The following is a 72,089-nucleotide window of genomic DNA, read 5'->3' as shown; positions in this document are numbered from 1 at the left end:
CTCTCAGGCTCAAATTTGTGCAGTGGAGCTGGAGCTGCCCTGAGTGAGCATGGGGTCTAGTCATGGGTTTGTGCTCTGCAGGAAGCATATGCCCAGTGTCTGCATGCCTAGGCTCAAATTCGAACAGTGGACCTGGAGCTGCCCTCTGTGGGCAGGAGGCCTGCTTGCCTGAGGCGGAACCAGCAGTTGCTATAGCACTGCAGTGAGCCTATGGGGAGGGGGACAGGCTCTGTGACTCACAGAAATTTGCATCCTGGATGTCTGGATTCTTGTTGTCTATGGGTCTGCAGCTGTGGTTTCAGGTCTTTGTCCTAGTGCCTGTAAGGTCCCAGTTTGCATCTTAGACCAGATTGGGTGGTGGTGTGGCTAGGATCTTAGTCTCAAGCAGTTCTGTTTTTCAAGATAGTTTGGTCTCTGTGCCCACGTTGGCCACCTCCAAGTGTTCATGGTGGCAGCAGAGTTTTGCCATCTAAGGCTGCCTATTTTGGCAGCCCCTTGGAAGACCTGCAGGATCTTACTGTCCCCAGCTCACACACACACACACACACCACACATGTCCACACACACCTCTATTGCTCCCTCACTCTCTCATACACTCTTACTCCCTACCTTCTTGCCTCTTGCCATCTCTGGGGGCCTTATTTCATTTATTCTTAAACCTTCTGTTTTTATATCCTAAGAGCAAGGTGATCACCATTAATGTGACAAACCAATATCATGTGCCTCCTAATATGATATACTGAATATACAATAATTTCCAAGATGTTTCTGTCAAAAAATGCATAACCTCAATCTAACCATGAACATATCCCAAGTGAGACACAGTCTACAAAATAATCAGTTTATATTCTTCAATATGCCACAGTCTTGAAAGAAAATAAAGGATGAAGAATTGATCCAGATGAAAGAAAACCATGATTGATGACAACTGGATTCCATGCAATGTCTTAGATGGGGCTTTGGAGCAGAGGAAAAAACACATAAAAAGGATATTATTTGGACTAGAGGCCCAGTGCACAACATTCATGCACTGGGGAGGCCCCTCAGCCCAGCCTGCACCCTCTCGCAGTTGAGAATCCCTCGAGGGATGTCTGCCTGTGGGCCTAAGTCAGAAGGCAGACATCCCCTTAGCACTTCTGGAGAAGTGGGAGAGGCTCCCACCACCACTGCTGCACTTGCCACAATGAGCCCAGCTTCTGGCTGAGTGGCACTCCCTCTGTGGGAATGCACTGACCCCCTGGTGGTCAGTGAGTGTCATAGCAACCAGTCCTTCTGTTGTTTGGTCACTTTGCATATTAGCCTTTTATTATATAAGACTAAAGGCCTGGTGCACAGGGGGGGGGGGGGGGGGGTTGTCCCTTAACCCAACATGCACCCTCTCCAAACTGGGACCCCTTGGGAGATGTCCGACTGCCTGTTTAGGCCCGATCCCTGTGACATCTAACCACTTCTGCCTGCCAGCCTGATCACCCCCTAACCACTCCCCTGCTAGCCTGATCCACACCTAAAAGCTCCCCTGCTGGCCTGATCATCCTCAAATGCCCTCCCCTGCATATCCCCTCTTTATTAGATAGGGATTTTCTTAACATATTGGTCATCCCTAACTGGTTTGGCTCAGAGGATGGAACATTGGCCTGCAGACTGAATGGTTCCAGGTTCTATTCCGGTCAAGGGCATGTACCTTGGTTGGGGGCACAACCTAGTGGGGAGTGTGCAGGAGACAGCTGATTGATGTTTCTCTCTCATAGATTTTTCTAGCTCTCTATCCCTTTACCTTCCTCTCTGTATATTTTTTAAAAAATCAATAAAGTATATTTTTAAAAAAAGAAATATTTAAGATTCCTCCATATCTGCCTGGCTGGTGTGATTCAAAGACCCCAGGCTGGCGCCACTGGGAGAGGATCATACCCTGGGGATGCGCTCCCCTCCCAGGCTGAGACCACAGTCCAGGCTGTTGCTGCTGCTAGGGGATTGCACCATGAGGGTGCATTTGCCTGCCAGGCTAAGACCCCAAGTTGTCACTGCTGGGAGGAGATTGAACTGTGGGGAGTAAATTTTTAAAAAATATATTTTATTGATTTTTTTACAGAGAGGAAGGGAGAACGATAGTTAGAAACATCGATGAGAGAGAAACATGGATCAGCTGCCTCCTGCACCCCCCCGCCCCCCACTGGGGATGTGCCCGCAACCAAGGTACATGCCCTTGACCGGAGTCAAACCTGGGACCTTTCAGTCCACTGGCTGATGCTCTATCCACTGAGCCAAACCCGTTTCAGCTTGTTTTTGTTTTTTTATAAAGGGTCTGGAGGGCCTCTGGGCAGCATTCTGCTAGGCCACTTACTCTTCAGGCTCTCAGAGGCAGCCCTCCCTGAGACTGGAGGTCTCCGGCAGGGCTGAGAGGACTGGGGGCTGCCGTCTTATGGCTATGGGTGCTACCATTTTTGTCGGCAAGTGACAGTTAATTTGCATATTACTCTTTTATTAGATAGGATAGTTGGTTAGCTCTGAATATGAACTGTTGATTAGGTAATAATATAATATCCATACTATATTTTCTAATTTTTATAATTGTAGTGTGGTTATATGTGTTAACAGATACGCATGAGACTACATGTCATTACATTTTCTCACTAGCAAGCAATCAGATCCTATTAATTATGTTAGGCCAAACATTATTTGCTGCAAATATCAAGGGAACTAGACCTCAGGGTCATAGGAAATGAATATGCCTTTTCTTTCTTTCTTTTTTTTTTTTTTTAAACGAGATGAAAATTTTATTTTATTTATTTATTTTTTAATAAGTTTTTATTGTTCATATTATTACAAATGTTCCTTTCCCCCCCCTTACCATTGCTCTCCTCCACCAGGTTCCCACCCCACCCTCTGCCCTTTCCCCTCTCCCCATTGTCCTCATCCATAGGTGCACAGTTTATGTTCAGTCTCTTCCCACGCCCCCCTCTCCCCTTTTCCCCAAGAATCGTCAGTTCACTCCCCTTCCATACCTCTGATTCTATTATATTCAACAGTTAATATTGTTCATCAGATTTTTTTTTTAGTTTCCTTGGTTTTTAGATTCACTTGTTGATAGTTATGTATTTATTGTTCATAATTTTTATCTTTGTTTACTTTCTCTTCTGAAAGAACCCCCTTCAGCAATTCATATAATTCTGGTTTGGCGGTGATGAACTCCTTTAGCTTTTTTTTATTAGTGAAGCTCTTTATCTGGCCTTCGATTCTGAGTGATAGCTTTGCTGGGTAGATTATTTTTGGCTGTAGGTTCTTGCTATTCATCACCTTGAATATTTCTTGCCATTCCCTTCTGGCCTGCATGGTTTCTGTTGAGATGAATATGCCTTTTCTCTTAGAATCCTATTACAATGGTGGCGTTCCTAGAAGAGCTGACACTTGAATATCTCACCTGCCTAACTCTTAAGTTATCTATTAACATCTTTATAAGGATCAGACTTTCTAAATTCCCCAGATGGGACTATGAGAGTTCCCACACATAGATCCTAAGGCAAGGAAAAGTAATGGAGGAGACATTTCCTTCAGGTCCAGGCAAAATATGCAGAAATTGGTTGTAGGGACCTAACAATTGTTCAACAAACTTCTTCAGGCTTCTTGGGCTGAGCTGGTTCTGCATTCATATATGGTCATGACAGGAAACTGTCTGCAAAATCTAGGTTGTCAGAAGGAGACTGGAAATCAAGGGCTCTTTGGATCAGTCTTGTGGGAAAGAGTATATTATGTGTCCCAAACAAAGAGCATGATAGAGTACAGATTCAATCTAGGGGCCTTGGAACAGTAGCTGATGCTCATGAAATGCTTTTGTTATTTACAATGAAGCCAAAGCTTTACAAAATGGTTCTGGTGGCTCAAATAAGCTGGGATACATCAGACTGCCCAGATTCAAATCTCAGGACTGTCATTAAGTAATCATGCTCTTATCTCTCATCTGTAAAATGGCATATGTTGCCAATTGCTGCTGTAACATATTACCACAAACTGACTGGCTTAAAACAGCATTAATTTATTTTCTAACAGTTCTGCATACCAGAAGTCTGAAATTAGTTTGACTGGGTTAAAATCAAGGTGTCAGCAGGTCTACATTCCTTCTATAGGCTCTAGAAGAAAATCTATTTCCTTACCTTTTACAGATTCTAGAGCTGTATTCCTTGCATTCATTGGCTCCTGGCCTCTTCCTTCAACTTTGAAGTCAGCAGCATAGTCTTCTCTCTCCTCTAATCTCTGTTTCATTCTTCACATCCTCTCTTTAGTCCTCTGAGTATCCTGCCTCCCTCTAATAAGGATCCTTGTGATTGGGCCTACCAGGAATAATCTATGATAATCTCCCCATTTCAAAATCTTTAACTTATTCACATCTGCAAAATCCTTTTAACCATGTAAGGAATATATAGATTCATTTTAAATAGATTACATAGGAGAACACATTTTTATTTAATGATTTTACTTTTTAATAACAGTGGACATTACAATATTGTATTAGTTTCAGATATACAACCTAGTGATTATACATATACATAATTTATGAAGTGATCACCCTTATAAATCTAGTACCCATCTGGCACCAGATATAGTTACTATAATACTATTGACTATATTCCCTATGCTATATTTTTAATTTATTTATCTTTAATTGTTGACCCTATTATAAATGTCCTCCATTCTCCCTCCCCCCCCCCAGCCTTTGCCCACCTTCACCCAACCCCTCTTCTACCCACCCCCAGCCTTCACCACATTGTTGATTGCACCTGTGGTCAATGCATATATGTTCTTTGGCTCATCTCTTTGCCTTCTTTTATCCAGTCCTGCCACTTCCTCCCCTCTTACAGCTCTCAGTTTGTTCCATGTATCCATCCAACTGGTTCTATTTTATTCATCATTTTATTTTGTTCATTAGATCCCACATATAAATAAGATCATATGGTATTTGTCTTTCCCTGACTGGCTTATTTCACTTAGCATAATAATCTCCAGGTCCATCCATGCCATCACAAAGGGTAAGAGTTCCTTCCGATTTTCACAGCCATATGCTATTCCATTTTGTAAATGTACCACACTTTTTTATCCTGAGTAGACACTTCTACTGATGGACACTTGGGCTGTTTCCAGATCTTGGCTATCCTATATAATAAGAGAGGAATATGCTAATTATGCATTACTCCCTGAGGCATAACAACTGACCGCATAAGGACCAGACCACAGATTAGCATGTACAGACAAGTTATCAAAAGAAATTTCAACCATTGTACTGTTGATATTTGGCTCTGTTGACCACTGCTCTAGGAGATCAGCTACAAGCAGGGGGCAGAGAGCTAAGGGAGGGGGCAGGGAAGCAAGCTATGAGGGGGGTGAGCTTCAGGAGGGTGGGGCAGCAGGCAGAGTGCTGCAGGAGGTCAGGACTGGGAGCTACAAGCAGTGGAGAGCTACCAGCAGCAATGGTTAGATAGCCAGATGAGTCAAGTGTCAGCAAGCTACCAGCGCAGGGCTACTAGTTGTAAATAAAGTTTCTATGAACATAGGGGTACATGTATTCTTTCTGATTGGTGTTTTGAGATTCTTAGGATATATTCCCAGAAGTGGGATCACTGGGTCAAAAGGCAGTCCCATTTTTATTTTCTGAAGAAACTCTATACTGTTTTTCACAGTGGCTGCACCAGTCTAAATTCCCACCAGCAGTGTACTAGGGTCCCCTCTCCTCCACATCCTCTCCAGTAGTTGTTGTTTGTTGATTTTTTTTATGATAGCTATTCTGACAGATGTGAGGTGTTACTTTATTGTAGTTTTAATTTGCATCTCTCTGATGATTAGTGAAATTGAGCATTTTTGCATATGTCTACTGGCCATCTGTATGTCCTTTTTGGAGAAGTGTCTACTCAGGTCCTTTGCCCATTTTTAGTAATTGGATTGTTTGTCTTCCTGGTGTTGAGTTATATAAATTTTTTATATATTTTGGATATTAACCCCTTATCAGATGTATAATTGGCAAATATGTTCTATCATACAGTGGGTTCACTTTTCATTTTGTTAATGGGGTTTGTTTGTTTGTTTGTTTGTTTGTTTGTTTTTGCTGTGTAGAAGCTTTTTATTTTGATGCACTTCCATTTATTTTTACTTTGTTTCCTTTGCCCTAGGACCGTGGTTGGCAAACTGCACCTTGCAAAGTACATGCGGCTCTTTGGCCCCTTGAGTGTGGCTCTTCCACAAAATACCATGGCCTGGGTGAGTCTATTTTAAATAAGTGGTGTAAGAAGAAGTTTAAGTTTAAAAAATGTGGCTATCAAAAGAAATTTCAACAGTTGTACTGTTGTATTTGGCTCTGTTGACTTATGAGTTTGCCGACCGCTGCTCTAGGAGATATAACGGCAAAAATATTGAGATACCAGATGTCCAAGGTTTTACTGCCTATGTTTTCTTCCAGGATTTTTATGTTTTTGTGAATTACATCTTGAGAAAGAAAAAAAATTGGAGGGACCGCAATTCCAGATATACTACAAGGCTGTTTTAATAAAAACAGCTTGGTATTGGCATAAAAGCCTGCGTATGTAGATCAAAAGAACAGAGGTCCCAGTAATCAACCCACGTTTTCATGACCAATAAATAATTGACAAAGCAGGCAAGAGCATATAATGTAGTACAGACAGTCTTCAATAAAATGTTGTTGGGAAAATTAGACAAGTACATGCAAAAAAAAAAAATGAAATGAGAACACCAACTTACACCATACACAGGAATAAACTTTAAATGGATAAAAGACCTATGTTATACTTTTTATATCCCAGTGACTATTTTGTAACTGCCAATTTGTGCTTCTTAATTCCTTCACCAATCCCCCTCACAATCCTTTTTTCCTTTTCTCTTCTGTCAACTGTCAAAATGTTCTCTGTATCTATGAGTCTGTTTCTGTTCTGCTTGTTTGTTAATTTTGGTTTTTATATTCTACATATAAGTGAAATCATTTGGCATTTCTCTGTCTCTGTCTAACATATTTTGCTCAGCACAATACCCTCTAGGTCCATGCATGTTGTTGCAGATGGCATATTTTTTTCTTTTAATATGGCTGAGTCATTTTCCATTGATTATAGGCACCACTTCTTTATCCACTCATCTATTATGGATGTTTAGATTGCTTACATATCTTGGCTATTGTAAATAATGCTGCAGTGGAGATATAGCTGTAAATGTCTTTTTAATTTAGTGGTTTGGGTTTCTTTAGATAAATACCCAAAAGTGGAATTGCTGGGTTCTTCTTTCTCTTTTATTACAAGCTTTGTTTTTAAGTTTATTTTATCTAGTATAAGTATTGCTACCACAACCTTTTGTTTGTTTCCATTTTCATGAAATATCTCCCCGCTCCCTTTACATTCATTTTGTGTGTCTTTCTATTTGACATTGAGTTTCTTATACACAGCATATGTAAGGGTCTTGTTTTGTTATCCATTCAGCCACCATATATATTTTGATTGGAGCATTTAATCCATTTGCATTTAAAATAATTTTTGATAGATATATATTTATTGACATTTTATTATTCATATTTTTATCTTTTTCTTCTTTTTTAAAAAAATAAATCTTTATTATTCATATTATTACAAATGTTCCTCATTTTTCCTCCTCCATTGCTCCCCTCCACCAGGTTCCCACCCCACCCTCTGCCCTTTCTCCACCCCCTATTGTCCTCATCCATAGGTGCACAGTTTATGTTCAGTCTCTTCCAGCACCCTTCACTCACCTTTTCCCCGAGAATTGTCAGTTCACTCCCCTTCCATACTTCTGATTCTATTATATTCACCAGTTAATATTGTTCATCAGATTTTTTAATTCCATTGATTTTTAGATTCACTTGTTGATAGTTACATATTTCTTGTTCATAATTTTTATCTTTATTTTCTTCCTCTTCCTAAAGAACCCCCCTCAGCAATTCATATAATTCTAGTTTGGCAGTGATGAACTTTAGCTTTTATTTTTATTTGTGAAGCTCTTTATCTGGCCTTCGATTCTGAGTGATAGCTTTGCTGGGTAGAGTATTTTTGGCTGTAGGTTCTTGTTATTCATCACCTTGAATGTTTCTTGCCATTCCCATCTGGCCTGCATGGTTTCTGTTGAAAAATCAGCTGACAATTGTATGGGTGCTACCTGCTTTTTTCTTTTTAATTAAATTATTATCTGTGTACATATTTTAACATTGCCCCCCCCATACATACCTGCTTTTTTCTTGCTGCTTTTAATATTCCCTCTTTGTCTTTTGCTCTTGGAATTTTAATTATGGTGTGTCTTGCAGTGGTCCTCTTTGGATTCCTTTTGTTTGGAGTTCTGTGCGCTTCCTGGACTTGTAAGTCTATTCTTTCACCAGGTGGGGGAGGTTTTGCCACTATTTCTTCCAGTATGTTTTCGGTATCTTGCTCTCTCTCTTCTTCTGGGACTCCCATAATTCTGATGTTGGTTCGCTTGAAGTTGTCCCAGAGGTTTCTTACATTATCTTCAACTTTCTGGATTCTCTTGTCTTCTAGCTTCTGCGGAGGAGTGTCTTCTGGCTCTTTATGTTCCAAATCTTTGACTTGATTCTTGCGATCTTCCATTCTGTTTTTAGGACTCTGTATAATATTTTTTATTTAAGACAATGTATTCTTTATTTCTTGTTGATCCCTTATTATTTCTAGTTGATACCTTTTTATATCCTCATAGGTCTCGTTTATTTTATCAGCTTTTTCTAGGAAATTCTTGAAAAACCTGATAAGCTTGGTTTTGAATTCTATATCCAGTCGCTTTTTGTCCTCCATTTCTTTCGTTTGTGATCTATTTCATTGTCTCGGCATTTTCGCTGCTTCCCTGAGTTAGTAGGGTGGCTTTGTGTGCTAAGGTGTCCTATATGGTTCAATGGGTCAGTCTCCCAGTTACTTGAGGTGGACACTCTTGGTGCCTCCTTTTGTGGACTGTGTGTACAGCCTTTTTGTAGTTAAGTCTTGATTGTTGTTGGTAGCACTGGGAGGAACTGACCTCCAGGCCAATTGGCTGTAAGTATCAGCTGTGTCTATGCCAGGAGACAGCCTTATTTGACTAGACTTGGAAAGTTGCAAAAGCCTCTGTGCTCAGCTTGTATGGGGCAGAGTTTCATGGTGGAGCCTACAGTCTTGGTTTCTGTCAGCCCCATCCTATGATGTTCTGGAATCTCAGCGTTCCTCAGTGTCCTTAGGTACTCGCTGTAAGCATCTCTGAGAGAAAGGTGCCCTTGAGTTTCTCCTGATACTAAACAGTCTAGGCCAGGTGTTGGCAACCTGCGGCTCTGGAGCCGCATGCGGCTCTTTTGAAGCTTTGCTGTGGCTCCCAGCCGGCCAATAGCAGGGGGAGGGGGGGGACGGGGAGCTGTATCACTTACCTCCGTGGCCTCTGGCGCTCCAAGTGCTCTGTGTGGCAGGTTGCAGGCGACTTAGCGTCACTAGGCAACCACAGCGTCCCTGTCCTGGCCCAGCCTCCTCCCTCACATCACAGCATGTGATGTCACTGAGGACACGCTGAGCGTGCACCTCTGAGCTGGGGTGGAGGAGACTGCTGCGAGGGGAAAGAGAGGTGCTGACAGAGGGGACACTGAAAAATAATAATAATAAAAAAAGCAATAAAGAGAAAAAAGGGAGAAGGAAAAAGAAGAGGACAGAGAGGACTGGAGAAAGAGAAAGAGAGGGCTTGCAGTGTGACTATCACTGGGAGTCGGGCCTGTACAGTGAGTGGAAAGCATATATTCTGACCTCCTGCTCCACAACAAGGTCCGGTGGCTGTCCAGAGGCGAGGTGCTAAAACGCTTTGTCGCATCTTTGGAAGAAGTAAAAACTTTCCTGTCCAGCAAAGAGCTCACCTTTGCTGAGCTGTAACAACCAGAGTGGCTGGAAAAATTACATTTTATGGTAGACATGACAGCACATCTAAACACACTAAATACAACCCTTCAGGGGAAAGGAAGCACAGCCCTGCACATGCTGGAAGAGGTTTTGGCATTCGAGCGCAAGTTGACAGTGTTTGTCAAAGATTTACAGAGAGGTACACTGTCTTACTTTCCCTCTTTGAGAGAGTTCAAACAAAGTCATGATACGATAAATTTGGAATATTTGAAGTCTGCAATCACCACAATGCAAAGTTCGTTTGGGAAACGATTCTGTGAGTTCAGAGAGGAAAAAAACACATTATCCTTCCCTGTCACTCCCCTGGCGATCGATCCATCCCTATTAAATATAACTGCATTTGCAGGTGTAAGTCTACCTGATCTTGAGATGGATCTGGCCGATATAGCCGACAAAGATATATGGGTGTCCAAGTTCAAATGCTTGGCCGCTACTCTTGAGGATGTTGCCTGTCAGAAGGCCATTCTGGCTCAGAATCATAAATGGAGTGATATTGAAAACCTGCCCAAACAGGACAAACTTGTATTCGAAACATGGAATGCCATCCCCAACACTTATATAAACATGAAAAAGTATGCATTTGGAGTCCTGTCAATCTTCGGCTCCACATATGTATGTGAGCAGGTCTTCTCCAACATGAACTATATTAAAAACAAACATCGATCAGGCCTCACAGATGACAACTTGCAAGCCTGTGTGAAAATGAAGGTAACGTCTTACAGCCCTGATGTGCAGACACTGTGCACTGAGGTTCAGGAGCAAAAATCCCATTAACCAGGTAAATTAAATATTTTAATTAGCTATAATATTAATTTGAAAAAATATATTTTACATTGTTAAGTGAAAAAGTCCTTTTTTTCTTCAGATTGACAGCTAACTGCATGATCTGGTATATAGCATTAAGGTAAGAAACAATATATGCAGTGTTATATTTGTTTTAAATGTCGCAATGGTTTTGCGGCTCCCAGGTGTGTTTTTTTCCTTCGAAAACAGGTCCAAGTGGCTCTTTATGTCTTAAAGGTTGCCGACCCCTGGTCTAGGCTCTCCCCCAATGAACCCGGAACTGGGGTTCAGTGCGGTTGGAAGTGCGGATCAAAGCAGTCTAGAGCTTTTGTCTCCTTCCCGCTAGGGCAACCCCGTGGCACAGTCAACACTTCGTTCTCTGTGAATAGTGTGTGCACCTCCAGGACTGCATTTTGCCGCTCCCCTGAGTTTCTGCCTTACAACCCAGACTCCCTCCATATGAGCCTGGGTCCCCAGGGTCTGGTCTACAACTGGGGTTCAGTGCAGTCAGAACTGGGGCTCAACACAGTCTGGAGCTTTTGTCTCCTTTCCACTAGTGCAATCCAGCAGCAGAGTCAACAGTCTGTCCTCTGCGTGCAGCTTGCACGCCTCTGGGACTGCCTTTCACAGCTCCCCTGAGTTTCCGCCTTACAGCCCAGATTCCCTCCATATGAGCCTGGGTCCCAGGGTCTCACCCAGAACTGGGGTTCAGTGCTGTCGGAGCTGGGGTTCAGCACAGTGTGGAGCTTTTATCTCCTTCCCACTAGGGAATGCCAGCCAGGCACTCAGCCTCCCCTCCTCTCTGGCTCCTTCCTCTCCCTGTGTGCACCGTGTCTCCGTACCTTAGGCTTTTACAGCTCCTCTGATTTTCCTAGTGGTTTTCTCTTTCCTTCTAGTTGTAGAATTTCCAGTCAGTCAACTTTCCTGTAGTTCTGGATAATGTCCATTTTGTACTTTAGTTTTATTTTTTATTTTTTTGAAATTGTGTGAGGCTGCAGTTAGGCATCTACCTATGCCACCATCTTGGTTTCTCCTATCTTTTTCTTCTTTTTAAGAAGACCCTTTAACATTTCATGTAATACTGTTTTAGTGGTGATGAGCTCATTTAGCTTTTTCATGTCTGTGAAGGTCTTCATCTGATCTTCAATTCTAAATGATAGCTTTGCTGGGTAGAGTAATCTTGGTTGTAGGTCCCTGCTATTCATCACTTTTAATATTTCTTGACACGCCCTTCTGGCCTGCAAAGTTCTGTTGAGATATCAGTTGATACTATTATGGGTGTTCCCTTGTAGATAACTAGCTGCCTTTATTTTGCTGCTTTAAGACTCTCTTGTTTTTAACTGTTGGCATTTTAATTGTAATGTTTCTTAGTGTAGGACTCTTTCTGAACTTGTATTTCTATATCATTCACCATGTTAGTGATGTTCTCCATAATTTTTTCCCAAATATTTTTGCTCTTTATCCTCTCTTTCTGGTACTCTCATGATGCAAATGTTGGTATATTTGATATTGTCCCAGAAACCCCTTAAATGAACCTAATTTTCTGAAATTTGTTTTTTTCATTTTGCTATCATGATTGGGTGTTTTCTGCTACCTTATCTTCCAAATTTCTAATTTGATCCTCTGCTTCATTTAATATGTTTATTCATTCTAGTGTATTCTTCATTTTAGTTATTGTATTCTTCATTTCTGACTGGTCCTTTTTTATATTTTCTATCTCCATCTTTATGTTTTGTATCTCTTTGTTGACATTCACTGAGTGGATTGTTTCTTTCCTAAGTTTACCGAACATCCCTATAACCAGTATTTTAAATTCTACATCAGGTATATTGCTTATCTTCATTTTGTTTACTTATTTTTCTAAAGTTTCCCCCCATTATTTCATTTGGAATATGTTTCTTTGTCTCCTCATTTTAGTTGTCTTTCTGTGCTTGTTTCTATGTATTCAGTATAGCTCATATGCCTCCCAGTTTTGATGGAGTGGCCTTATGTAGTAGGTGTCTTGTACAGCCCAGTGGCATGGCTCCCCAGTCACCTAAGCAAGGCACTTCAGGTGTGCACTCATCTGTGCTGTGTGCACCCTCCTATTGTACTAGAGCTTTGATTGATGTTGGCATGTCAATGGGAAGGATTAAATCTCAGAATGATAGACTGTGAGGACTGGCTGTGACTACAGTAGAGGAGCTGCTGAATAGGGGGCCATCCCACAAAGCAGAACTTGTTTCAGAGGGGCTCTGGTGCCCACTGAGTCCACCCTTGAATGTGTTGCTAATGGAAATCGTTGGGTGGTGCTCTGGTATGGTCTGAAGTTCTAGACTGAGTATGCTGGCTCTGAGACCTCCTGGAAGTTGCAGGCCAAGGTTATCCATGCTCTGTGCCCTTCTTGGGGCCATCTGACATGAGCCACGAAGCAATCTTCAGATGCTTTCCACTTGTGCTGGGCTTGGAGTTTCATGGGAGTGCTCGGCTTAGGGCTGCTTAGCAAGAGGTACAGAACATGCTGGGGTTTGTGGACCTTTGAGATATTTTAGAAAAGACTACAGCTTGAGCCAAAATAGGCCTTTTGTATGGAAACGCCATTGGTAGCTGCTTGGTGGTTGGGATGAGGGGGACAGACATGCTGCAAGTTGGGTGGGGCACATAAAACACTTGGGGTGTATATAAATTGCTTTACAAATGTTAGCTATTTTTTTAATTTTTAAAAAATATATTTTATTGATTTTTTACAGAGGAAGAGCGAGGGATAGAGAGTTAGAAAAATCAATGAGAGAGAATCATTGATCAGCTGCCTGTTGCACACCCCCTACTGGGGATGTGCCCGCAACCAAGGCACATGCCCTTGACTGGAATCGAACCTGGGACCTTTCGGTCCGCAGGCTGATGCTCTATCCATTGAGCCAAACCGGTTTTGGCAAATGTTAGCTATTTTTAAGACCAAAACCAGTCTAAACAAATAGATTGTTTTCAAGAAAATAGTTAATTTACACAGGAGACATAGAAAATTTTAAATTTAAATCGATTAGTGAAAGAAAATATGTAAACTTTACTCATTTTCTTCCTTAGTTTGATGAATTGATGAATGCCAATCATTTAATATAAAGAGTTCAATTTTAAATCTTCATCACAAAGATATTTGAACTTTCTATTAAATGAAATACCAGTTAAAACCATATTCTTAATGCCTTTAGTCACCTAGAACAGTAAATTGCCTTTTCCTTTCTAATGTTTCTTCTTTTTATTTTCCTCTTCAAATGGGAGGTAAAACATCTGGATCCCATTCCACAGCCTTATTTAATTTTCACTAACCTTGGAGATTGTGGTTATGGAATAAAAGTGTATTTCATTACATGATTTAGTAAGAACCCTTCTATGTATAAGTTGTAGAAAGTTAACTGTTGTTGTTTAATGAGGAAGTGATAACGGAGGGGATTTATGGCTTATGTAACTAAGTTAGGTACTATAATATAGCTAGCAGATTGGACTTTAAGAATGAAGGACTTACTCCTCTGCTGTCAGCACACACAGTGAAAGGAGATCATTCAGGGTCATCCCAGCTTCAGGTCTCCCCACAGTATTGCTGAGGCTTTATTGTGACCATATGATAATTTCATTTCTTCTTCTATTTTATTTTTTCTTACTTTCTTTGGGTGTTTATCTCCAAAGGCTCCCTCTAAAGAATCTCCTGAACTCTACTCTTTGAGTCTAATTCCCAAAAACTTTATCTGTGACCGTACCTGAAGTGTTCAAGTATCTCATGCAGATTAGACCTGAGAATTTAAACATTGTCATCATATATGTCTTCAAACCTCTCCACCTTTCAGGCTACTGATCAGATTTTGTTTGTGTTGCCTTAAGTTTTATGCAATTTCTTAACACAAGGTAGTAGTTTTCTTATCACTGATGGCAGCATCAGGCATACATCAGTGACAAAAAGAGAAAAGCATCATACTCTCTTCTCCAGCATCCCTAATAATCCCTAATAAATCATTCCTCAGTTAAATAACTCTAATTAGTCTGGTTTGGGTCAAGTGCTCACCCATGGGACAATCACTGTGTCCAGTAGGATGAAGTCCTTTCACTGGTCATCTATAGGCAAGGAAAGTGAGGCTACATAATTTGAAGCAACGCATGGTAGCTCTGGAATGAATAGCATGTATAGCAGAGATGAAAGGAACAGAAATCCATTTTTCCTTATCACCAGAAACAAGACCCATTGGTAATCTTGGTGTACTAATACACCTCTCTTTCTTCAGCAACTTCACACATCCTCTTGGAATAAATTAGGAGACTATTTTTTTTTTTCAATTTAAGAAATCAAGAAGGAATTATACTCAGGATGCAAAGTCAGGAAATTTCCTGGAGACTTGGAGATAATACACACACACACACACACACACACACACACACACACACACTCTAGAGGCCCAGTGCATAAAAGTCGTGCATGGGGGTGTGTGTCCCTCAGCCCAGCCTGCACCCTCTCCAATCTGAGACTCCTCGAGGTATGTCTGACTGCCCATTTAATGGGCAGTCGGACATCCCTCTCACAATCCAGGACTGCTGGCTCCCAACCACTCATCTGACAGCCTGCCTGATTGACCATAACTGCTTCTGCCTGCCAGCCTGATCACCCCCTAACCACTCCCTTGCCAGCCTGATTGATGCCTAACTGTTCCCCTGCCAACCCAATTGCCCCAACAGCCCTCCCCTGCTGGCCTGGTAATCTCTAACTGCCCTCCCCTGCTGGCCTGGTCACCTCCAGCTGTCCTCTCCTGCAGGCCTCGTTGTCCCCAACTGCCCTTCTCTGCCAGCCCAGTCACACTTACTGCCCTCCTTTGCAGTCCTGGTCCCTCCCAACTGTCTTCCCCTCTGGCCATCTTGTGGTGGTCATCTTGTATCCACATCGGGGCAGCCATCTTTGACCACATGGGGGAGGTCATCTTGTGTGTTGGAGTGATAGTCAATTTGCATATTACTCTTTTATTAGATAGGATTTTATTTCATAGAGGAAGGAAGAGAGAGCTTTATGAGTAGCATAAGACATTTTTGAGGGGGCCTACCAATCTGAATTTGTCCCAGTAACATGCCTTCTACTACACATTCTTGCAAGCCAATAATTAAATCCATTTGTGAATGAATCTAGGAGACTAGCAGTCTCTATACCTAGTTAACCAGTATCCCTAATGCACATTCCTGATAGAATGAAGTCATTGCCCCTTCCTTAATTATCTGGTCTTGCAAAACTTATTTACCTAAATACTTCCAATTTACAAGGGCATAAACCAAGGATGTAGCAGCTTAACTAGAGGGAGGTCACTGGCGCCATCCAGGATAGATATTAGATACAATCTAAATAAACCATTCTAACTGACTTGAGGGGGACTGTGAAAGTCCACTACAGAAGCTTGCTAGTTAGTAAACAAAGAACCTCAGAAATATATAAGGAGAAAATCTCATTGTCTAAGTTTCAGGATCTGGTTCTTTGAGTCATCTGAAACAGCAGTGCTGCTTTGAATAAAGGCTTATTTTCCTGAACCTCCCAAGTATTCAACTGTCTTCTTCCATGCCAATTCCATAACAAAATAGAACCACAATGATGAGAGGAAATATTTGTTTGTCTCCTGCATACCCCACACTGAGGACCTAGCCCACAACCCAGATATGTGCCCTGACTTGCAATCAAACCATTACCTCCTGATTCATAGGTTGACACTCAACCACTGAGCCATGCCAGCCCAGCAACTTGTCTTTCTAAGAGCAGTGCAAAATACGATTTACTAGAACAGTGTTCTCAAATGGGAAGGCACTTGCCATAAAATATTTTACTCTTCATTCCAACAGATAACTCTTCCTCTAGCTATTAAACTGATTGAGGTTCTTAAAGCGCTCAAGAAATCTCTACTCATAGCCATGTGATTACTTTTATTAAGGAGGAAGAAAAGCAATAGTAGAGAATGGTTGATTACCCACAGAAAATATTCTTAAAAAATTTTTTTTCTCCAAGTGTAGCGTGGGAAGACATTGGAAAATGTTCCAGAAGTAGGTTTATGTGAAACAAGGAACATTGTTTTCTAGTATATGAGTATTCATGGTCCCCTTTCCATTGCTTCTCCAGCAGAGTACAGATCTCAGGATAGAGATGAAAAAAATATGAGAGACTTGAAGATCTATATAGGACAAAAGAATATTTACCAGTAGTTTTGAAAGAGAAAAGAGGGGAGAAGTAGAGAGGAGAAGAAGACTGAAAAATTTCAAAGAGCTCAGTGGAGCAGTAGTCATTCCTATGAAAGAGTTTGAGGGTACCCTAAATAGGGAAAACAGATTTTTATTTCTCATTAAACATATGCCTCACTTCTTTAATTACATGAGAAAATGAGTACATATCTGAATTAGTTTTTGTTTCAGGCAAAGTATAGTCAGAAGCCACCATATTTCAACAGAGATTTCATACCAGGAATTTGTTACATCGAAGATGTGAAAGTGGAGAATCCCAACAAGGATATAGAGGCAACATAAATATTAACAACTAGAGGCCCGTTGAATGAAGAGATTTATGCAATAGGCCTTCCTTCCCCTGGCTGCTGCTACCAGTTTTCCTCCAGCACCCGGGACCCAGGCCATTGCTCTGGCTGCTGCCTTCAGTCTTCACTCCCAGGCGAGCACTGTTGGTGCTGTAACACCCTCCATTCCTGCCCTCCCCCTCATAGCAAGCATCCTGCCCCGCCCTCCCACTCTGCGCCTGCATACCTGCTGCTCAGAGGCCCAGAGCAGTTGAGGGATGGGACCATCGCCATCTTTGTTGGGTTAATTTGCATACTCACTCCTGATTGGCTGGTGGGCATAGCAAAGATACAATCAATTTGCATGTTTCTCTTGTATTAGTGTAGATAACTGCAAAAGTGGTTGCATTGGCTCAGTGGTAGATCATCGGTCTGTGGACTGAAGGGTCCCAGGTTTGATTCCTGTCAAGGGCATGTACATTGGTTGTGGGCACATCCCCCAGGGGGGAGGGGCGCGTGTGTGCAGGAGGCAGCTGGTCGATGTTTCTCTCTCATCGACATTTCTAGCTCTCTATCCCTCTCTTCTTCTCTCTGTAAAAAATCAATAATATATATATATTTTTTAAAGTGGTTGCAGCCCTTAATCAATCTCAGAAGCCAGTACCATTTGGAAGGAGCTAGAACTACAGTAGCAATGGCCAACATGAGCTTATGCTACAGAGGGAAAGGCTGGCTGGTGAGAGCTGGAGCCTCAGTGAAAATGCAGCTACTCCAGTGACGCCACTTGAAGGAAAAGCCAAGAGAAGAAACACTCTGGCTTCTCTCCTGCTCCTCATTCTCCAGTTGGGCTGACCATATCAAAAGCCAGAGGCTAGGAGCCTGAAACAAATGGAGGAAGGAAAGGGTGAGAAATAGACCTCAGAGGAGATGCAAATGACTAGTACATGTTTTGATTGTCTTTGTTTCTTTGAATTAATCTGTGGAAATGGAAGCATCACACTAATCGTTCTTAACGTGGGTTATATATTATTCAAGAATAATGGAGATATTCACATTTGAGTATATTTCTTTAAATACTAAAAAAAAAAGAAAAATAACATTACTTTACTAATTGTCATAATACTGTAGGCTATCTCAAGTTGTTTGTAGACAATGACCAAAAGATTTCATGCCTCTTATTTCACTCCCTTTTGTTCCTCTAATTTCTTCTTTTACCTCTCTAAGAAGTATAATTGTTGTACAACCACCCTTGTGCAATTAGTCAAGCTTAATCACAGAGTGGGATTGCTTACAAGTTCATTGGTTGATCTCTTCTCACCCATCCTCCCCTGCTCATTCTGAGGTTCAATAAACTTATTATCAAAAATAGATCCAGAGTCATAGAAGCATGAACAGACTGTTGAACCTGAGAGATATATTTGTTATATTTTAACATCCTATTCTTATATGTGGAGTAATTTTGAATGGGGTTGTCACAGTCAGGCTTATTTGTCTGGTAACATGGTTAAAAGTTTAGACAAGCCTTTTATTTTGATGTAGTCCCATTTCTTTATTTTCTCTTTCGTTTCCATTGCCTTAGGAGTTATATCAGTGAAGATATGCTTTGGCATATGCCTGAGATTTTGCTGCCTGTGGATTCCTCTAATATTTTTATGGTTTCCCCACCTTACATTTAAGTACTTTATTTATTTTTTAGGTTTTTTGGTTTGTTTTTTTGTTTGTTTGTTTTTTGTATGGTATAAGTTGGTGTTATAGTTTCTCTGATTCTGCATGTATCTGTCCAATTTTCTCAACACCATTTATTGAAGAGACTGTCTTGACTCCATTATATCGTATTGCCTCCTTTGCCAAATAAGAGTTGAACATAGTGGTTTGGGTCAATTTCTGTGTTCTCTATTCTTTTCCATTGGTCTATATGTCTGTTTTTGTACCAGTACCAGGCTGTTTTGAGAACAATGACTTTGTACTACAGCTTGATATCTGATATTGAGATTCCCACCTACTTTATTCTTCTTTCTCAGGATTGCTGTGGCTCTTCGGGGTCTTTTTTTATTCCAGATGGATTTTTGGAGATTTCTTTCTAGGTCTGTGAAACATGCTGTTGGTATTTTAATGGGGAGTGCGTTGAACCTATAGATTGCTTTGGGTAGTATGGACATTTTAATGATGTTGATTCTACCAATCCATGAACATGATATGTTCTTCCATCTGTTTATGTCTTGCTCTATCTCTTTTTTCGATGTCCTGTAGTTTTTCACATATAGGTCTTTTACCTCCTTAGTTAATTTTATTCCTAGGTATCTTACTTTTTTTGGTGCAATGGTAAATGGGGTTGCTTTTTTAATCTATCCTTCTGTAAGTCCACTATTGGTGTATAGAAATGCCATAGATTTTTTAATGTTAATTTTCTACCGTGCTACATTGCTGAATTCATTTATTAAGTTTAATAATATTTTGATGGAGTCATTGGGGTTTTCTGTGTACAGTATCATGACATCTGTGAATAGTAACAGTTTTACACCTTCTTTTCCAATTTGGATACTTCCTATTTCTTCTTATTGTCTAATTGCTATGGCTAGCACTTCCAGTACTATGTCGAACAAGAGTGATGAAAGTGGGCATCCCTGTCTCATTTCTATTCTTAGGTGAAATGGTTTTAGTTTTTGTCCATTGAATATGACGTTGGCTATAGGTTTTCATATGCTGAAGTATGATACCTCTATTCCTATTTTGCTGAGGATTTTAATCAGAAAAGGGAGTTGGATTTTGTCAAATGCTTTTTCTGCATCAACTAATATAACTATGTGATTTTTATATCTCAATTGGTTTATGTGATGTATTACATTTATTGATTTGTGGATATTGTACCATCCTTGCATTTCTGTGATAAATCCTACTTGGTCACAATGTATGATCTTTCTGATGTAATGCTGGATCTGATTTGCTAGAATTTTGTTGAGGATTTTGGAATCTATGTTCATAAGAGATATTGGCCTGTAATTCTCTTTCATTGTGTTGTCTTTATCTTGTTTTGGCATTAGGATAATGCTGGCATCATAGAATGAGCTTGGAAGTGTTCTTTCAGTACCATCTCACACCTAACAGAATGGCTATCATTAAAATATCATCAAATGATAAGTGCTGGAAAAGATGTGAAGAAAAAAGAACCCTGCTGCATTGCTGGTGAGAATGCAGAATGGTGCAGTCACTGTGGAAAACAGTATGGAGTGTCCTCAAAAACTTAGAAATGGAAATCCCATTTGACTCAGTTATCCTACTTCTAGAAATATATCTCAAGAAACTAGAAACATCAATCAGAAAGGATATATACACCCTTATGTTCATAGCAGCACAATTTACAATGAATAAGATTTGGAAATAGCCTAAGTATCCATCAGCAGATGAGTGGATTAAAAAATTGTACCTCTGCACAATGGAATACTACACTGCTATAAAAAAGAAGGAATTCTTACTATTTGCAACAGCATGGATGGAACTGGAAAGCATTGTGCTAAGTGCAATAAGCCAGTCAGAGAAAGTTAAATATCACATGATCTCACTCATTTGTGGAATATAATGAACAACATAAAGTGATGAACAAAAACAGATCCAGAGACAGAGAAGCATCGATCATACTGTCAAACTTCAGCAGGAAGGTAAGTGAGGTTGGGGGCAAGGGGAAGAGATCAACCAAAGGACTTATTTGCATGCATATAAGCCTAACCAATGGACACAAACACCAGGGTAGTGAGGGCATGAGTGGGCAGGTGGGGGGGGGGGGACAAGGGAATAAAGACACATATGTAATACCTTAATCAATAAAGAAAAAAAAAGTGGAAGGGAGAAAAAAAATGGCGACAGAATAGACAGATTGGTCCCGAGCCTTGTCCCGGAGCACAAAGAAATTACAGCAGAGGGTTGCATGGAGAGTATTATATTTGTTGGCGAGTTAAGGGACAGATATTCTCCAGGAGAAGGTGGGGACTACTGAACGGGGTTCCCGTGACTGGGCAGCCCCCACTGCTACTGGCTCCCCTGAGCTATGTCCTCAGATGCGAAGACTGTGACATCTTGAAGGGGAAAGTAGATGTTATTGGAAACCTGAAAATCTATAACTGCAGCAACCAGGGAACAGCTGCGAACCCCAGAACACCGGTTCCCAATTGGTGCAAACACATAAATTCATAGGAGCTCTACACTCCACCACGAAAAGGTCAGATTTTGCCTGGAAATAAGGTGCGGTCTCTGGTCCCGGTGGGAGAGAGAACACACACACTGCGGAAGCTGAAGGACCTGGGAAGTCTGTGCCTAGAAAAATCCGTTGCTGTTGGAGCTGGCGAAATCCATGAATGTGAAATGGGATCCTTATAGCTACTAACAGAAGGAATCTCTAAAAAGCAACCCATTTTGTTCTGACGCAAAAGGACAGCCCAAAAATCTTAAAAGTGTGCCAGCTGCTTAGACTAAAGGGGGAAAGGAGGACTGCACAGACTTGCTTGGAGCCCCACTGTTCACACACTTGGGTTTTTCCTCTTTAAATCCTTTCTTCTGATTACTAAGCCTAATACATAGGATCATCCACTTGGGGACACTCTGGGAGACTGCAGAGGAAAGTTGTTTTTCTGGAACCTGGGGATTGGAGCTGGAAGTGACCCACTCCCACAAACTGATATTGAGTGCCACAGGGAAAGAAGGATCTAAACATAGGATATAGAGGCCTTATAGACCCAGGAGTCAATCCAGAAACACTGCCACCCAGGGGCTGAATCACAAATTATCCCTTGTGTAATCAAAAATAAAGGAATACAATAAATTAAGACACGGCCTGCTTAAAAATCAGGACTGGTTTACAATATTGAGGGTCAGTGGAATGCAGAGATCTGAAATATTGTCCTGACTGGGAAACAAGTGTGCCAAAGAGAACAATAGAGGAAATGAATGACCTTCACTAATGCACATTTTATTTATTTATTTATTTATTTATTTATATTCATTTATTATTTTTTTCATCTTTTACTTAAGAAACTAATTTTTTCTCTTGATTTTACCTTTTTAATCATTACATTTTTATTTACAATCAGTATTATTTCTACTACTATTTTACCTTTTTCTTTTTTAAAATAAATTTTTATTGTTCATATTATTACAAATGTTCCTTTCCCCCCCTTCTCATCCCACCCTCTGCCCTTTCCCCACCCCCCCTTGTCCTCATCCATAGGTGCACAGTTTATGTTCAGTCTCTTCCCACATCACCCCCTCCCCTTTTCCCCAAGAATAAACAGTTCACTCCCCTTCCATACCTCTGATTCTATTATATTCAACAGTTAATATTGTTCCTCAGATTTTTTTTTTAGTTTCCTTGGTTTTTAGATTCACTTGTTGATAGTTATGTATTTATTGTTCATAATTTTTATCTTTATTTACTTTCTCTTCTGAAAGAACCCCCTTCAGCAATTCATATAATTCTGGTTTGGTGGTGATGAACTCCTTTAGCTTTTTTTTATTAGTGAAGCTCTTTATCTGACCTTCGAATCTGAGTGGTAGCTTTGCTGGATAGATTATCTTTGGCTGTAGGTTCTTGCTATTCATCACCTTGAATATTTCTTGCCATTCCCGTCTGGCCTGCATGGTTTCTGTTGAGAAATCAGCTGACAATCGTATAGGTGCTCCTTTATAGGTAACTACCTTCTTTGCTCTTGCTTCTTTTAATATTCTCTCTTTGTCTTTTGCTCTTGGAATCTTAATTATGATTTGTCTTGGTGTGGTCCTCTTTGGATTTCTTTTGTTTGGAGTTCTGTGCGCTTCCTAGACTTGTAAGTCTAATTCTTTCACCAGGTGGGGAAAGTTTTCTGTCACTATTTCTTTCAGTATGTTTTCAATATCTTCCTCTCTCTCATCTTCTGGGACCCCCATAATTCTGATGTTGGTTCGCTTGAAGTTGTCCCAGAGGTTTCTTACATTATCTTCAACTTTCTGGATTCTCTGGCCTTCTTGCGTCTACGGAGGAGTGTCTTCTGGCTCTTTATGTTCCAAATCTTTGACTTGATTATTGCGATCTTCCATTCTGTTTTTAGGACTCCATAAAATATTTTTTATTTCAGACAATGTATTCTTTATTTCTTGTTGATCCCTTATTATTTCTAGTTGATCCCTTTTCATATCCTCATAGGTCTTGTTTATTTTATCGGCCTTTTCTAGGAGATTCTTGAACAACCTTATAAGTGTGGTTTTGAACTCTATATCCAGTCGCTTTTTGTCCTCCATTTCTTTCGTTTGTGATCTATTTGGTTTAGGCATTTTCGCAGGCAGCTTTCCTGATGGGGCGGGGTTTCAGGGTGGAGCCTACAGCCTTGGCTTCTGTCAGCCCCGCCCTATGTGACTCCTGAGACTCAGGGTCCTTCAGTACTTGTTGTGAGCGCCTCTGAGAGAAAGGTGCCCTCGATTTTCACCTGCTGCCAAACTGTCTATGCTCTTCCCCAATGAGTCCAGTATTGGGGTTCAGTTCAGTTGGTAGTGGGATTGGAGGTGGCGTTCAGAGCAGTCTGGAGCCCCTGTCTCCTTCCCGTCAGGGCAATCCCGCAGCACAGCTGGCCGGCCCTTCACTGCGGGCAGTGTGCGCGCCTCCAGGACCTCCTTTCACCGCTTCCCCGGAGTCCCGCCTTACAGCCCGGCTCCCTATGGATGAGCCTGGGTCCCCAGGGTCTGGCCTAGAATTGGGGTTCAGAGCAGTTGGAGCTGGGCCCAGCACAGTCGGAGCTTTTCTCTCCTTCCCACTTGGGACCGCCAGCCAGGCACTCGGCCTCCCTCCTCTCCGGCGCTGTCCTCTCCGCGTGCGCCGCGTGTCTCCGTACCTTGGGCTTTTATAGCTCCTCTGCGCTTCCTTCTGGTTTTCTCCTTGCTTCTTGTTGTAGAATTTCCAGTCAGTCGACTTTCCTGTAGTTCTGGGTAATGTCCATTTTATATTTTAGTTGTATTTTGTTGAAATTGTTGTGTGCGGCTGCGGCTAGTTGCCTACTCGAGCAGCCATCTTGGATTCTCTCTCTATTTTACCTTTTTTATGTGGCATTTTATTTTCTCTTTATTTTACTTTGGGATTACTGTTCTACAGTTTATTTTCATCTTTTATTTAGAATTGTTTTACTGTATCTCAACTCTACATTTATGTCATCACTCTCTTCCTAACTTGTCCCCTTTTGGGGTACTGTTTCTCTTAACCTTTTCCTGCCTTAGATTTTCCCTATTCTTTTTGTTTACCCCTGTTAAAATTTCATCCTACTTACATATCTAATTTACAACCCCCTGATCCAGGTCCATACAACCTCTCTTTTTTCTGTCTTAACTATCTGAAAAATTGTTTTTCTCTCTCCTTATATTATTCTTTCCTTGATTGTTGATAATATCAATTCTTTATGCTTTTTTGTGCGATTGTTTTGCTTATTATTTTTTTGTTTGTTTTTATGTTTGTTTGCTTTATTTTTTGCTTCTTTTTTTCCTTGCCTCGCTTGACATTAGTTGTTGATTGTAGTTTGTATTAATCTCTAGGTACTTATTGCTGGCATTTTCTGGGATTGATGGCTGTTCTCTTGCAATTTTCTCCCCATATATATATAGTTTCTTCCCCTTTTGCTTATTAGTCTCTTTCTTTTCTCCATTACATTTTTCCTTTTCCCAATTACATTTTGGCACTCCATTTTTTTTCTTTTCCCTCTTCTTCTGTCTCCCCTATCTCCTAATTTGCCTTTTTCTGGTGGTCACCTTAATTAGGGGCTATTATTTTGTGAATACATTTCTGTTCAGTGCCTTGTGTTGTATTTTGTGCCTTTAAATCAATGCAGGAGAGAGAGAACTACATAACCAGACACCCTGAGAACAGAGACCAAGGGGAGACAAAAAAACAGACTGCATATGAAAGAAAAGCAGGCATCACCATAAAAGGAAGTAAACAAAATAGAGTCAAACAACCTGTCAAAGAAAGAATTCAGAGAAATGGTCATAAGGGGGCTTAAAAGAATGGAAGACAAATTTGACAATATGAGTGAGAATCAAGAGGAAATCAAGAAGAACCAAGAAGAAATGAAAAATGACACCGCTTCTGTAAAGAACTTCTAGTGTATCAACAATATACTAGAAGAAGCAGAGAACTGCATCAGTGAGATAAAAGACAAGATGGGGGAAAATACCCAAGTAGAGCAGCTTCTAGGGAAAAAAGAAATTAAAAAGCAGGAGTAGAGCCTAAGGGAACTTTGGGACAACACAAAACACAACAACATCGGCATAATAGGGATTCCAGAAGAAGAAACTGAGCAAGGAATAGAAAATGAGTTTGGCCGAGACTGGTTTGGCTCAATGGATAGAGCGTCGGCTTGGGGACTGAAAGGTCCCGGGTTCGATTCCGGTCAAGCGCATGTACCTTGGTTGCGGGCATATCCCCAGTAGGGGGTGTGCAAGAGGCAGCTGATCAATGACTCTCTCTCATCGATGTTTCTAACTCTCTATCTCTCTCCCTTCCTCTCTGTACAAAATCAATAAAATATATTTTAAAAAAAGAAAAAAAAAAGAAAAAAAAAGAAAAAAGAAATAATGACAGTAAACTTCCCTGATATAGGGAAGAAAAAAACCCACACAACTCCAAGAATCCCACAGAGTTCCAAGCAAAATGAAACCCAAAAGGCTGAAGCCAAGGCATATTATAATTAAATTGGCAAACACCAATGATAAAATAAGAATCTTAAAAGCAGCCAGAGAGATACATAAAGTTACCTACAAAGGAACCCCCATCAGATTAGCAACTGATTTCTCAACTGACTCTCATCAGGCCAGAAGGAAATGGAATGAAATATACAAAGTCATGAAAAGGAAGGGTCTGAATCCAAGAATACTGTATCCAGCAAGGCTATCAATCATAATTAAAGGTGAAATCAGGAGCTTCACAGACTAAAAAGGACTAAGGGAATTTATTACCACCAAACTAGCAATGCAAGAAATGCAAAAGGGTCTGCTGTAAAAAAATAATAATAATAATAAAAATAAAATAAAATAATATAATATATCAAAGAAGGAACACAGGTGTAAAGAATAAAAATGGAGACAAATAAGTACCTGTATATAATAACTTTAAATGTGAATGGATTAAATGCTCCAATCAAAAGACATAAGGTAACGGATTGGATAAGAAAACAAAACCCATATATCTGCTGTCTACAAGAAACCCACCTCAGAAAAAAGGACATACACAGACTGAGGCTGAAGCCGTGGTAAAAGGTTTTCCAGGCAAATGTTAATGAAAAAAAAAAAAAAAAAAGCTGGGGTAGCAATACTTATATCTGACAAATTAAATCTCAAAGTGAAGGACATAACAAGAGATAAGGAAGGTCACTTCATAATGCTAAAGGGAGCAATCCAACAAGAAGAAATACTCTGGTAAACATATACACACCTAATACAGGAGCACGCAAATACATTTAAAAAACAAAAACAAAAACAAAAAACAAAACTCCTGGAGGATATCAAGGGAGAGATTGACAGCAGCATAATCATAGTAGGAGACTTTAATACCCCATTATACAATTGGACAAATCATCTAAACAAAAAATCAGCAAAAAACATCAATCCTAAATGACAAATTAGACTAGATGGAATTAATTGACATCTTTAGGACATTTCACCCTAAAGCCACAGAATATACATGCTTCTCCAGTGCACATGGGTCATTTTTAAAGATAGACTATATATTGGGCCATCAGCAAAGTCTATTCAAATTTTAGAAGATAGAAATCATATAAGGCATCTTCTCAGAAACAGTGGCATAAAATTGGAAATCAACTACAATAAACAAAATCAAACACATGGAGACTAAATAGCATGCTATTAAACAATGACTGGGCCACCACAGAGATAAAGGAAGAAATAAAAAAAAGATCATGGCAAGAAATTATAATGAAAAAACAACCATCCAAAACCTATGGGTCACAGTGAAAGAAGTCATCAGAAGATAGTTCATAGCTCTACAAGCCTACTGCAAAAAAAAAAAGAAAAAGAAAAAAAGAAAAGAAACACTCATAATAAATTATTTAACTCTACAACTCAAATTGTTAGAGAGAAACAAGAAAACCCCAGTGTAAGCAGAAGGAAGGGAATAATAAAGATCAGAGCAGAGATAAATGACAGAGATCAAAGAAACAATACAAAAGATCAACAAAACCAAGAGCTGGTTCTTTGAAAGGATAAACAAGATTGATGAACCTCTAGCCAGGCTCACCAAGAAGCAGAGAGGACCCAAATACACAAAATCAGAAATGAAAGAGGTGAAATAATAACAGACCCAGCTGAAATACAAAGGATTGTTTAAAAATGCTATGAACAATGTTATTCCAACAAACTGGACAACCTAGAGGACATGGACACATTCTTAGAAAAATATAACCTTCCAAAACTCAATCAGAAGGAATCCAAAAAGCTCAAAAAGCAATAACTATGGAAGAAATTGAAACAGTCATCAAAAAACTTCCAGCAAACTAAATCCCAGGGCCAGACAGCTTCACAGGAGAAATTTACCAAACATTCAAGGAAGAAATAAAACCTATCCTCCTTAGACTATTCCAAAAAATTCAAGAGAAAGGAACAATTGCAAGCACCTTCTATGAAGCCAGCATCATCTTAACACCAAAACCAGATAAAGACAACACAAAGAAAGAGAATTACAGGCCAATATCCCTCATGAACATAGATGCTAAAATGCTCAACAAAATTCTAGCAAATCGCCTCCAGCAGTACATCAGAAAGATCATATACCATGACCAAGTAGGATTTATCCCAGGAATACAAGGATGGTACAATGTCCACAAATCAAAATCGTGATATATAACATAAACAAATTGAGAGATAAAAATCACATAGTAATATTAATTGATACAGAAAAAACATTTGACAAAATCCAAGACCCTTTTTTGGTAAAAACTCTCAACAAGGTGGGAATAGAAGTATCATACCTCAACATAACAAAAGCTATATATAAAAACCCTCAGCTAACATCATATTCAATGCGCAAAAACTAAAATCATTCCCTCTAACAACAGGAACAAGTCAGGGTTATCCACTCTCACCACTCCTGTTAGACATAGTACTGGAAGTATTAGCTATTGCAATTGGACAAGAAGGAGAAATAAAAGGCATCCAAATTGGAAAAGAAGAAGTAAAATTGTCCTTATTTGCAGATGACATGATATTTTACATAAATAACCCAAAGGACTCCATCAAAAAAACTAATAGACTTAATAAATGAATTCGGCAGTGTAGTAGGATACAAAATTAACGCCAAGAAATCTATGGCATTTCTATACACCAATAGTGAACTTACAAAAAGAGAGACTAAAAAAAGCAATCCCATTTACCATGGCACTAATAAATTAAGATATCTTAACTAAGGAGGTAAAAGACCTATTCGTGGAAAACTACAGGACACTGAAAAAAGAGATAGAGGAAGACATAAACAGATGGAAGAACATACCATCTTCATGGATTGGTAGAATCAACATCATTAAAATGTCCAAACTACCCAAAGCAATCTATAGTTTCAAAGCACTCCCCATTAAAATACAAAGGGTTTATTTCACAGACCTAGAAAGAAATCTCCAAAAATTCATCTGGAATAAAAAAAAGACTCCAAAGAGCCACAGCAATCCTGAGAAAGGAGAATAAAGTAGGAGGGATCTCAATACCAGATTTCAAGCTGTATTACAAAGCCATGGTTCTCAAAACAGCCTGGTATTGGCACAAGAACAGACATATAGACCAATGGAATCGAATAGAGAAACCAGATATCGACCTAAACCACTATGCTCATTTAATACTTGATAAAGGATGCATGAATATACAGCGGAGTCAAGATAGTCTCTTCATTAAATGGTGTTGGGAAAATTTGACAGATACATGCAAAAACATAAAACTAGACCACCATTTGACATCATACACAAAAATAAACTCTAAATGGATACAGGACTTAAACATAAGACAGGAAACCATAAAAATATTAGAGGAATCCACAGGAAGAAAAATCTCAGACATATGAATAGTATGACCTAGAGACTCAACAAGATGGTGGCATAGGGCAGACACCGGAATGCAGCCTACCACAACAAGTTTGAATTTAGAACTGAAAAACGGGGGAAACATCACCTTGAGGCGCCGGACTGCTGGCTGAGGGGAGGCTCTACCATCTGGGAAGGAGAAAGAAGGCGTGCTGAACCTCAGGAACTGTGAAGGTAAAGAAAACTGTGTGTGTGAAAAGGCGGCCTCCCTACTTTGCTGCCGGCTGGCTTATGAAGTGCAGAGAGGGCCGCCCTCTCTGCCTGCAGGGAGTTCGCTACAGGCTTACTCCCTGCGGGTGGAGAGTGCGGACAGCTAATGCGCTGCTGGCTTTCTGGTTCAGGAGGAAAACAGAACCACCCTATTGCGCTGATAGACGCCCAAGATAGGGAGAGGCCAGACTGTCCGGCAGTGGGCAGAGATCTCTCAGAGGTGTGTGAAGCCAGCGGTCATAACTGCGGGACTCAGAAACCAGACCCTCGTAGGGAGGGGCTGAATAAAGCTTGTCTGCACCACCCAAGACTCCGCCCCATCCAAGCAGAGCACAGAAGCCCTTCCAGTGGCTAGCTTTCTCATTCGCTGCCAATAGAACTCTCCTAGGGAGGGGCAAACAGGAATCTAAAGCTTGTCTGTGCCTGTACCAAAGAGGTGCATGAGCCTGCAACCAATTGTGCGGGATTCAACAACTTGGCTGTGCCACCTCGAGACTCCGCCCATCCAAGTGGAATACAGAAACCCTCCTAGCTGAGACACTTCTGATCCTCATAGCCAATTAGCTTGGAGATCAACGCTTTCCAGTGATACCAACAACAAGCAAGGCTGCACACACAGCCCACAAAGGGCTACACCAAGACTGTCCACCTCAGGTAACTGGAAGGCTGATTCACCAAAACATATAGGACACCTTAGCACACAAAGCCACCCTACCAACTCAGGGAAGCTGTGAAAATGCCAAGACAAGGAAACAGAGCACAAACAAAAGAAATGGAAGAAAAGAAGAGACTGGATATAGAGTTCAAAACCACGCTTATAAGGTTTTTCAAGAATTTCCTAGAAAAGGTCGACAAGACCTATGAGGAGATGAAAGGGATCAACAAGAACTAATAAGAGATCAACAAGAAATAAAGAATACATTGTCTTAAATAAAAAATATTATACAGAGTCCTAAAAACAGAATGGAAGATCGCAATAATCAAGTCAAAGATTTGGAACATAAAGAGCCAGAAGACACTCCTCCACAGAAGCAAGTAGGCAAGAGAATCCAGAAAGTTGAAGATAATGTAAGAAACCTCTGGGACAACTTCAAGCAAACCCACATCAGAATTATGGGGGTCCCAGAAGATGAGAGAGAGGAAGATATTGAAAACATACTGAAAGAAATAGTGACAGAAAACTTCCCCCACCTGGTGAAGGATTTAGACTTACAAGTCCAGGAAGCGCACAGAACTCCAAACTAAAGGAATTCAAAGAAGACCACACCAAGACACATCATAATTAAAATTCCAAGAGCAAAGGACAAAGAGAGAATATTAAAAGCAGCAAGAGCAAAGCAGGTAGTTACCTAGAAAGGAGTACCCATATGATTGTCAGCTGATTTCTCAACAGAAACCATGCAGGCCAGACGGGAATGGCAAGAAATACTCAAGGTGATGAATAGCAAGAACCTACAGCCCAAAATAATCTACCAGCAAAGCTATCACTCAGAATTGAAGGCCAGATAAAGAGCTTCACTAATAAAAAAAAAGCTAAAGGAGTTCATTACCACCAAACCAGAATTATATGAATTGCTGAAGGGGGTTCTTTCGGAAGAGAAAGTAAATAAAGATAAAAACTATGAACAACAAATACGTAACTATCAACAAGTGAATCTAAAAACCAAGGGAATTAAAAAAAAATCTGATGAACAATATTAACTGGTGCATATAATAGAATCAGAGGTATGGTAGGGGAGTGGACTGACGATTCTCGGGGAAAAAGGGGAGAGGGGAGTGTGGGAAGAGACTGAACATAAACTGGGCACCTATGGATGAGGACAATAGGGGGGGGGAAGGACAGATGGTGGGGTGGGAACCTGGTGGAGGAGAGCAATGGAGGGGGGGAATGAGGAACATTTGTAATAATATGAACAATAAAGATTTATTAAAAAAAACATCAGACATATGCTGAAAGAACTTCTTCACTGATACTGCTCCTAGGGCAATGGAAGCTAAAGAGAAAATAAACAAATGGGACTATATCAAAGTGAAAAGCTTGTTTACAGCAAAAGAAACCATTAACAAAACAACAAGAAAGCCCACTGTATGAGAGATCATATTTGCAAATGTTATCACTGATAAACTTTTTATCTCCAACTTATAGGGAATTTATACAACTTAATAAGAGGATTATAAATGACCTAATTAAAAAAATGGACAATTGATCTAAATAGAATGTTTTTGAAAGAAGACAGAAGGAATGCCAAGAGACACATGAAAACATGCTCGAAGTCACTACTTATCTGAGAGATACAAATCAAAACAACAATGCAGTACCATCTCACACCTGTCAGAATGGCTATCATCAACAAATCAACAAACAAGTGTTGGCAAGGATGTGGAGAAAATAGAATCCTCATGTACGGCTGGTGGGAATGCAGACTGGTGCAGCCACTGTGGAGAAAACAATATAGAACTTTCTCAAAAAAGTATCATAAAAATGTAACTACCACTTGACCCAGTAATCCCATTTATAAGAATATATCCTAAGAAACTAGAAACACCCATCAGAAAGGATATATGCACTGCTATGTTCATAGCAACTCAATTTACAATAGCTAAGATTTGGAAACAACCTAGGTGCCCATCAGCAGATGACTGGATCAGAAAACTATGGTATATATACACAATGGAATACTATGCTGCCATAAAAACAAGGAATTCTTACCATTTTCTGCAACCTGGATGTAACTGGAGAACATTGTACTAAGTGAAATGAGTCAGGCAATGAATGACAAATTCCACATATCACTCATTTGTGGATAATAAGTAACTTTATAAACTGATGAACAAAAAGATAAATACAGAGGCAGTAAAGCATCAAACAGACTGTTGAATTACAGTGGGATGTTTATGGAGAGGTGGGTGAGATAAGAGATCACCCAAAGGACTTGTATGCATGCATATAAGCATAAGCAATTGATGCAAAACACTGGGGGATGAGGGCATGTATGGGAGTGGGTTGAGGGGGGCAATGGTAAGATAAGTACACATATATTCCCTTAATTTTTAAAATGGATAAAAAATTAAAAGTAATTTTATGAAGTTAAGGTTATGTAATATGTCCCTTCTTTTTCAGTTTATATCAGAGCTACTACTAATGCCTTCAAGGTAGAGACATCATCTGATTTGTCTTTTTTAAGTCAATGCTTCTAGGGTGGTGATTACTTGGGGGGAAGGGTAGAAAGAGGAGGGGAGGAGGGGGAGAAAATCTAATGCTATCAACAATAAAAAATGTATTTTAAAAAAAGAAGAAAAAAGTGTGGCCAAATTGCTTGTGTTTCATATCCCAGCTCCACTATTTCTTAACTGCATGACCTTTGCAAAATATCTGCTTTGGGTCTCAGGTTCCTCATTTTTAAATGTAATAATAATAATAGAGCCTACATCATGTGGCTTGAATTGTTATAATTAAATGAATTACACATACTGAATTAATGTATGAGTGTGTCTTCATATCTATATATACATACACATATATATGTATCAACTCATATGCACATATACACTGACTGGTCAGATTATTATGATCTCTGAACGCATAATAATCTGGCACTCAGTGTATATCCTATATAATAAAAGGCTAATATGCAAATTGTCCCCTTAATGAGGAGTTCAACCAGCAGGCAGGCTGGCCAACTGCCCATGTCCCCTCCCTCTGGCCAGGCTGGCTGAACCACCCCATGCACAAATTCATGCACTGGGCCTCTAATATATATATATATATATATATATATATATATATATATATATATATATATATATACTGAGTAGGCAGATTATTATGCATTCAGAGATAATAATCTGGCCAATCAGTGTATGTGTGTGTACAAATATATGTATATCTGTGTTTGTATACACATTTATGTATTTTAGAAAACTGGAACAATGTAAACATTCTATAAATATCAATAACCACTATTGTTATTATTTTGCTCAACAAGATTGAAAATGCCCTTCCAGCCTGTCAAAGTACAGTGCACCTATTTTGTGGTTTTTACCAAGCATGAAGATATGCTTAGTTGCTTGACTTTTTAAAAAATTCTAGTTGATAACTGATTAGTAATAAATTTAATTCACCATGTAAAATACATACCATGAATTACACTGTTATTTGTCTCTCAGTTGTAGAAATTAGTTTCATTCTTATTTCACTACATTTAGTTGCAATCAGATAATTATAGATATCATTTCTGTATTTTTTTGTGGTTTAAATATTTAATTTTTTATGAAAACAAGTTTTTCAGTTGACCAATGATTAGCTAATTTCTGATTGTAGAAAAGGAAATAGGTTGCCCCAAGTTGCTATTTTCATTTCCTCATGGGAGGAAGAAGCACAGAAGAGAATAAAGGCTAGACACAAGCATTGAACCTCTGCCACCATGGGAAACTGGGCTGTGAATGAGGGTCTCTCCATCTTTGTTATTGTAAGTATCGATGCATTATGAATTCTCTGACTTGTCTGAGTTCTCTTGGGAACAAAATAGAGTAAAGTTTTTTTTGTTTGTTCATTTTATTTCTTTGATAAATTGTGTTGAAACTTATCTACTGTGTGAACATGCATCCATTTGCAAGTCAACTGAGTCCATTCTCCCAAGCTTTCTCTTGGAAAGAATTTGACTATGGGCTCCCTTCACCTAGTTTATTTCTTGAGTATTTTGGAGAACTAAATTATCCAATATTTCACATAGGGAGTAGAAGATATTTCATGTTAATAATCACTGAGTTTGAGTTGTTTATTAATGTTTACTCCAGAGGCAAATTTTTACTTTTTATGTGTTTATACCAATTCAAAAATGAGCAATTGAAATTTTATATCACTTTCTAAATAACAACTACAAGACTGGCTCATCTCTGGGAAATTGACCTTTAATTCAGGAATTACAGCAAAAGTAATTGACATTCTTATCTTTATTTTTTTTAAGTGCCTTCTTATCTCTTATGTAAATTAAGTTATTTATAAAGTTAAAGAAAGGGAATTGAAATTATATATCTAGACTCATATATACATTCTATATATAATATATACTATATATGACATACCGTATTTTCCGGCATATAAGACGACTTTTGAAACAAAAAAAGTCAACCGAAAATCGGGGGGCAAAAGACCAAAATTGCACAAAAATTACCTGCAGATCTTGACGGCAAAGTAAGTCTTTTCTTTGAAGTGGGGGGTAGTCTTATACAGCGAATATAGGCCCAAACCTGTTTTTAACTGTAAAATTAGGGGGTTGTCTTATATGCCGGAAAATACGGTGTGTGTGTGTGTGTGTGTGTGTGTGTGTGTGTGTGTGTGTGTGTTTGTATATATATCATTTTAATCTATCTTGAGAAATTATCTTTGTAAGTAAAGATATGGCTAATTTCCAAATATAAATGTTAATTTCTTTAGTTTTTAACATAGCAAATATCAAATATTATTTTATGGTGGTGGTCTCAGTCAGCAAAGCAATCATAAACAACTGGGAAAATAGAAATGTGACTTATAACTATAGCTTTTCCAAATACCCAATGAAAGCATTATATAGATATTAAAAAGAACTCATAAATTGAACTTTTGAAAGAATGACAGTTAATTTGAATATTACTCTTTTTTTTATAGCACACCAGTGTGTCTTTTATAGCACCCCAATGTGCTGTGTCACACCATTGAAAATCACTGAATTAAAGACATTTAGCTGATGAGACTCCCACTAGCTGGGGTGGGATGCTGTGTGGTGGAGGGAGGTGATTGGTACCTATAAGAATAGAACACAGAGTCCTACTGGTGTCAGGGACAATATAGCAATGTATTTATTTCCCTTCTCTTTTTAAGAAAAGTCATGCACTATCATCTATCTATCTAAGGCTAAGCAGAAAAGAGGAGAAGTTATTATTAGACTTGGCATACTAGCCAAGTAGTAAAACAATCATGTGGAACAGCACAGGGTGCAAGAGTTAATTACAGGGAAGTATAGTGTCACTGCCCTAGGAAAGATCTGGTTCTAAGATGGTTTCATCCAGCTTTGTAACCACCTGTGTCAAAGGCTGGACTTGGGGAAGTCCTAACCCTGGTCTGTCACCAATATTGAGTGAAATCCACCTGTTGGTATGTGAAAACCTCATGCAACTGTTTCTGTTTGTGCAGCTGGTATGGCTGGGCTTGAACGTCTTCCTCTTTGTCTGGTATTACCGAGTTTATGATATTCCACTTAAGTTCTTTTACACTCGAAAACTTCTTGGGGTAAGTATAAGTTCCATCTCATGCAATATTGAATAGCTCACATTTTAATCAACTATTCTTGTTCACATTCCCTTGAAATTTTTCAATAAATATTCTGAATAGCACTATCAACCTCACTTCCTCCATTGCAATCCCCCTAGACAAGAGTGGTTTGTTTTTTGTTTGTTTGTTTTTAAAATATATTTTTATTGATTTTTTTTACAGAGAGGAAGAAAGAGAGATAGTTAGAAACATTGATGAGAGAGAATCATTGATGAGCTGCCTTTTGCACACCCTCTACTGAGGATGTGCCCACAACCAAGGTACATGCCCTTGACCAGAATCGAACCTGGGACCTTTTAGTCCGCAGGCCAATGCTCTATCCACTGAGCCAAACCGGTTTCGGCTGGACAAGAGTTTTTAAGTCTTCTAGTATGGGACAGACAAAAGTGTGGCAGGGGTCCTAGAAGCATCCCTGCTCTCCCCAAAACTTCTGGACAAGTGTTTAGCTTAAAAGAGAAATCTAATACTGGCTCTGGAATGGAAGGGCAAGTTGGAGAGCTATATCCAGGCATGACACAATTGGGACATGTGGAACTTTTCATATGATTCTTACCACTTTTGTGCATAGAGAGCCTTAATCCTAGTGAAATGTTATGAAATGATCAGAAGGAAATATTAATCTCCCTATATATGGAGCCTTTGAGGGATTTGCCCAAGAATCACATTCATTGATTAGACCAACAGAATAAAGGTTCCCAACATTCCTTGGGTCCATTAGCATTCCCAGTTTCGTTGAACTGCCAGGTCTTTTCTTCATTATAGATGAAAATAATTACAACTATAGCTGCCCCCAGAGGATATTATTTGCTACATCATGCTGAAACCATGAATTTATTATTTAATAATAAAGCTAATTATAATATGTAGTATAAATCATACATATTAATAATTATATCATTATACTATATTATTATGGTTGTTGGCATCTTATTCAGGTTGATGCTGAGAAGGATGATTTCTCTTCACTTTCCCCCTCCAAAATATGCAACTTCTTTAGGTATTTCAAAGAACAATTATAAAGGCAAAGCATTATACAATATCAATGTAAGTTACTGTTGAGGTTAGTCTAAGTGCTAAGAAAAGACTCTAACAACACCAGTTTCTTCACTGAACTCTAGTTAATGATATGCATGCTTAAGTATTTAGGGGAAGTGAGCTAATGTCTGCAATTTACTTTGAAAATGCATCAAAAGTAAGATATGTTGATGGATGGGTAGATTGATGTATAGATGGATATATATGTGATAAAGCAAGCATAGTAAAATGTAAAAGATGTAATTTTGGAGATGGGTAAACAGTATTCAATATGAAATTATCTAAAATTCTCTGTATGTTTGAAAATTTTCATTTAAAAATGTTTGGGTACTGGATAAGGGCCAGATTAAAACAAAGGTTCCCAGCAGGCCCTAAAGGTAAACCTTCCTTTCCAAGTAACTAGATCTCTCATGTGTGGGTCTCATGCTGGGAACCTTGGGGGAATTGAGGAGGTGTTATGTGCTCACATTATCACCCTACTCCATCTTCTTCCTCTTTTAGTCAGCACTGGCCTTGGCCAGGGCCCCTGCGGCCTGCCTGAATTTCAACTGCATGCTGATCTTGTTGCCAGTCTGTCGAAATCTGCTCTCCTTCCTCAGAGGTTCCAGTGAGGTAAGAACAAACATTTACAAAGTTTGAGTTCCTCAAAATCTCAAAGGCCATCAAGCTAAGTAAGTGTCCTATCTTAAGAAGAGCAAATCAATAGTTTGTTAGGATTTCGATCTCTATAGAATATTCATGAGCCAAGCCATGCTTGATTCTATAGTTTATTTCTATATTAATTGTTGGTGGAGCTCCCTGGGACACTATTTAATCTGAAAAGGACATTAAAAAACACACAAAAACAACCAATCAACCTATACCTCAGCAGTGACAATAAAACCCATGTGCATGCACACAGAGAGACATATAATATGTAGGTATATGTATTTAAACACAGCTTTATGAGGCTTATGTGAAATGTGGGAATTAATTTTACAGTGCCATGCTTTTCAAAGACAGAGAAAATCTCTTTTGTGGGTAACATTCCAAGCAAATGGAATCCATGGGCAATGAATCATATTATAATGAATGTGATGAAGAGGTGTTGGGTCTGAGGAATTGAGGAGTTTAGGGCCTTCCAATTGCCTGGGGCTCCATTCACTTTCAATTCAACAATTTCATGAGCCCCTGAATGTACTATGCTTGAAGAAAAAGAGATTATATAGAAAGAACTTTTGTAACCTATAAGATGGTATATGAATTTCTTATTAATAACATTATACAAAGATGAGAAGCACAGAACTTAGAAAGATGAGCAGCAGAGAACTTAGAACCTACACATGGTACTCAAATAAATGGGTCCCACAAAAAAATGTTACAAATAAAGAACTACAGGGAATCAAAGGAGGGGGACATTATATCAGAAGGGCAAAGGATGAAGAAAGGCTTTCTGGAGAAGGTTGCATTAGATATGGGCATATAAGGATAAAATAAGCGTCTAGGAGAGTTAAATGAGAGAAAAAGACTTTCTACCTGGAGAACATGGCAAGAACAAAAGGACAGGAAATGGTGAGGAAATTGTATTCTTTTTTTAAATTTCTTTATTGATTAAGGTGTCACATATGTGTCCTTATTCCCCCGTTACCCCCCTTTCCCCCCCACTCATGCCCTCACCCCCCTGGTGTCTCTGTCCATTGGTTAGGCTTATATGCATGCATATAAGTCCTTTGGTTGATCTCTCCCCTTACCCCCACCTTCCCCTACCTTCCCTCTGAGGTTTGATAGTCTGATTGATGTTTCTCTGTCTCGGGATCTGTTTTTTGTCATCAGTTTATGTTGTTCATTATATTCCATAAATGAGTGAGATCATGTTGCAGCAGATGAGTGGATTAATAAAATGTGATACATCTACACAATGGAATACTATGCTGTGGTAAAAAAAAGAAAAAGAAAAAAAAAAGATCTTCTTACCATTGCAACAGCATAGATGGAACTGGAGAGCATTTAAACCACACACAAAAAAACTAGAGAATTTATATGCTAAGTGAAATAAGCCATTCAGAGAAAGGAAATCGTATTCTTGAAATCCCTGAGTAAGCATGACCTCTGGCTTCCCTTTGGACATTTTTGCCATTCCTGATCACATCTGAATAGCTCTTCCAAAGCTGGGATTGATACACTGATGGGACCTATTCTACTAACTCAGCCTCTGATTTTTTTCTCTTAATAAAATGTATGTTTTTAATGTTAACTAGTTTTGTTTTTGTTTTTTAAGATGACTTATTAAGTACAGATAATTTCTATAGGGGAGCAGTAAACAATCTACTTTGAGGGGAATGTAGGGATTGTAAAGGGCAGATATATGGAGATAAGACTGATGTGGTGGGGACAGACGCTGTTGTGCTAGCACATGACTGAAGTTAAGTGTGTAATTGTCCAGGCCTCGTCATCAGGCTCAGCAGTCTCAACACTACATTTTAATGTAATATTTTAAACTAGAAGCCTGTTGCATGATATTCATGCAAGAATAGGCCCCTGGCTTTACTCCCAGCTTCCCGGAAGCCAGCAAGTCCCTGCTCCCCACCCCAGCCGCCCGGGGCCAGCAAGTCCTATCTGAAGCACCACTCCAGTAGCTCCCTCCAAGGTCTCCCTTGCCCTCATAGCAGGCTTCACACTGCTCTGTGACTGCATATGCAAATTACCTCCATCTTTATTGGGTTTATTTGCATACTCACTCTGGCTGTGGACATAGTGGAGTGGTGGTTATTTGCATGTTTCTCTTTTATTAGTAAGATGTTCTTGACAAAAATTGTTTGAGGTAGCTTGAAATAAAGTCTATGTGTGTTTTTTTAAAAAAAGACTGATGTGGAAGCTGGAGCTTTGCTGGTAAATTAGAACCTTGAATGTACAATTGAGGAGTTTAATACCTAATTTGGCAATCACAGAATATTTTGGGGAAGGAAAGTGGTCTAAACTGTCAATAACAAGGAGAACTTGACTTGAATTCTGCCTCATTTTTCCTAGTCATACTAAATTTACATATATCATAAGGAGAACTTTTAAAGAACAATGCAACACTCAATTTACTAATATAGGATCAAGAGACTATAACTAAAGTAGACATTGATTACAAAGATTTCCAAATAATATCTTCAGCAGAAGAAACCAGAGGTAAAACTGCATTTGCTTGAAAGTTTTATTGATTGGCCACCTGTAAAGTACAATGTCTGATATACCATAGGCATCCAGTGAACATTTGCTAAATGAGGCTCATGCTCTGTAGCTTTTTATTTTTAAGGAGACAAAATTAATTTTTATTCTTCCACTGCCTCCTGTTGGAATAGTGTATACTTAGAGGAAGTAAGCTCTGAGAAATGGTCAGTGTTTTCACCAGGATGGCCTGTTAGGAAATCCTTGTTTGTTACCCCACAGGCCCAAATTGCACTGCCTTTCAACTGTCATGCCCCATGAGCAATGTCTGTTGCAATGGCCAACTTTAAGCTTCCTTTGGCCCAGGAAGGAATACCCTCATGAGGGTCTCTAAAGACAGGGATAAAATAAGGCTGCTCTTCAAATTGCAGAGAAGCTCAGCTCTGTAAACAGAAATACCTGTAGGTCAAGTAATATATGTTGTTTAAATTAGCAACAAGAAACATTATTTTACAGATGGGGTGTGTCCCACCTTCTGGGTCTCACAGCTTAAAATGTGAACTTTGTAAAGGAAACTTGTTTTTCTGATTGGGATTAAAGTGAGTGAGCATATTGTGACTAATGTTGAAAATCATAATTGCTGCCACTTATTGAGTCTCCATAGACCTCACCTAATGAAATATGTATATTAAGCCAGTGAGGTGAGGATGAAATTAAGTGAAAGTGTTGGAATTCAAACCACAGTCATTGTGCCCCCAGAGCCTATTCACTTTCCTACAAGCCACTTAAACTCAAAACTGTCCTATTTTGATATTATGTTATTAGAAAGTTATTCATATATATGAATGATTGGAGCATGCTGAATAAAAATGTAACTTTAAGGATTTGTTAATAGAACACTATGTAATTTGTTAACAGTCACAAAACTTCTGTTTAGTTTCTAGTGTTTTTATCATTTAGACTTTGGTTTATAATATTTCTGGTTACCTGGAGAAAGAAATATGCATGATTGACCCACCCCAGGAAAGATAGGGGTAAAGACTCATCCTGCTTTATTGAGGAAAATGGGGAAGGATAGGCCTTAGCATACAGAAATCCCCAAAATGTTTCAAAATGATTGTCAGGAAGTAAAAATGAAAACAGTGTGGCAAGTGTGGATATGTGGGTGAATACATCTGTGTAGGTTTAGAATAATCATCTTAGATTCTAGTACAGTGAAAATGTAATTCATTTAAACAAATAATAATTAAAGGATTTTTTTAAAAAGTACATGACATACTGTTCTGCATACAGGAAACTTATATTCTAGCTGGGGAGCCAAGCCATACTAAATGAAAAGTTAAATAATGATACAAAAAAGCAAATATGTATCAAACATCACTCAATGAATCTATGAAAAGACTGAAGAGGAAATAACTATGATAAATATATGGGTAAGGACACTGGTAACAGTGTAAATTGTTCAACATCTCACAGCTAGGTGGTAGGCCTGGGATACAACACAGATATATCTCATAGCAAAAATTGCTCTCTGAAATGTAATTCAGTACTGCTTTCTGACCCTACTAATTTTCATTTTCTCATTCATAGACATCCAATTATATACCAGCATGCCAATAAGGACTGTATTATCTATTACTGTGTAACAAATTTCCACAAACTCAGTGGCTTAAAACAATCCCAATATTTTAGCTCCCTGCCCTGCAGGTCAGAAGTTTACCTGTGGTTTGGGTTCTCTGCTCAAGGCTGGAACCAAGATGTTAACAGGGCTGAATTCTCATATGGAAACTCTGGGTAACAGTCTTCCTCCAAGCTCATTCTTGTGAGCAAAATTTAGTTCCTTGCAGTTGCAGGACTGAAGTTCCTATCTCCTTGCTGATGGTCTTTCAAGGGCTGCTTTCAGATCCTAGATGTCCCTGTTTTCCTTGTTATGTGGCTCTGTAACTACAGATACAGATCAAACTGTTTGTAACAAAACCCAGAACAAAAGTTTATACCATTTATGAGTAACACTTAGGAATCTTTAACTGCTTCCTCCCCATAATCCTTTTGGTTACGTAGAGGGGGAAAAATATTCAGTATTGGCTCACCCCAGGAAATCAAAGGACCAGTACACGACAGCAACCTGAGCACAGAAGTGAAGGGTCTGTTGTCCAGGAAGATATGGCACTGAAACCCCTTAAAATCCTACCCTGAAACCTGGATCAGGGAGCCAGAATTGAACCTTTCCTCATGTCTCAGTGCCAGTTTACTAAAAGATAAAAGCCTTCCCCCCCTCCCTCAAAAGCCAGTGCCATGACTTCTAAGCACATTGGGCAGCGATCCCTTGCTTGGTAACAATCTCCTCCATCTTCAAGTCAGCAACAATGCATCAAACACTTCTTCTCATGCCTCTAATCTCTGACTTCTTCCAACTCTGACTTCTAGACCGAGATTTAAAGAGCTTTGGTGATTGCGTCAGACCCACACAAATAATCTCTCTCATAAGGTCAATTTGGGACTTTACCTCTGCAAAGTCCCTTTTGCTATATAATGTAACAAAATCACAGGAATGGCACCAATCATATTCATAGGTCAGGTTCTACCCACACTCAAAGGGAGAAAATTATATAAGGTCATTGGGGATCATCTTAGACTTCTGCTTACTACAGGGATTTTAAGAAACATATTTCCTTAAAGATATTTCCTTAAAATTATAAAGAATACAGCACAGAACTTGAAATAAGCACAAAAGACAATGAGGTTACATAAGAAAAAAAAAAAGGACAGTCAGGTTTTCACCAACAAAAATGTAAAATAACTTATTTCAAATAGGAAACCCTTGTTTTGAGAGCCTGGATCACTGTTGAACTCCACCCTTTTTCCCTCCACATTGACAGTTCCACTAAATGGGCAACTGCCTTCTGGAAGCCCCAGTCATTCTCTGCCTGAGGATTTTCTCTCAGCCATTTCCTGGGTGACATACCAGGGTGTTGATGCTCTGGGTACAGCCCTCAGCCAGTGATAGAAGTTGGTGAATGAGTATCAAGTTTCCTAACCTTTCAGGAAAAAATAAATAAAACAGAAAACAAAACTGGCATGTTCTACAGTCTCCCAGAGTTCCCTTACAAGAGAGTTCACTGATATATTATATGATAGTGGCAGTTGATATGACACACCTTTATAGGTTTTCTTCCTTTCCCAGTCTCCCCCTAACCTTGTTATCTGTGATCACCTTCCAGAATTTACACTTAAATTCTTGTCTTTTTTTTTTTTTTTTGATAGGTAGAATAATAATGAGTATATTTTTACATTTGGTTTGGTGGAAGATGAATGAACCTTTAATACAATTAGATGTAGATGCAAGGAACATGAGAGTTAGTATTAGTTTTATTATCTGTAAAATGAGGACAGTAATAGTAATCTCATTGTATTAAATGATGTAATGAATATGGGTAATCTGCCTGGCTCACAGAAGCCCAATTACTTGTTCCTTTTTCTGGAATCCTCAATGTCTTACTAGTATTTCTGCAGTTCTAGGAATCTGCTGTCCTGGTGAAAGTAGCCTGTCCTCCTTATATGTAGCTAACTGAGAGATAGTGGAGTAAGCACAGTTTTTCATACAATTATATTTTTTCTATAAAATCAGGACATTTTATTTAAAATAATTAAGCCTAATATTATACACCCATATATTTAAATTGAATAATATGTTTAGAACCATCTATACTAATTAAAGGATAATATGCAAATTGGTCAGAACGCCCTCACAGTAACAACCAAACAGCAGGCTGTGTGGGGCAACAAGACCAGCAGAGGGGTTAGTGAGGAACTACCAAAGGACTGAACAGTAGGCTGAGTGGGGCGACAAGGCCAGCAGTGGGATGAGGGGGGTCAGTTAGGAGCGATCAGGTAGGCAGACAGGTGAGAAGTTAGGAGCCAGCAGTCCATGATTGTGAGAAGGATGTCTGACTTCCCGTTTAGGCCCAACACCTCTGGGATCAGGCCTAAACCAGCAGTTGGACATGCCCCAAGGAGTTCTGGATTGGAGAGGGTGCAGGCTGGCCTGAGGGAGAACCATCCCTGTGCACAAATTTTGTGCACTAGGCCTCTGGTATATTTGTAATACCTAAGGTTTTGTTTGTTTGTTTGTTTTTCACTTCTTTCTGCTCTCCTTAAAAGTTCTCTGAATCTCTATGGCAGTACATCTAGTAGAAAAACAGCATTAAGGAGAAGTAAAGACTACTAATATGCCTTTTTACATGAACACCCACTCATATAGGGAACAAAGCAGCCACAGAGTTCATTTGAACGGTTTTCAGAAGGGTAAAACTCTGATTCAAACATAAACCAGATTTTTTTGGGGATTTTTTTTTTTCCTAATTTGGGCAATGATCTGAATCTAGATTCAAATCCACATCTTCTTACATATGCTGGGAGAACAGTTACACAAAAGTATTGAACAAAATGCTATTTTTAATGCCCAGTTAACCATATAAGGTATGGGATATCAGAATATTTATATCTTTGGCATCAAACATTCTGAATTTAAATCCCAGCTCTGTCACTTATTAATTACGTGACCTAACGCAAGGTAACCTTTCTATACCTTTTTTTTCTCTCATCTCTTTTATAGGGATGGTACCTCCCTGATAGGATTGGTGTAAGAATGAAATGATTCAATGCATGTAAAACAATTAAAGCAACTTCTTGCATAAGCTCTTTGTAAATATTAGCTGTTGTTATTTGTGCTGTTATTATTTGGTTAATGTACTCTCCTTGTGATGTGGTCTATCAACATAGGCAGGTGGACTATTTTTTTTCTCCTTTAGTGTATGTACTAGAAAGGTGTTGTTCTAAAGCTATTCACTTGTTCTAGAACTGTTCATTTGTCTGTGTCCCCATTAGACTGTCAGGTCTTTGAGGGAAGGCCTGTCCTTGCTAATTTTTATATCCTCTGTTTATTGAATAAATTATTCTGTACTATAAACTATATGGTTAGATAAGTTTTCTGTCCAAATTCATATGTTATACAACTAAGCAATGGATTCCAGGAGAAACTTTTTGGCAACTAGTAAGGGAACATAAAACATATTGGTTAAGTCAGTTATGCCACTTACTGGCCCTTTGACATTGGGGTGATGACTACATTAATCTAAGCCTCAGTATTTTCATCTACCAAATAGGTAGAATGACAGTTTTTATGGTGGTTGTGAGAATTAAATGAGATGATATGTCTCTAATGTCTACCACAGAGAAATCCTTCTTCTTAAAATTACTATTTCATTTCCCCCCCTTAATCCAAAGTTTTGCTCAACAAGAATTCGAAGACAACTGGACAGGAACCTCACTTTTCATAAAATGGTTGCATGGATGATTGCACTTCACACTGGTAAGTTTATTATAATATTTGAACTTTCAAAGAAAACTTGGAACCAAAGATTTCTTTCTATTCTTACTTTTAAAAAATAGGAGGTCAGCTTTTATACACACATTAAGTGGTGGTTACATATGTTGTATTTTTTATGAGTTCTGTTAAAAAATATTCAACCCTCTTTCCATTAACCCAACATTAGAATTTATTCCTTCAAGGCTTAACACTTTCTTATCTTGGGTTCCTCTGATAAAATCCAAGCATCTTCAACTTTTTTTGCAATTTTTATATAAAAAAATATTGGTTAGTCCACATATGAGAGCTTTTATTCATTCATTTAAAAAAATTCTTGTTTGAACATGTAGATTCTTGGATTTCTTGCAATAACTTTATAGAAGCCACAGCCTATAGAGAATCCCTAATGATGGAGTTAATAATTTAAACACTATATATATATATATATATATATATATATATATATACACACATATATATAAAAACACTTGTTTATATATATATATATATACACTATATATATATAAACACTTGTTTACCATATATATATATATATGGTAAACAAGTGTTTATATGTATTATATACAATATATTTTTGAATTATTAAGGTGGTGGTATTAGCACAAGAAGGGTTGTATCTGGCATGGCAACTATCATTAATAATACTGTATTTGAAAATTGCTAAGAGAGTAGATCTTAAATGTTCCCATAACAAGAAAATAATTCTGTAACTATGTGTAGTGATGGATGTTTTTGCAATATATACAACTATTGAATCATTATTCTATACATCTGAAACTTATGTAATGCAAGTCAATTATATACCAATTTTTTTTAAAGTGCTAAAAAAAGAAGGGATGGATCTGAGACTCTTATAAAATCTCCATTAGGTCACTTAATAAATAATTGAAGTGCCAGACTATAGGCATGCACACATACACAGTAATGAACAAAAAAAGACTTTTACTCTACCCTGAAGGAGTTTGTCCCTGAGTAAAATAGGCTTAGTTCACAGATGTTAAGTTGGATTTCTCATTTCCTACTGATCATGCAGAATTTCTGAGCTATGGCAAATGTAATATTTTAAAAGTGAAATATATGATAAAATCTTGTTAGAAAGCAACATAGTGTAATGGTTAAGAGCACAGATTTGTGGGCCAAACTGCTTGGATTTTATTTTTTAAAAATTCTTTATTGTTTAAATAATTACATGAGTCTCTCCCCGCCCCCCATTGATTTCTCCCTTGCCACCCTCTCCTCCAAGCACATGCATTTGGAATTGGATTTGATTCTTTTTTTTTTTTTAATATATATTTTATTGATTTTTTTTTTTACAGAGAGGAAGGGAGAGAGATAAAGCCAGAAACGTCGATGAGAGAGAAACATCGACCAGCTCCCTCCTGCACACCCCCCACCAGGGATGTGCCCGCAACCAATGTACATGCCCTTGACCGTAATCGAACCTGGGACCTTTCAGTCCGCAGACCGACGCTCTACCACTGAGCCAAACCGGCTTCGGCTGGATTTGATTCTTAAACCTGTTAGTTATTAGTTTGGTGACCTTGGGCGAGATTTTACAACAACCAATACCTCAGCTTTCTCATCTGTAAGAAGAGATGATAATAATTATATCTAAATCATTGACTCATGAGGATTAAGTATTTATAAAGCACAGTAGTTCTTGGCACCTAGTAAGTCCTATGGTGGTGCTTGTTAATCAAAGAGTGAAATTTAAAAAAAAAAAAGAGATTAATTATTATGCCCATTGGTTTATATCAGTTTTATATAATTTTGTCATCTCTTTCTGGACTAATGTCAGAGTTCAGTGAATAGAACAGTCAAAGATATATGTTACATGAGTCTCACTGTTTGAGCATAAATATATCTGGGTAAGAGAGACAACGACAGGACATCTAAGTATACTCAGAGACCAAGGTTATTTTATAGAATCTTAGAACTTAGTTAACTCTTTAGGATCATACAGTTCAACACCTTCATTTTGCAAATTAGGAAATCCAGATCAGAGAGGTTAAGTGATTTTTCTACACTCACACAACCAGAGAATAGCTTACCCACTAGAATTCCCTTGCCTCTCTGGTCCTGGAGACCCAGTTTTTTGTTTATAAGTGTATTGGGCCATCCTTGTGTTTCCCTATTCATAGAGTTAGAGGCTATAGGCAAACCCAGCTTACAATAAAATTTCCAACACTCTTTACCTTCTTTGTTTCTCTTCTCTGCCCTCTTTAGCAATTCACACCATTGCACATCTATTTAATGTGGAATGGTGTGTGAATGCCAGAGTCAACAATTCTGATCCTTATTCAATAGCACTGTCTGACATTGGAGATAAGCCTGGTGAAACTTACCTCAATTTTGCTCGAAAGAGAATAAAGGTAAGCCTCTTATTCCCTGATTCTGATGTTCCCTAGGTCAGAAAAAAATGCCAGGAATACATATCTAGACAAATAAAGTTGAATTTATTACTTTGTTACTTGCTGCAGCAAAAGAAACCTTACACCATGAGGAAATCTGGGGCATCTTAGAAGGATCTTAAAAAGGGGTTGTAATAAGACCTGGCTTGTGTTAGATAATCTGGGAAAGGCTTAAGCAAGCAAGGACTTGCTCTAGATCAGGTATGGTCAGGAATTGGGGGTAGTTTTAGGACTGGTTATCTTCATTCTTTTGAGGGGGTACAAGGGAATAGAATGGGGCTAAATATTTAATAGTAGTCACCTGTATTTCTTATACTGGTTCAGACATGATTTTGAATGGTTTTGTTTTTGCCTCACTCTGTAACAGTCACAGAATGATGCTGGCATTCTATGAAATTGTTTATGTGATATAGGGAACACTCTGGTCTAAGTGTCAGTACCAGGCCAGCTGCCAGGTGACAATTTATACTTTTGTTCTTTTTTACCTACAGCATCTAAGGTGTGTCCTCCTATGTCTGCTAATTGTCATTCCTTGATATGTACAGTGCACTGAGAATAACTCAGCAGTTCTCCAGGGGGATCCACTTGTATTCAAAGGAAAGGTCTTCTCCCCTTCCAGCAGTTGAAGCTTACTTATAATACTTACTTCTCCCTACACTCAGAGGGAGAAGCTCCAAGTGGTCTTCATGTGCCCAGTAGCTTGGGATAATGGCCAAATCATATCTCTGTGCACCAAATTTCAAACATGTTTCCTTCTGTTTTGAAAAGATTATAAGAAAAGTCTCTTAATTCTGAAGAAATAATTATCCTTGGACTTGACATGCAAAAAAAATTAGGGACAGAATGAAATAATATCAAACAAAACAGAAACTCTTTTTCTGTAATGTGTGGAATATTTTGCTTTATATTGTTCATTGTTTTTTGTACAATTATATATAAGGGTGGCATTATGAACATACAAGGTAACCAAGCCAACCAAACTGTGCCCAGATCCCTTTGGATCACTTTTACTGTGTCTGTGCTGCCCCACCATTCTGTGTGCTTTCACTTCCAATATCCTGTATAAGTGTGTCTTCCTCATAGGACCACCCTGGGGCTATTGGGATATTGGAGTCCCTTTACCCACAAGCTCAGAGAGCTAGAAAGACCTGGATAGCTACTTCTCCGTGGGCAGACCTTATCCAATAACTGATGGATGCAGGCCATGAAAGCCCAACTTCCTTGACTTGAGTCAGGATAAACTCTGAGTTGTAACTTACCATTTACAATAGTTTCCCTGCAGCATCAGAAGAAAGCTACCCTCTATAAGACTTGGCATGAGATCACTCTCTTACTTGACTTATTCATCTTTCCTGTCCTATTATCCATTCCCTTACCATTTTTTTCTGAATCACAACCTTTCTAAATCACTTGCCTAAGAATTCTGATCTTAGGGTCTGCTTTAGGGAAATGCAACCTAAAATGTTAGATATACCCAGAATTTGCAAACAAAGCACTGTGGCCATTTCCAAAACAAAGGGAAAAAGATATTGAGCTCCTTTTAGGCCAAGATCTTTAGGACAATAGACTAATTTGCTTTATTTGCTACACCTTTAGAACTATTTCAGTGTATCAATTCATATTTCCTATGACACCTCAACCATATAAGACTTTTTGAAACTGAGAAATATCTATTCCAAGTCTACATCTCTCTGTGAGAGATTATTAGGATTATGAAAAGGGAATTATAATACCTATTGCCTTATATATTGGACACTTTATATATAGGTATTCCTGGATTTGAGAGCCTACAAATAATGTGTATATGTATTTGCATTTTATAGAATCCTGAAGGAGGCCTGTATGTGGCTGTGACTCGGTTGGCAGGCATTACTGGAATTGTCATCACACTGTGCCTCATATTAATTATCACCTCTTCCACCAAAACCATCCGGAGGTCTTACTTTGAAGTATTTTGGTACACACATCATCTTTTTGTGATCTTCTTCATTGGTCTCGCCATCCATGGAGCTGAGTGAGTGTTTAAACTCCAGGGCCAAATATTTTATGTCAGGTGTGATGCTCTGTTAGAGGCACAGGGACCTCCTTGTCTGTGTGTGGTCAACTGTCTTCTGAGAGAATATGAGGGGACAACAGAGGTCAGTGTGGTAGAAACCACTCAGCAGCACTTTAGTTTCTTGCACTCAATTTATAGCTATTCACAGTGCTGTTATTTATAACAAAATTTAAAATACATAACAATTTGAGTATCTTTGCAAGCATATAAAACATGTTGAGAATGCACATACAGTCTTAGTGTCTGCTATAATGTTTCCTGTGGCTTAATTACTAACATATTAGACAAATTCCAAACTAAAAGAGTTAATGATTAATCAGTTGAAAAAGTTTGCTATAGTTGAAAGTTGTTATTCAAGCCAATCATTTATTGATTGCCTACTGTGTATGAGAATTGATCAAGGCATTGTGAAGAATTCTAGAAGGAAAATACATGGTATTGCCTTCAAACATTCTAATATAAAAGAGTTAACTTCTAGTGAGTATTTGTTATAGACATGAAATGTTTCTTTTAACCCCCAAGAGGTAGGAATGCTCTTACAATACCCATTTTCTGGGAAAATTGTAGATGTGGGGATAAGACTAAAAATATAAAATCTGTAGCCCAAGCCACCCAGTTTGTAAGTGGCATAGTTGGGACTGGAGCCTAGGTGGTCTAAGGCACCTCAGAGACACAGTGCCAGAACTTGTGATTGGAAGAGTTTGCAGTTTCTCTTATTCTTTTGTAATTTCAACCCTCATTTTGTAATGTGTTACCCATATTGCCAGAAGCTCTTTGGGGGGATATTTTCTCTTTTTCCTTTCTTTCTTTCTTCCTTCCTTTCTTTCTTTCTTTCTTTCTTTCTTTCTTTCTTTCTTTCTTTCTTTCTTTCTTTTTCTTTTCTTTTTTTTTGTAATGAATTTCATTGATTTTTTTTTAATTATACAAAGGAATAGCTACCTTAAATTTTAGCTCTTCAAAGTACAATTGAGAATCTTTAAATGAGACTTGATCATAATCCAGCTGTTTCAGAGAATCCTAGAGGGGAAAAATGCCCCCTCTCTTATTTAATAATTCCACAATTGTACATTCATATAATTTCATAGATAAGCATATTTCTTGGAGCAGGCAGAGAAGTAATATTTACCCATTTTCTATCTACTACTTACACTGGTGGACTGATTGCTTACAGTCTTATGACTAGGTGATAGCTGAACTGGGTTTAAAATCCAGGCTTTCTAATTTCTGATCCTGGCTTCGAGAAGGAGAAAATTATTTTTTATTTCTTCCTCTCCATGTAAGGGTGGGCATTAAGAACTTAAATAGTTGTCATTTGTTGAACACTTACTTTGTATCTGGAATTTGTTATGCATCATGCCAATTGATTGTTAAACTAAATATTTGATGAGGTCCTAGTGAACCTATTTTATAGTTGAGGCTGAGGTTCAAACGATGTTCAATACCTTGTCCAAGTTCACCTTGGATTTGAAACCAAGACTGCTTGGCTTGGGTCCAGAACTATTTTCACCAGATCATACAGCTTCTAGTTACTTAGTCTCTCTAAGCCTCATTGTCGTCATATGTGAAATGGGAGTATTAATACTTACCTTTTATCCGAAACTGGTTTGGCTCAATGGATAGAGCGTCGGTTTGGGGACTGAAGGGTCCCGGGTTCGATTCCGGTCAAGGGCATGTACCTTGGTTGTGGGCATATCCCCAGTAGGGGGTGTGCAAGAGGCAGCTGATCTATGACTCTCTCCCATTGATGTTTCTAACTCTCTATATATCTCTCCCTTCCTCTCTGTACAAAATCAATAAAATATATTTTAAAAAAATACTTACCTTTTAGGTTTGTTATGAGGATTAAATGAGATAATTTGATACAATGCCTTTTCCTAGGCCAGATATATAATAGATGCTCAATACATGGTAATTTCTTCCCCAAGATCTAGGGATAGAAAGGATGGTTAAGGTCCTTGAATTAAAACATTATCAGAATATCACAAATGGCACAATAAATTTTAGGTCCCTAACAAACTTCTACAAAGGGCCTTCTATTTCTCTTCTTATTACATGTTCTGAAGACCCTGCTATCTATGTTTCTTGAGGTCAGGGACATGACTTCTTTAACTTTGTGCCTCCCTTGCTATATCCCACTAAGCCTGTATTGTCTTAAGTTTTAGTAGTTGCTCAATTAGTATTTATTGAAGTGAATGGGCTCTGAGCACTTCAAGGGAGAAACCATTAGTGTTCATGTCTGTGAGAATGTCTTAATCTCCACAAAGTTAAGCCATCTTAAATTGAACTCAAACTTTTGATTTAATTTAGACAATTTTGAAACAAATAAAGCACTTGTACCAAGCCTCATGGCTATTGTTTATAACTGCAAGGGTTGTCAGCTACACAAGGGTGCCTGCTCTAGATTAATAAAATTAGACCATGTTCTGTAGGACTGGCCTCACAGAGGGAGCATCTTGTTCTAAACTGCATAAAGGCACTGTATGTGATAGCAGTTGATTTATTAGATTTGTAGTTTTTTGTTTGTTTATAAATGAAAGTAATTCTAGAAACAGAAGCACAAATGCTCCCTTTTAGAAAACATATTGCTGAAACCGGTTTCAGTGGATAGAGCGTTGGCTTGTGGACTGAAGGGTCCCAGGTTCTATTCTGGTCAAGGGCATGTGCCTTGGTTGCGGGTACATCCCCGGTGGAAGGTGTGCAGGAGGCAGCTGATTGATGATTCTCTCTCATCGATGTTTCTAACTCTCTATCCCTCTCTCTTCCTCTCTGTAGAAAGTCAATAAAATATATTTAAAAAAAACCCACACATATATTGTTCTAAAACTTCTGCTTTATAAGGTTGCATATAATTATTTGTGTCATTGTACATGATTTTTTTTCTACTGCTAAAGATCATATATTTTCTTTCCTTTTCTTTAATCTATTTGGAAGGAGCAATAAGATATAACATCTTAGTGAAAAGCACAAGACCCATATTAGAATATTTAAAATGTACCCAGCCCTGGCTGGGTGGTTCAGTTGGTTGGAGCTTTGTCCTATACACCAAAAGGTTTGGGGTTCATTTCCCAGTCAGGGCATATACCTAAGTTACAGGTTTGATCTCTGGTCAGGGTGAGTACAGGAGGCAACAGATGCAATAGATGGATGTTTTTCTCTCACATATTGATGTTTTTCTTCTTCTTCACTCTCTAAAATAAATAAAACCATCTTCTCAGTTGAGGATTAATTAAAATATGCACAGACTGTCAAGAAATTTGCTTAATTTCCTACTACTAAATGATCTGTACTTATATTTCTTCTCTAGGCGAATTGTACGTGGGCAGACTCCAAAGAGTTTGCAGGAGCACAATCCAAAAAAATGTTATCAAAACATCTCAGATTGGGGGAAAATAGAGGACTGCCCAGTCCCTCAGTTCTATGGCAATCCTCCTATGGTATGTACAATTCATTGTTGCTGTTACAGTTTCATTACCAAACCTTCAAACTGTGTCTAAGAAATACATACAAATGTCATGGAGTTGTTCATTATAAATGTCATGGAACTGTGAGAATGTTATAACTATCTACTTTTTTTCTACTGAAGTTAGCATAGAATTATTTCTTAAAAAGTAAACTTTGCATTGGTCTTTTATGAATGTCTTGATATAAAAATCAGAAAAGCATTGTTTTTGAAAGTGCTCTTTGGGATCAAGAAGTTCTATCTTTTTTCTTCTGGATGTGAAGATCACAATAATATCAGTTAATGATTTTCAGAGGAATTCCATCATGAGCTGAGTTGGGTAGTTTAGATAATCACGTATAAGGAGCTAGAAAGTAAGTCTTTGGATTTTGGAAGGAAATCAATGAGGTGACACATAGGGTTGCCTTTAGGCACCTGGAGGTCCTGTCAAGGAGGCATAAAAAAGGTTGGTCAGCCAGGTTCATACTAACATGCAATGGCATTGTGGCAAGAGTGACAAAGAGGAAATATGCTCAAACATTTACTTTCTTTTGTTGGGAGTTCCAAAGAACTCCATTTTGTGCATTATTTATTTTTTATTTATTTCTATTTATTGATCATCACCCCAGAAGTGAGGATATTTTTTCCATTGACCCTTCAAGAGAGTAGAAGGGAGTGGGAAGGGGAGAGAGAGAGAAACATTGACATCCATTGGCTGTCTTCCATTTGCTCCTTGACCGGGACTCTGGAATGGAACCTGCATCAGAGGTATGTGCACTTGAATGGGAATCGAACCAGCAACCCTTTGGTCCATTGGCCAATCTCTAACCATTTATCATACCAGCCAGGGCCATTTTGTGTAATCTTAATATCTCTGTTCTATAGAATTAGAAGTGGGCCCCTCCCCCCACTTTGTAAAGCAGTACACTTTATTGGTTATTATTCTAACCATTGGTATAAAGCTAGAAAAAAAAATCAACATTTGTATAGGGCTTCTGAGCAGAATTATTTTTTTTTTCCTTAAGCCTAGTATAATACAATGGTAAATTTCCCATTTCATTTCATTTCCTCTTTTCTTTTTTCCTGCTCTACTAATATAGGACTACTCTTACTTTAGACACAGCATGTTCTCTGAGGTTTAACATCTTTAAGCATCCTTGCTCAATACTGAAAGCAACCAGACACCTCAGTGAACTGTCCCCAGTATCTGAAGACATCAACAGAAATTATAAAAAGGGAACTGTATTTCAGGTTCTCTTTATAAGCTGGATGAAGGCATATTTCCTTGAAGACAGCTGGAGCTTCTGGGTTCTGGGGGATATTAGAGGCAATGTCCAAGACCTGGCTCCATTCAATGGAATCCCATGGTGGCACCCAATAAATAGATAGATGGTCCCAGACTGTTTTAAAAGCCTGTGCCATGAAAACAAAGGCCAGAAACAGAACAATACTGACTTTTGGGGTAGATATTTTTCAACTGTGGCTAGAGAGGGGAACATTTAGGTGATAGTGCCTTTTAAAACTCTTTGCTACTTCAGGTATTAAATTAGGTACTCTCAACTTCCAATAAATAGTTTCTAAAAATAATTTAATAGAAAGATCATATATGAGACTATGAGAAGCACTTTGTGGTTTTATTTTCTTCTTGGAATCCATTCTGGAATGTCATCTTTTAGATGGTATTTCCTTCTAAAATTCTTTACTACTTCAGGTATTAAACTAGAAACCTAACTTACTGAGTCTAGGAATGGATTTATCTAGCATAAATGTTTCCATATAGCCAATAATGCTATAAGGTAATTCTAGTGTTCTGAAACACCACCAATTCTGACAAGTGGGGAATCTAAAAAAATCTGAAAATCTGTGGGTATGTCCCTATTCAGCAAGTGCATTGCATAGTTCCTAGGAACTTACAAGAATATTGGAGAAACAGTTAAATTCTTACATAAAATTTCTCATCTTGCAAAAGTCTCATTTTGACTACATAACAACTGAAAGCATTTGCAATATTGCATTAAAAATACGGTATTGCTGAAATGCTATCTTTTAGAGAAATGTTGATTCTGAAACCAACCTTGCTCTGCTGTAGGGTTATTGCAGCTGCTGTTGCAATACTAGGAGGAAGTCCCATTCTTGTGCACAGTTCCTCTTTGGAAAGTTTCATACTGTAGATATGAAACTTTATGGCCTTGCCCAGTTCCACAATATGACCTTGGAGAATATTCATTTTTACTGGCTCAATGTTTAAATTTAATTTTAGATTTTTTTTTTTGCTTTCTATTGTAGAACACATTTACTAATATAAATTATTTTAAAAGGCTACAAAGGTTATCTTGACTTCTAAAATGTTTTGTCCCCATGAATCTTTTATTAGCTATCACCCTTTTATTAAATCTTTCCTTCTGATTATAGACTTGGAAGTGGATTGTGGGTCCCATGTTCCTGTACCTCTGTGAGAGGCTTGTACGGTTTTGGAGATCTCAACAGAAGGTGGTCATCACCAAGGTATTAGCTGGTTTTAAAAATTACTAATAGAATCTAACTATAGCATGGAAAAATCTCCCCAAGTTCTCTATAACATTTGGTCAGAGCTCTTTTTTACTCAGTTTTTTAAAAATTATTATTAAGCTTAGAGCAGAGAGATGAACTAGTTAATTTCAATGCACTTAGCTTGATAATCAAATGGTTGGTTCTTTTAACTGGATAAACTAGAAGTTCACATTTTCTGTTGAAAAATGAACCCAAATGTTTTGTGTAAATGAATGTGGTGTGTGTGTGTGTGTGTGTGTGTGTGTGTGTAGATGGGAGGGACATAAAATGATAATGTGATTAGTTAAGAGTGGAGAAACAAGAGGAGTGCAAAAGAGCATACATTGAGCCTTAAAATATTCAGATGCCAAAAGAACCAGGGAACTTTGGTTGAGGTTGAAATAGCTTCCCAGGTCCCTTTACCTCATTTTCTGTGCTTTGTATGTGATCATAGACTAAAAAATTAAAGTGCCCATAGTCTTAAGCAAGTTACTAACTAAACTGCATCAAGAATTGAGTCTTAAAAAATAAATAAATAAACTTTCTCTCATTAAAAAAACTAATTGAGTCTTCTAGCTTAAGTATACAGTGGTTTTCTCCCCAATAATCTATGATGCTTCTCATCATTACATTAATAAATAATATCTAGCTAAATAAATAGAAATTTAAATTTATTATTGTTTCAGGAAACACCAGACAAGACTATATATATATTTAAAGCCACATATAGAAGGTTCATTAGAGCATGTTCTCAGGAGATGAACCTATTAAAGAAAAGAAAGTCAAGATTGGGAAAGGAAAAAGCTGACTCTAAATATGGTTGTATATATATTGATTTCAGAGAGAGGAAGGGAGAGGGAAAGAGAATCATTGATTGGCTGCCTCTGGAATGTCCCCCCCCCCCCCACTAGAGATCCAATCAGGGATGTGCCATGACCAGGAATTGAATCCTGACCTACTGGTTCATAGGTCAGTGCTCAACCACTGAGCCACACTGGCTAGGCAGACAAGACTATTTTTGTCAAATAAAATTTAATTCAATTCAGTTCACTTCAAAAAGTATTTACCAAAACACTACTATGGCTTATTTTTGCAATATGCACAAATTCTTCCTATCCTTCACCCTAACTTTTCTTTCTTGTCAACTTAGGAAGGTCATAGTAAAGACGGTCCATCTGGCATTAGAAATCTGGACATACAAAAAGTCACAAAAGTTCTCTTTTTATGATACCTATATTGTACTATAAGAAAAATCCTATAGATCAACAAAAAAGAGCTACATTAAAATTTCCCTTCCTAGACTAGAACTGACTAACCAAGTAAGTGTTCCCTTAAACATATTTTTAAGGCAAACTATTTTCCTTTGAAGAAAATAGACACTAATCTTCTTCTTATATAAACACACTTAAGAAACAATGCATGATCTATAAGTATTCCAGTGATAAAGCTGTCCCCTAGCACATTTTATTAAATTCAATCCTAATTTTGCCTGTGGTAGCAAAATTGCTGTATGGTAAAAATTTGTTTCACCATATAATATTGCAACATGGTAAACAGAATTTTCAAAATAATCTTGATAAATTTTTATTTTCTGTTTTCAAAATGAAGCTTTATAACTCCATTTTAGTGATGAAGGGAAGTTGGTTACAGCTTTATCATATAAGATATATTTAAATCACAAGTTTCAAAATGCTTGGCAATTGTTATTAAAAGGAATTCCCATTCTATTTTTTCTCAATGGTGAAAAGAAAAGCTCAGCAAGATTAGTCAACATTGGGAAACTGCTATTTTTTTCTATTTATTTTTCTTCCCTTGTATATCTCTTAATTTGTTTTCAGTTGTACATATGAAGTCCTAGGCTTTTCAGAAATCATCAAAGAAACAATATATTACTTTCTGTATTGAAATGAAAGCTTTCTATTGTGTCCTATTTTTAAAAATTATTTACTGACTCACCAATTAATGTACATTTGTACTGTTCCCCTCCCCTTTTTGCTATTATAAACAAAGATGTTATCAAATTCCATGTATTGTATATGGATTGATGGCAACAGGTAGGTAGGACTTTGAGAAAGATAGTGTATTCCTCAAATAGGGAGAAATGTACAAACAATGCCTAGAGTCAGACAGGTTTGAGGTGTGACTCAGGACGAAGGCAGATAAACATAGTTAGACTTGATTTGGGAGATGTTGCTGTAACTCACCAATAGGGTCTTCTTCTTCTTCTATCCAGATGCTAAGGCTCTCATTCCCTGGGGAGACAGGAAGACTGAGCAGGAAATCATCACTTCTTTCTGTTTCTAGCCCCTGCCTTGACTTCTTAGAGAGAAAAACATGCCATGATAATAAGCTGGTTCTTAGGTTCAATTCCCTTGTAAGACTCTGAAACAGAAAGCTACATATACAAGATTTATTGGAACATGTGCTCAGATGAACCTATCAAAGAAAAGAAAGGCAAGATTGGGAAAGGAAAAAAGCTGACCCTAACTATGGTTGTAATTTCAGTCTCAGATGATCCTACAGAGAGTGCTGGAGTTAGTATGGCCTCTTGGAGTTGTCCCAAATTGAGGAAAGGGGCCAAGCCTCTCTTCTTAGGCATCAGCTTATCATTGGTCATAGGCTACAGCTGAGGCCAATGCCCAAATGAGAGAGATATCTGCTGCAAGAAATGCTGTGTTGGCCCTGAAGAAAGGACCTGGGTGTGGCATTTTAGTTCAGCTCATCCATACAGACACTGAAAAGGCAAATTTTGGGGAAAGTGTAGTTTTCAGAGATATGTTTTGTTCTGTAGGTGGTGACTCATCCTTTCAAAACCATCGAACTACAGATGAAGAAGAAGGGATTCAAGATGGAAGTGGGACAATATATTTTTGTCAAGTGTCCCAAGGTTTCCAAGCTGGAATGGCACCCTTTCACACTGACCTCTGCACCTGAGGAAGACTTTTTTAGCATCCATATCCGCATTGTTGGGGACTGGACAGAGGGACTGTTCAATGCTTGTGGCTGTGATAAGCAGGAGTTTCAAGATGCCTGGAAATTACCTAAGTGAGTACAAAGCACATATAACAAAAGCGTATGAGTTCAGGAAAAATGACACTAAATAGCTCCTCTTCCCCCATCTCTCACTATCTCCTGAGTTTGACAAAATACATAGCTTCTACAAATATAGGTAGCTATCTCTATGTTCCCCATTTTATGTGTGTGGTGTATTTGTTCACATATTTATAAATATTATATGAAAGGTAAAATATTTGAATCAATTTCAATATATATGGATCAAGGCCAAGGTATATTAATCTTTCTAACAAGCAAACATAGTATATTAAAGATGTTCTTAAAATATAATTGGTGCAGTGAAACCAAGATGGCAACACAGGTAAACACTTAAACTGCTGCCTTGCACAACAATTTCAAAACTACAACTAAAAGACAAAATAGACATCATCCAGAACCACAGGAAGGCTGGATGAGTGGAAATTCCACAACTAGAAGGAAAGATAAAAGCACACTGAGACTCAGAGGAGCTGTGGGAGGCAGAGGTACTGAGACTCAAGCATGGAGAGGACTGGCAACTGAGTGCATGGCTGGCTTTCTCAAGAGAGAGGGAGACAAAAGCTCCTGACTGCACTGAACTCCAGTTCCAGGTGAGACTCTGGGGAATCAAACTCATTTGGGGAGAAACTGTACTGTCTGGCAGTGGGCAGAATGCCAGGGCAGCTTTCTCTCAGAGGTGCTTACAGCGATTACCATGGGACCATGAGACACAGGAGCCTATTGGGGCACAGCTGATGGGAAACCAATGCTGTCTGCTCCACCCTGAGATCTGCACCATCCAAGTTGGGCACGAAGGCTTTTGCAGGTCTTTGTGTCTCTAGCACAGAAGTTCTCCCAGCATAGACTCAGCTGATCCACACAGCTAATTGGCATGGAGGTCAATTCCTCCCAGTGATACCAACAACAATCAAAGTTTAACTACAAGACTGCACACAGACCACAAAGGGGTGCACCAAGAGTGTCCACATCAGGTAACTGGGGAGGCTGAGCCACTGGACCCTATAGGACACCTAGCACACAAAGCCACTCTATCAACTCAGGGAAGCAGCCAAAATGCAGAGACAAAGAAACATCACAAATGAACAAAATGTAGGGAAGCAAACTACAGGATATATAGTTCAAAACCACATTAAAAGCAGCAAGAGTGGCAAGAAATATTCAAAGTGATGAACAGCAAGAACCTACAACCAAGAGTACTCTACCCAGCAAAGCTATCATTCAGAATTGAAGGTCAAATAAAGAGCTTCACAGACAAGAAAAAGCTAAAGGAGTTCATCACCACCAAACTAGTATTATATTAAATGCTGATAGGTATTATTTAAGAAGAGGAAGAAGAAGAAAAAGGTAAAGATAAAAATTATGAACAACAAATACATATCTATCAACAAATGAATCTAAAATCAAGTGAATAAAAAAAATCTGATGAACAGGATAAACTGGTGAATATAATAGAGTCAGGGGCATAGAAATGGAGTGGACTGACAGACAATTCACAGGGGGAAAGAGGTATTGGGGGTACAGAAAGAGACAGGACAAAAATCATACACCTATGTTTGAGGACAGTGGGGCAGAGGATGGGGTGGGAACCAGGTTGAGGGGAGCTCTGGGGGGAAAAAAGAGGAACAATTGTAATAATCTGTACAATAAAGATTTATTAAATTTAAAAAAATAGTATGTAATTGGTGCATGTTATTTGAGGGTAAATGCCATGTATCATTCATTTTACCTCCTTCTCCTCATATGCCTAACGTGGTATTAGGCACTTGGTGGATGCTGAAAAAAAGTTTGTTGAATAACTCAATGGATACACAGATGAAAATTGGACACATTAAAGCTACAAGATGTTTTGATATAGAAATTTCTCACTTAAATTCAATGTGTAATATAAGCAGAAATTTCAAGCATGGGACACCCTGACAAGAAATAGTATAGACATGTGTGTATGTGAGGAGGCTGTGAGTGAAGGGGGATGAGGAGATGAACAAAATACCCTTGAGAATTACCAAATGTTTTCAATAAGCTAAGAATTCCTACTTCAAACTCCAATGTTCATACTAAGTTGGTTACTTGAAAGCTGTTTCACAAAGTAAAGTGTTCCAAATCCTGGTTTGAAGTGACATATTGCAAACCCCTAGGAATAATATGTGCCCCATCACACTCTGAAGAGTAGGATATGTCTGTAACCATCTCCTCTTATGCTTCCCTTCAGGATAGCTGTTGATGGACCCTTTGGCACAGCCAGCGAAGATGTGTTCAGCTATGAAGTGGTGATGTTAGTGGGAGCAGGGATTGGGGTCACACCCTTTGCATCCATTCTCAAGTCAGTCTGGTACAAATATTGCAATAATGCCACGAATCTGAGGCTCAAAAAGGTAGGTTCCATTATTGTTGAGAGGGCTTGGAACATTCATTATACTCTGGCAGGTGAAGGCTGAGAGAGCCTTTGTGGCTGAGGGTGGCAGGGACCAAGGGAAGTGTAGGCCCATTAGTAAAAGTAGTATACTGAATTTGTATATTATATATAGAATGGTACATTACAAGAAATTTGGAAGAAAGAAAGTTGTAGTAGAGAGAAAGTATTTACAATCCCAATCCAATAGCTATCCTTGTTTGTATATTCTCTTTCAATATTCCCCACATGTTTACATATTTTTAGAAAATTGTAAATAATGCTGATGTAAAATTTCATGTCCTGTTTTTCTAGAAACAGTGGTTTTCTATGTTGCTGCAGGCTTAACAGTAATTATTTTAATGATTTCTTTATGTTCCATTGAGAGGATATAGGATATTTTTTCTATCATCCTAGGTTAGTGACCAAGATCAATTTCATTTTCAGCCTACCAATACTTTTGTTGCAGGAAGAGGGCAGGAGACATGTCTTTCATGTAACTTTTACTTTCTTAGGATAACTCTTCAGAATAATTTCCCAGAGGATTTTTTTTGTCCCATGTAAATTTGGTTTCATTATATGATAAAGGACATCTTTAATGAAATGAGACATTCTAATAACCCTAGATATTACATCTAATGGGAACATTAAACTTATCATGACTTTTGATTCTCCCCTTTTTTTATTTTCTATGTGAGGAAGGTTTGGGTAGAAATATTTTTTTCCTTAGGAACTCAGGAATTTTGGATAGTAGCAGACAGGGAATTAGTTCTATGATTTGAGGTTCTAGATTAGTCTAGATTGTAGTGGTCTTTCTGAGAGGAGGTATGAGGGAATCCAGAAATTCTGTGAAGGCAGGAACAGACCTAGAGAGAAAGAGTTGAGCTAATATTTTTCTTAAACTTTGTATGTTTGAAGCCAAGCTATTCATTTATTGCCTAGCCAATGTGAAGGCCAGAGCAGGTTCATGTGAACTAGCTTGTCAAATGTCTATAGCTTTCTAAAAACTTCTTTCTAAACCTTTTGAGCAACAAGAAAAAGTTGGGAAGAGGTAAGTAATCCATGTGTCAAGACTGACAGGGCCTATATAATAAAGAGCTAATGTGCAAATGGTCATTGTATTCTCGAGCCCTCATGTCCTTGTACCTCAGCTAAGGTGGGGGGGGGGGCTTGAGGCTGGGCCGGGGGACTTGAGGCTGTGCCCCCACCCTGGTACCGGGGCCAGGAGGACCTGAGGCCATGCCCCCCACCTGGAGGGGCTTGATGGGGGACCTGAGGCTGTGCCCTCCTGCCCAGCGGGTCTTGATGGGGGTGGGGCCAGCCAGGTCTTGGTCTCACATGATTTCCAGGCACATGCAGGTGGGCGGGGACTTAACTCTGGGCCCCACAGTGTGCCCCAGACTCTGACAGGAAGGAGATTTCATATATATTTTACTAATTTTCTTTCATCTCTGACACTTCTATTATAGCGAAAGGGCAAATAGCAATATTAAAATATTTCCTCTAATTAATTCCCTTTTAATGTACATGAATTTCATGCACCAGGCCACTAGTTTAAATATAATCTGCTTTATGATCTGTCCTCTTTCAGATCTACTTCTACTGGCTCTGCCGGGACACACATGCCTTTGAGTGGTTTGCAGACTTGCTCCAGCTGCTGGAGACCCAGATGCAGGAGAGAAACAATCCTGGCTTCCTCAGCTATAACATCTACCTCACTGGCTGGGATGAGTCACAGGTGAGGACAAGATTTCAAATTTCAGATCATTCCCACAGTGCCCAGGGCTTACTGACTTCCCTTTGGCTATTGAAGTGTCTTCTGCACTGTTTTTACTAAGAACAGTTGATTGATTCCGGTGATTCAACCCATTCACTCTCACTCAATATCCCCACACATTCAGACTATTGAGATGATATTTTAAAGTTGATATCTCTGGAATAGATCAAAGCTAAGTTGCTGACAAGGAATAAAAGCCAAGACTAACCTTATAGGATAAATGACACCACAAGGGGTCTCAAACAAGGTAGACCAGAGGATCCACAGGGTAATGAGAAGATAGTATTAGCTCTCTCTCTCTTTTTCTCTTTATATCTACACACATATACATACATACCTTTAATTTCCAGTGTATGCATGTTTTATAATATACATAATACATATACTATGTGCCAGGTATTCTTTTAAAAAAATACATTTTTATTGATTTCAGAGAGAGGAAAGGAGAGAGGGAGAGAGATAGAAACATCCATGAGACAGAAACACCAATTGAGTGCCCCCTATTGGTAATAGAGCCAACCTGGGCATGTTCCCTGACCAGCAATCAAACTGTGACTCCTGGTATATGGGTTAACACTCAACCACTGAGCAACGCTGGTCAGGCCCTAATAGTGTTCTTAGTGTTTATATAGTTTGTCCAATTGAATCCTTATAACAACCCTATGAAGTAACCACTATTATTATCCACATTTCACAGATGAGGAAACCAACGCACAGAACAAGTTAGGTCATTTTCCCAAGAGTATCCAAGTAGTAATTAGCAGAGTCATAATGTTCCAGAGCAGCACTCTTAGCAACTTCTAGTAGTTTGCTATTATCATTTGTAGATAAAACAAAATATATCTAACAAAGGTGACATATATATGTCACACACACATATATATAATATATATGTGTGATATATATATAATATATCACATATATATATAATATATATATGTATATGTATGCATCTCCTTCCTCCAGGGACATTTAGCAATGTAAGCATTCTACAATTCACAAAACAACCCTTCACAACAAAGAATTATCTAGTGCTACATGACAAAAGAGCTTCAATTGAGAAACTCTAAAACAAGTTAATTCCAAGAGGAGAGCATTTATAAATAAGCAAACATTAATGACTTGCATGGAAACAGCATAAGTTGTCACTCTGAGAGAAGAGCTACAGCAAGAGTCTATGCCTATTCCTGTGTCTCAGTGGCTCCTCAATCCTGGGCATCTTTCCCATGCACCATGTACCTTGAAAATTGATTTTTTCTCATTTGGGTTTTGGCATATTGTTTAGCATAAATTCTCCAAGTCTTAGAAGAGTCTTGTTGCAAATGGGCCAGGGACACATAACCATGAAAATTGCTAGTCCATAAAAATGGTTTTAAGATGCAACTTCTGCAATTTAAAAACAAAACAACAACAAATACTTGATAAAAAGTGAAACCGAGAAAAAAGAAAAGAAAAAAACACATGAAAATAAAGAAGGAAAAAAGAAACCCAGAAAAAACTCTATAATATATAAATTGTTTTGCAGTTTTGATATTTAAAAAGCCAGATAAAGTTTTTGATGGGAAATTTATTTGTATTGAAAAAGGATTATTTTTGCTTTGCAAAAATAGTCTCTACAGGATTATTAAACCAAAATAACCACCCTTCTTACTTCATTCATTTCCTGCCCAGAGAATGTAAAATCTGATTTAATTTTAAAATACATTTAATTAGCTGCTTTTATGAAAAATATCTATGTTCAAACTGAAGATCCCTAAAATGGTAGCAGAAATCAATATGTGACATATACACACAAACACACACACAGCTTTAGGCTTGATTTCATGTCTCATGATGTTATCAAAATATGAGTGCATTTTAGTCAATGGTTGTTTTAAATCTTAGTGATTCCCCTAAAGAAGTGGGAATGGAAATATATTAGTGCAAAGAAAGAAAGTACTAATAGAACAGATGAGATACAGAACCAAAAGAAAAACAAGTGAGACAGAAAATTTGAATCCTAGCCACACTTCAAAGACTGAATAGCCTCCTACCCCAACTCCTTTGCTCTCATTGAGATGCTTGTGTCTCTTCCAAAGCACTCATCATACCCTATTCTATAAATATGATTATTCATGTTGATATTTCAAGGTATGCCCTCCTAGTTTATCAATTGCATGAGGAGACCTAGTTTTTTCTTTTCTTCTTTTTTTTGTAATCCTCACTGAAGGTATTTTTTCCATTAATTTTTAGAGAGTGGAAGGGAGGAAGGAGGGGGAAGAGAAGGAATCATCCACATGAGAGACACACTGATTGGTTGCCTCCCTCATGAGCCCCGACCAGGCTGACGCTCTAACCACTGTGCAAACTGGCTAGGGCTGTTGATCTTTTTTATCTTCTACCCTACAGCATGCCTTAATCCAAATATATAGGTCGTTTGCCCTTGCTTTGTGATATATGTAAATATTTCAGAAAAAAATAAACATGTTTCTACAGCATGTCTTTTTTTTTTTTTCTGAATTCATTTCCTATTCTGCAGGCTAATCACTTTGCTGTGCACCATGACGAAGAGAAAGATGTCATCACAGGCTTGAAACAAAAGACTTTGTATGGACGGCCCAACTGGGATAATGAGTTCAAGACAATTGCGAGTCAACACCCAAAGTAAGGCATTTTCTGCTTCAAGGTGTTATTGAGGCTTGTGGTCTGTCTAAAAGCAGCAGCTCCCAAATATGGCTATATTTGTATATTGAAAATAAAACTACCCAGATTCTTATATTTATACCTAATGGAAGGTTCTACATATCTCTGACTTCAAGATGAGTCTTTCAATCACATCAAAATTACCTGGAGAGTTATTAGAAACAAAGATTCTCAGGCCCCCACCTTGAATATTCTGAATCCTATTCCTCCCAAGTAGGACCATAAGTTGGTTCTTTTCTTTCACCTTCAAAATTTCACTAGGGTCTCTACTGCTTTTAATTCAATACAATTTATACATATTAAGGAGACTGTCCCCACTTTCAGTTTTAGCTTTTGGGTCTAAAATCATAAATTGACAGACATCCTAAGGTCCTTTCTGCCCTCACTAAAGCTTTAGCCATCAAGAAACTTTGAGGGGATCCTTTATCTTGCTGGAATACATTATAAACTCAAGAAATCTCTGCAAATATACCCTTAAGGTGATTGCTTACACTTTAATGAGCTTATGAATCACTTGAAGGATCTTTTCAAAATACAGGCACTGATTTAATAATCTAAGAACCTGCATTATTAAAAGCTGTCACTGAGGCTACTGGTCTGAAACCACTCCTTGCAGGGATTCAGACTCTCGAATGTAAAAAAATAAAGCCACACCAAGCTGTGGACAGAGTTGGTGTACTTAAAGTGGATTTGTTCCTGATTTCAGGATGCTGGGGAGGGTTGGGAAGACACAGAGCTCTGAAGGGAAGTAGCTCACAGACTCACAAATTCACCATTTTTTTTTTTATGTAGAGGTTTCTATAAACCTTGCTTGAATGTCATTTTCCAGAGAAGTTAACTGCCATTTTAGTATCTTGCTGTCCTCACAAACAGCTGAGCAGCTCTCCCACAGGGCAATCTAAACCCAGCCATTTGTGCAAAAGAAAAAGGAACAGAGCTCTGCCCTGAGGCCTAAAACCATTTGGAGATCCCCCTAGGTGCTGTGTAATCTATGGCATCCCAAAACCTGAAACTGTCTTTTCTTTCTTTCCTCAAAGTACCAGAATAGGAGTTTTCCTCTGTGGACCTGAAGCCTTGGCTGAAACCCTCAGTAAACAAAGCATCACCAACTCTGAGTCTGGCCCTCGGGGAGTGCATTTCATTTTCAATAAGGAAAACTTCTAATTGGTTTCTTTCATGAGAAAATATATGTGTGTTATGCTATTGAATGCCCAAATAATGCTAGCTGATTATGTAAGTTCCCCCCTAAAAATGGAAAAAAAGAAATTCTAATGTGAAGGTTTTCCCTGAAAGGAATGTCAGATTGTTTGGTTGTGATAATTAGCATTTGAATGGGGCTTTATCGTTTTCAGACCACTTTTATAAACATTTTTTTTTCTTCTATCACTCGTGCCAGAGAAAGGTAGGGCAAGGATTCCTGGAGTTAGTTTTTAGGATAAAAAACAAAACGGGGACTCACAAATGATGAAGTAACTTCCTGAAGTTTATGAAGCTAGGATGCATCTAGGCCATCTGACTCCAAATTTGTTAGTCTTCCCACAATATCAGGCTACCTGGAAATGGGTTTGTATATTCCCCAAAGGGAGAAGCAAACCAGAAAGTAGCTATTCATTTTCCATTTTGTATCATCTTTGTTCTCATTGTTGTCATGTGGAAGGAAATAATATATGCTGAGAATGACTCAACACTTAACATTAACATGATTGATATTTGTGCATACTTCAGTTTACCAATAGATCATATTAATTGTGTCAGATATTCTTCTTACAAAAGAATATTAGATTAACTGGAATTGATGTATTACCCAGCATATACAATCATGCTTGGCAAAGAGTAGATAGATACTCAATGAAAATCTGTTGAATGAATGAATGAAAAGACATTTAAAACCATATAATGCTAGGGTAGAATTAATTTAAAACCTTAAAAAGAATTCTCTAAGGAAATAATTTTTGTTACTCTTATAGGCCAAAGGAACATGATGCTCCTGAAGGTAGGGAACAGGCTAAGGATAGTAACCAATAGGGTGTCCTGGAGGTTCCCTCACATTCATATTTGAAGCATTGAGAGAAGGTAGATGGAGGCAGAGAAAGGACCTTCTACTGTAACGCAAGCTGGTTTCTCTAGTCTTGCTGTCTGTGTTATGAAAGAAATGCAAAATGAAATGATCTCCAACCACTTGTGAATTTAAAATTAAGAATTATGACAAATATGTATCTGATATGTCCATCTGCTTTAAATAACATTACCCCTTGTTTTACTTAAATACTCACATTCAAAAATGCTTCTTATTGTGTGACTAATGATTTATTGTTTTGTCATCATCATCACCATGAAATTTATATCCTAGAAACTAAAATACCCAGCTTATCATGTAGGTATTGAATTTACACTCAATAGAATGTTCTCGATATCTAAGTGTTCAAAAGAGAGTCTCCAAATCATTGTTAATATGGCCAGAAACATTTTTTCTTTTGCTCTTGTATCTGTGAACTAAAAATAGTTTTCTTGGCCCAACCCTCTGGAGCCACAGATATTTAAAATTATTCAACTTCAGTAAGGAGGAAGAAAGAAAACTAAGCACGGGGAAAGGCAGAAGACATGGTTTGGAAGAAATGGGCTGGAAGGAGAAAAGAGAATAAAAGAATGAGAGAAAGTTAAAAAGGCAAAAGGTTAGGTTAGGGGAAAGGGACCTCACATTGTTCAGTTTCTACCCCAGACTTAAAAGTCTTATATGTAATGAATGTAATTGAAGGAAGCATGCACATACTCATTTTATTTTTATTACATATGATATTGAATATGAAATTCTTATTACAAATTTTGATATGAGTGAGCATGTTAAGGGAACTGGGATGAACTAGTAAGAACTCAGCTGTTCTTTTGGGTTCTCAGGATGACCAGGACACTAACAGGTCAGGTCTGCTGCTGGTATGTCATCTTCCCAAAATGTCCCAGGAAAGTTTCCACGTAGGTTCAGCCTGCTCACATTGCATATTCATTCATTTAACAAATCCATTCATTTAACAAATTTTTATTGTGCTATTACAATGACTATGGCTCTATCTTCCTGTTTTCAATTCTTGACACCAAGTGTGAGGAAAGAGGGAACCACATTTATAAGGAATCTTGGCTACCACTAACCTATTGTAACATAAATAAAATCAACTCCATTGTTGCTCTGGCACTCTAAAGGGTTTTCTCCCTTTGGCACCTACATGGTTACTAAAATTGAGAAATCTGTCCTTTGTTAACCTGGTTATGAGATTTAAAAAAATGAGTATAAAAGTGCTTGTCATTTTTAGAGCTTTCTTCTTCATGCTTCTTCCAAGCTACCAGTGCATCTTTTTTTTTTTTTTAACATTTAGTATTTAGCATTTAATAACAAGTACTGAGAGAATAACTAAGCATTGTTTTAATCTCAAGGCTCTAAAGACCTTTCTTAGTTTTTTGGTTTTTGCAATATTGCTTTTATGAAATTTTAATGCTTGTAGGTATGGTATGTGATTATCCTGGGGGTCCCTGGGAGATAATTCTTAGGAAGAACTATTGAAACTGTACTCAATATTAAAATTAATGAACTCTTTTGGTGTCTGTGTTGTTGATCTTTGTGTTAAAGTGTGGATTCAGATAGCAAAGATTTTTTTTCCTGCCCCGGTGGAGTTGAGATTCCCTATGTTTTTGTATATGACATACCAAACATTGCACAATTTATGGACTGGGAAGGGAAAACTGAGTATAGAGTTCTGTGCTACTGTCCTGGTGACCCTCACATCAATGATATAAGGAACAAGGAAGTATCACCTCACATCAGAATTTAAAAGGCAAAGAAGTCCTAGCATAAGACCTTTTTTTTTTTTTAATTTCCTCTTGGATTCTAACTATACAATTAAGTGTCATCAAATCAGATTGTGAATATATATACACTAGAGGCCTGGTGCACAAATTCATGCATGGGGGGGAAGGAGGGTCCCATCAGCCCAGCCTATATGTTCTCTAATTTGGGACCCCTCGGGGGATCAGGCCTAAATCAGCAGTCAGACATTCCTCTCACAATCCTGAACTGCTGGCTCCTAATCACTCACCTGCCTGCATTCCTGGTCGCCCTTAATTGTTCCACCCTGCCAGCCTGATTGCCCCTAACTGCCCCCCCGCCACTGCCAGCTATGTCACCTACAAATGCCCCCCCTGCCAGCCTGGTCACCACTTGCTGCCCCCCCTCCGCCATCCTGGTTGTCCCTAACTACTCCCCATGCCAGCCTAATTGTTCCCAACTACCCCTCCCCCCCGACGGCCTGGTCACCCCAACTGCCCCCCCCCCACCAGCCTGGTCACCTCATACTGCTCCCCATGCTGGCCTAGTCACCCCCACTGCCTCTGCTGCTGGCCTAGTTGTCCCTCACAGCCCTCCCCCCACCCCCTGCCAGCCTGGTCACCCCATATACAGCCTGCTTGTTCAGTGGGCCTGGTTGTAAGCAGCTATATTGTGAGGGTGTGACAGTCAATTTGCATATTACCTCTTTATTATATAGGATATGGTTCTGTGTTGGCCATTCTTCTAAATGAGTCAACCAGTTACGATCTTCACTGTCTAGCACAGTGGTCAGCAAACTGTGGCTCACAAACCACATGCGGCTCTTTGGGCCCTTGAGTGTGGCTCTTCCACAAAATACCACATCTGGGTGTGCACATACAGTGCGATTGAAACTTCATGGCCCATGCACAGAAGTCCGTTTTTGGCTCTCAAAAGAAATTTCAATGGTTGTACTGTTGATATTTGGCTCTGTTGACTAATGAGTTTGCCGGCCACTGGTCTAGGAAATGGATAAAGGCATAGGCATATATTCCTGTGGGAATCAGCAAATTCTGCCATGGTGGCTAAACAAGTGTCAATAATAGAAATAGCTAGTTAACATTTAGTAAATACCTTCAACTATGTCAAATATTTTACATACACTTCAACTAATCACTCAGGACACTGCAAGGTAGTCGTTTTATCTCAATCTTATTGATAAAAAGAAAACTGAAGCTGAGTGAGGATAAATGTTAGCCACAAACTATCCCACAACTGCTTGGTGACTGTGTCAACATTAAATCTACATTTTTCTGGCAAAAAAATTGTCCATTTTCTTTGTATTGCACTAACAGATTAGACAAGATATAAGTAACCAAGGATAATTTCAAAGCTATTGTGCTAGGTACAGATTATATACTAAGAATAGGTGGGTAACAATGGTGGTGTAAACCTGTTTTATGCCATCTAAATATCATGATATCTCAGTGTAGCAACACTGATTAATCCAATTCTTGTTAATTTTTACTTTTATTTATTTTGAATTTTTCAGCTTTATTGAGATATAATTGACAAGATTGTAAGATTTTTAAAGCATACAATGTGATAATTCACCAAATAATGTTTTCCTAAACAATAATAACTTTCACCCATCTATATATATAAAAACCTCTGGAGTTTGACCAATTGTGAGTTTCTCTTGCTATGATGTGCACTGACCACCAGGGGGCAGCACAAAATGAAGGAAGGCTCTTGCCGGCAGCAGGCAGCTGCTAGGGATCCTACCCATGCACGAATTTCCTGCACTGGGCTTCTAGTATAACAGTAATGCAGTGAGCCAGTCTAAGAAATCTAACACTGATACAAACTATCATTTAGTTTACAGTCATATATAGGTGACACTGTATCCTTAGTGTATTGCATTAGAAGGTAAGTGTTGTCAGTCTGTCCTGTTATTGGTAGTATGAAGTTTAATCACCAGATTTCTCTGTTATAAATCTAAATGTATTATTTTACTTTTGTAAGTGGTAAGTAACATTTGGGGAATATTTTGTGACCATAAAAATATTTTCTCCAATAACTTTTTACCCAGTCATTTTAGCATATAAAATCATATCATCTACAAACAAAGACAATTTTACTTCTTCCTTTTTTATTTCATGCTGCTATTTACTAGCATTTTTCTTGCCTGATTGCTCTGGCTAGGACTTCCATTACTATGCTGAATAGGAGCAATGACAGTGAGTACTTTAGTTTCTGATTTTAAAAGAAAAGCTTTAAAATTTTTACCACTGAATATGATCTTAGCTGTTGGCTTATCATATATGGCCATTATTATGTTGAGGTATGTTTCTTCTATATCCATGTGTTGAGCATTTTTATCATGAAAGGATGCTATATTTTGTCAAATGCTTTTATGCATCTATTGAAAAAAATCATGATTTTTATCTTTCTGTTGATGTGGTGTATCACATATGTGGATTTGTATATGATGAACCATCCTGCACCTCAGTGATAAATCTTATTGGACAATAATGTTATAGAGTATAATCTTTTTACTATGCTGTTAAATTTGATTTGCTAGTATTTTGTTGAGAATT

General features: G+C 38.4%; 1 protein-coding gene across 1 annotated transcript; it reads left to right on the top strand.

The window, feature by feature from the left end:
* The first annotated feature begins 33,816 nt into the window (after positions 1-33,816).
* Positions 33,817-69,282, top strand: LOC118702370 (cytochrome b-245 heavy chain). Its single transcript, XM_036408226.2, has 13 exons — positions 33,817-33,962; positions 35,666-35,761; positions 37,340-37,450; positions 45,257-45,341; positions 47,586-47,731; positions 49,594-49,784; positions 53,131-53,260; positions 55,678-55,770; positions 58,586-58,839; positions 61,058-61,220; positions 62,829-62,975; positions 65,533-65,657; positions 66,734-69,282. The coding sequence occupies exons 1-13, from the start codon at positions 33,918-33,920 to the stop codon at positions 66,858-66,860; spliced, it is 1,713 nt and encodes a 570-aa protein (XP_036264119.1). The 5' UTR covers positions 33,817-33,917; the 3' UTR covers positions 66,861-69,282.
* The last annotated feature ends 2,807 nt before the right edge of the window (positions 69,283-72,089 follow it).

The sequence above is a fragment of the Pipistrellus kuhlii genome, unplaced genomic scaffold, assembly GCF_014108245.1.
Source record: "Pipistrellus kuhlii isolate mPipKuh1 unplaced genomic scaffold, mPipKuh1.p scaffold_m20_p_38, whole genome shotgun sequence".
Lineage (NCBI taxonomy): Eukaryota > Metazoa > Chordata > Mammalia > Chiroptera > Vespertilionidae > Pipistrellus > Pipistrellus kuhlii.
This window is presented reverse-complemented; position numbering and strand designations above follow the sequence as displayed.

What these genes read in the sequence shown, in the direction of transcription:
- LOC118702370 (XM_036408226.2), top strand. Translation starts at nt 33,918, where the DNA reads ATGGGAAACTGGGCTGTGAATGAGGGTCTCTCCATCTTTGTTATT. An exon ending in AGAAGGTGGTCATCACCAAG is followed by an intron (nt 55,771 to 58,585) that starts GTATTAGCTGGT and finishes TTTGTTCTGTAG; the next exon opens with GTGGTGACTCATCCTTTCAA. An exon ending in ATTGCGAGTCAACACCCAAA is followed by an intron (nt 65,658 to 66,733) that starts GTAAGGCATTTT and finishes CTTTCCTCAAAG; the next exon opens with TACCAGAATAGGAGTTTTCC.